General features: G+C 50.3%; 1 protein-coding gene across 8 annotated transcripts; it reads left to right on the top strand.

Annotated features, from left to right (window-relative positions):
• Nucleotides 1-4,254: 4,254 nt before the first annotated feature.
• On the top strand, nt 4,255-44,741 carry RIMS3 (regulating synaptic membrane exocytosis 3). 8 transcript variants are annotated; one of them, XM_082613968.1, is made up of 10 exons: nt 4,260-4,344; nt 8,056-8,148; nt 19,997-20,169; nt 25,238-25,404; nt 25,771-26,018; nt 31,376-31,517; nt 35,010-35,122; nt 37,655-37,756; nt 38,094-38,233; nt 38,949-44,741. In XM_082613968.1, exons 5-10 carry the CDS (start codon nt 25,802-25,804, stop codon nt 39,159-39,161), a joined length of 927 nt encoding a protein of 308 aa, XP_082470094.1. In that variant the 5' UTR covers nt 4,260-4,344; nt 8,056-8,148; nt 19,997-20,169; nt 25,238-25,404; nt 25,771-25,801; the 3' UTR covers nt 39,162-44,741. The 8 variants fall into 8 exon arrangements, with proteins under 8 accessions (XP_082470095.1, XP_082470098.1, XP_082470092.1 ...); XM_082613969.1 differs by lacking the exon at nt 8,056-8,148 and having other exon boundaries at nt 4,255-4,344; nt 25,360-25,404; XM_082613972.1 differs by lacking the exon at nt 8,056-8,148 and having other exon boundaries at nt 4,255-4,344; nt 31,379-31,517.
• The last annotated feature ends 11,054 nt before the right edge of the window (nt 44,742-55,795 follow it).

The following is a 55,795-nucleotide window of genomic DNA, read 5'->3' as shown; positions in this document are numbered from 1 at the left end:
TCAGCTCCTTCTGCAGCCCCTCATCCGGATGCCCCACCGTACCTGAATCTGAACACGTCCAGCATCTCCCCCACCTGAACCTCCTCTGGGCTCCCCTGATCTGGTGAAGAACATGACCCATGCTTCCTGCTATGGGGATTAACTGAGTTACTATGTATAAAGTCCTTAGAACAGGTCCTAGGACATAATACATTTTCCATAAGTGTTAATTATAATAATAATAATAGTAATAGTTACAGGATACTGAATACAGCTCCATATGCTATATAGTAGGACCTTGTTGTTAATCCATTCTATATATTAAAGTGAAAGAGTTTTCAGTAGGAGAGGGAATGTGGTCAGATTTGCTTTATAAGGATTTCTCTTATGTGAAAGTTTGGAGGTGGTGAGACCTAGTCACTGCCAGCAGCTGGATTCAGGAGTGAGGAAGGCCATCTGGAGGGGGGGAGTGGCCACAGGGATGGAGAGCAGACAGTGAACCTGGGGAGTATTTAAGAGGTAGATTGGGCAGGCCCTGATAATTAACTGGATGGAGGTGAGGAAAACAGAGGAGTTAAGAGTGACTCCCAGGTTTCTGGGTTAGGCAACTGGTACCTTGACCCCAGGTGGGGAGCATCCGGGAGGAACGAGGCAGGCTGGGTTGGCAGAGCAGGTGGTCCCTAGACCAAGTCAACAGAAACATGGAAAAGTTCTCAAAATCTTTGTGCCCTAACTCCTCTGAACCCAAACTCTAGCTTGGTCCTGTGTACTTGTCCAGCCGCATCTCCAGCTACCCCAGACTCAGGGCACATAACCACTGCTCCGCCCCAAAGCTCCACTCTTCCTTCTTGCAGTGGGCTTGTAAGTTCTACCCCACTCCTTCCCCCTCCCTCAAACTCCACAGCTTCAAGGACATCTCTGGGATCCCTGCCCTCTCCCCCCATCCCTACCAGGATTAACATGTTTTCTGCTGTTTCCGGGATTCACTGAAGCAGAAATATTTCTCTGCCTGTCTCTCCTAATGGCTGTTTTTCTCAATTCTGAATTGCCAGCACCTGGGATGAGGCCTGATCAAGGTTAACTTCAAAAAACTTTGTTTTATTGAATTCGCCAAGAACCTGGCTTTCTTGCATTAAAAGTGGGGCGAGGAGTCGGACCTTGAATCCCTACGCCACCACTTAGAGACTGGGCAAGTTACTTCTGTCAAATCCTGTTTCCTCATCTGTCAAATGATAATACAGTGGACCCACCTAGAAGAGTTGTTTTAAGGGTCAAAGGAAATATTCTATTTTATGTTTTTAGCACAATGCCTAGAACATTGTTAGCTTCCTCAAAAATTTAACTCTTATTTATATTAAGAAAAATATTCCCGCCTTAACTCTGGGAAGCTGCATGAACTGAACCGAGGATTGCAGTTCCCAGTATGGCCACAGGAGCGAAGTGGTGAGCAGCCTCGGCGCGGACTCTGGCTCCGTTTTGCTAAAGCACCTGCTGTGGACCCAGATGGCCCGGCTGGGATTTCCGGGACTTCCCGGCCCCTGAACAGGTGGGCGCTGGCCAGGGTGTCGTGGGAGGAGCCTCTGCGATGTACTCGGCCTTGACTGTCACAGCCACGGCCGTCCCTTCCGCTCATGCCCTTCGCGGCTTGGGGGAGGGGCTGGCGGGCCAGAGGAAGCAAAAGTAGAGGGCAACTGGGATGTATCCCTTCCAGTTTGTCACTCAAGTCTTTCAAACTTGAGTATGATCACTTCTCTGTAGAAGTTTTTATAGTTTTATAGTTTTTATAGTCACATTTATGATTTCCCTTTGGCGTCCAGGTTTCATCATGCTTAGAAAGTCTTTTCCATCCCCCAGATTGTGAAAACATTCCTCAATGTTTTCTTCTTGTACATTATGGTGTTATAATTTAAATATGAGCTCCACCTGGAGTTTATTCCTATGTAGGGTAAGGACACAGCTTTCTCTTATTTTACCAAATAACTTGCCTGATATTCCACCCATTTGTTGTAAGTCCTATATTTCCCCTCATTTACCTGAAGTGCTATCTTTATCCTACACGGAATTCCCTTGCATGGTTGTCCATTTCTGTACTCCATTTTGTTTCACTGATTCCTCTAGGTCTGCCTCAATACCATACTGCTTTAAATACATTGGCTTTATAATACGTTTTAATATCAGGTAAGGCACAGGAATTCCCTGGTGGTCCAGTGGTTAGGACAGCACTTTCACTGCCAGGCCTGGGTTCAAACCCTGTTTGGGGAAGTAAGATCCCACAAGCCATGAGATGCAGCCAAAAAATAAATAAATTAAAAATAAATAAATAAATAAATATAAATATATATATATATATATATATGAATCAACCTCTACCCCTACCCCTAACCCCCTGACCAATCCTTCTGGAAGCTGTTATGGAGCTTTGGAACCCCTGAAATTATATGTGAAGTGTTGCCTGCACATTTCTCCGGAGGGAAAGTCCAAGTTTTCATCAGATGTGCAAGCGGAACCTGATTCCCAAGGCAGCCACTGGTTTACATGTCTCTGTGAGGGGGTGCATGGGAGGAGCACAGAGCAATCTTGATTCCTCCCTCCTCTTCCAAATCTTCACAGGCTCTGCTCTCCTCATCCTTCACCTCCACCATTGTTCCAGCTATTTCCCTGCCCTCCATCTTGTCCCCCTTCCCCAAATCTAATCCTCCTTGCTGCTCCAGAGCAACCGTTCTATATCACAGGCCTTAGTTGTAGGCCTGATGTAGTTTAGATGATAACAGAAGTTTAGTTAATAAGTGAATAAACTTGTGAGTCCTAGCTCCACCACTGGTCAGCTGTTGGGACCCAGCTTCAGGCTCACCACACTGCTGGGTCACAGTTTACCCTTCTCACAGACCAGGTGAGGAGGGATGAGATAGGGTGAGGAGTATGTAGAAGGTACAGCTAGTTATCCCCAGGAGGGTCGCTTTTATTAAATAATCTCAATTATTTTCCTTTTCCCCCACACCTTTCCACTCCCCATTCACATTTTAATCTATGCCCTCAGCAGGGAGACTACTTGTTTTGCTTGCCTTCAGCAAACAATTAGGAAGGCAAATAGTAATAATATTGTCCCCTCTGTAAATGAGTGAATTAAGAACACTGGAGCCCCAAAGTGGAATTGACCAGCTGAGCAAGGTTAAGTACAGAAAGATGGGGGCAGGCATAACTCTAGGAGAGACTTTATACAGCATCCACCTCAAGTCCCAGTGCTCAGGGAGCCCACTTGGAAGCTCCATTTAGGCAGATGCTAGGTCCTAGAGCAGGGCTTCTCAGTCTTGGCATTAGCAACATTTGGGGGTGTCCTGTGCATTGAGGGATGTCTACCAGCACCCTTCATCTCTTCTCACTAGATGCCAGTAGCAACCTCCAGTTGTGAAAACCTAAGATGTCTCCAGACACTTTCAAGTGTTGGGCCCGGGTGTGGGGTGGTGAATCACCCCAAGTTGAAAACCACTGTTCTAGGAGAAGAGGGGCGGTGAGGGGAGGGAGGTTAACATGGGTCTTAGGGCAAGACACTCTCTACTCCCCTACTCTCTGTCTGAAAGGGACACCGTCTTTTTCTTCATAGCAGGCACTTGGGCAAGTCTTTTCTCCTCTTTGGGCTTCAGGTTTTCCATCTGTAAACTGGATTTGATGTTTCTAGGTCATTTCCCCCTTCTCTCACCATCTGACATTCCTGGATCTAGTGCAGGGTGTGACAGGGGTACCGCGGTGCCAGTGAGGTCCTGGGAGGTCCCCCAGAGCGAAGGAAGATGAGAAAGAACAGATAGATGTAGAGGTGGAGAGGGGGGCAAGCATGAGCAGGAGCGTTCTGGAGACCTGGAGAGGCTTCGGGCATCCTCTCCACCCCGCCCCTTCGAGGCCTTATTAGCATAGGTCGCCCCCAACCAGGCAAACCCAGACTCTCCAGATTCCCTTAGGCCCCGCCCACCACAACAGGCCCTGCCCCCACCGGCCCCGCCCCTTCCAATGGCCCCGCCCCCGACCGAGACCCCGCCCCCAGCAGGCCCCGCCTCCCTCTTCGCCTCCCGCCAGCCGGGGCTTGGGCTTTGCACCCGGCGGTGGCTGAGAACCGTGGCGGCTGCGGAGCAGGCAGCGCAGGCGGGCAGAGCAGAGCTGCCCGGCCCGGTTGCGGGCGATGCCCCCGTGAGCCTCTCTCGCCGCCCCTCCCCGCCCCGCGCCCCTGCCCCTCGGAGGCCGCAGCGCTCCTGGGACCGGGCCGCGCCTTCCGCCGGGTCCGCGGGGCGGGGTCCCGGAGCACCTGCCCCGCCTTGCGGAGTCGCCTCGGCCAGCGGAGACCCCTCCCTGTCTGGACCCCGGCCCCACCTCCGGGTAAGTCAGTAGGCCTTGGTCGCCTGGGAGTGGACGTGGGGAGGGGATTGCAGAGGTCTGGGGGACCACGGGGCGGGGGAGGGGTCTCTGGTCATGAGGCGCCACGTAGGGATCTTAAGTGTGCAGGGTCTGGGGCGGCGGTTGCGGGGCCCCGGGGGCGGAGCACAGTGTGTGTGATGACTCTGGGGGGCTAAGGTATGAGAAGGGAACATGAGGTGTTTGGGGAAGCCCGGAAAATAGAGTAGAAGGCCCCAGAGTCTTGAGTTCTTTGCTGATGCTCAGAGCACCTGGGGCCCTGGTCTTCAACAGCATTGTCTCCCATGGCATTTTTGGAAAGTGCTTAAAATCTCTCCTGGAAAGGGAGCTGGCAGGCAGCCTCCCTTTCTCTCTCCTGCCTGTGCCCTGGTTGAGAAGCTGGCCACTCTTTCCTCCCAGTGAGACACCATTGTGGTGCCCAGAGGACTCCTACCCCCCACACTACAAAAGAAAAGGGGTGATGCCCATTCCAGCCCTAGGGTGGGGAGAGGGGGCTTCTGGGAAGCTGGGAGAGGTAGTTGGTCAATCAACGGTGGGAAATCCAGGGTTCAGGGAGGTTTGGCAAGGCCCTTGGTGGGCAACTTGGGCACCCTCTCATGCAAGGGGAGGGTGTTTTCACCTGCTGGCCCCCAGGCTGCCTGGACCCATGTCCACATCACCTTTTCTGGATAACCCATCCCTGAGGAGTGGGTTTCTTCCCAGTACCCTGGGCCTGGAAACCCAGGGAAGACCCATAGCTCTTGTGGTCCTGGATGGGGTGGGCAATGCCATACCAAGGCCAGAGAACAGGGGCGCTGGCTGCACTGCCACCTGGGGGCTGTTTGGATGTGGCCCTTCATGGGTGGGGATCCTGGGTGAATATAATATCAGTGTCCGGCCCCAGCCCCAGGGGTGTTGTCTGGATGTAGAGAAGAAGGCTGCTGCCTCTTTGGTCCTGTCTTCTGCCTGTGATGACTTCTTCTGTCTGGGCTCCTTGAGTTTGGGGCCTGAAGTGGTGAGGAGAGGGCCTTTTTGGGCTAGACCTGGTCACCAAGGGGTTAACTAGCCAGCCCCACAGTTCCTGCCAGCCACCAATTAGTTTGTAATCAGACAGCTGCCAACTGTCCCTGGGGGCATGTGGGCAGCCTAATGGGGCATTCTCTGGTGGAGGTGAGGGGGTGGGGGAAGGGGTCTGTGAAACCTGTGCTTCCATGAGGTCGGGGCATTACACTGCCTATGCCAAGGCAAGATCTGCCAACAGTCATCTCTCTAATCTTGTTCTCCATGGTGATATTCTACAGGATTTTGAAATGGAATCAACCAAAGGACAGTGGTTTCACATCAGTGACACACATGTGCAAGCTGTGCCTACAACTAAAGTACTAAATTCACAGGCTTACCTCCTATTTTATGAGAGAATACTGTAACAATTTCAAAAAGTGCTTTCTCTGGAAACATGTCTATGGCTTTTATAATGGCTGTAATAATAAAAAAGACTAACTGTGAAACCTGTGCTCAGTCCAAGCTTCATGCCCTTCAGAGCTTGTTTAGGGCCCACAGACCCCTTCTCTGCCCTCTGTGCCAGCTGCTTGGCTCAGGGACCTCCAGCCATGGGGTTCGATACCTACCCAACATTCTGCAGGTATGAAGCCCAGAGTCAGGCAAACTTGGCTTCAAACCCAGGCTCTGCCACTTTCTGGCTATGCACTATTGAGGAAATCACTTCCCCTTTCTGAGCCTCCTTCGTAAAACAGACCCACCTTCTAGGTCAGCTGAGAGGAGTAAATGAAATGGTGGATTTGAGCTGCTTAGCACAGAGGCTGGCACTCAGGAGAGCTCAGTAGGTAACTGCTGAACTCCTGAGCAACCCCTGTGCCAAGGACCTGATGGATGGGCAGGCAGGAGCCAGGGGCTGAGGATCCAGCAGGGACCAAGGTCCCATCCCTCGGGGCATGCGGTCTCAGTGGGTCAGGCCTGAACTCTTCTCTCTCCCTCCCTCCTTGCTCACAGACACATCTGGTCTCTGGACATAATTGGATTTTACTCTGCTGAGCCCAGGGCTGAGCTGCTACTTTCTGGGCTCACCCTGTTCCTAACCAGGTGATAAGCTCTGTGGGGTCTGTCAGGGGTCTGGGTGATGTCTGCAGCTGCAGCAGCAGCTGGCCCTTTAAGGAGGGAAGAAAACAATTATCCAGCCTGGGCATTGCATCAGCTGGAGCCTGGAGGGTCCCTGGGGAGGAGGGGGCAGGCTGGTGGTTGATTTCATTAATGCCATGTGAGAACTCTCACCCAGGTCTGCCCCACTCCCAGGCTGCAGCCTTCTCCCCAGGGCGGCAGCCCAGCCCTGTTGCCTCCCCTACCCCACCCCGGGAGCATCACCTTGGAGGACTCTGTGCACGCCCATGACCCGTAGAGGGGGCTGTAGGGAAGTGTCTGTCACACTGGCCTTCGGCTGACTTGGGGTTGCAGGATATGCCTCCTGTACTGGCATTTTGCTGACCATGGGGTGTCTCCGCCACTCGTGTTTGTCTGACCTGGGAACTGTTTCTCCCCCACTGGCATTTTGTTGACCCAGGGGAGGGATGACTTCTACGTTGGCCTCTCACTGACAGTGGAGCTGTTTCCTGCACTGGTGTTTTGCTGACCCAACAAAGGAGCTGTGCTGCCTGGGCTGTGTGTGAACGGAGGCCATGGGTTAGAAACAGTTGTTCTCTGGTTGGAGGTGAGCTGCCTGGGAGCAGTGAGTCACAGCAGCAGAGAGGGCTCCAGGTTCTTGGGCACCAGAGAGACCTGGGTTCAAGTCCCACATCCTCCACCTCCAGACTCTGTTATACTTCAGGTCTCAGACACCTCTGGAAAAATAGGAGTAATTTACACCCATACTGCCCCACCCCCATCCGGAAGGTGCTTGGCAGATTAAATGTCATAACTGGATGTACAGCACCCAGCCCAGGACTGGCAGGTGGAGGGTGCAGACTGTGTGATGATTCTCTTCCCTTTGCAAGTTTGGGCTCCTCACACCTTGAGTTCAAGATGCCTGGACAAGAAAAGGAGGGTTGAGGAGGAGTGGAGAGAAGGGGAGAAAGAGTGCAAGGCCCTCCTGCCTCTGTTGCAGGACGATGTGCTCAGACAGCTGATGTACTAAACACTGTGTGTCAGGCAGCTCCTGCCTCCATGGAGCGGGCATTCTAGCTGGGAGACGGCCCAGAGCACGTGACATGTGTTGAAAGGAGAGATGCAGTGACGGTAGCGTGACAAGGCGTTGAGGAGGCAAAGAAGGAGGGAACCGGGTGTGCTAAGGCCTTGGTGACGGCGGGAACAGGCCTGGTATGGCGGTGAGGGCAGCAGTCGGGGAGAGAGGGAAGAGAGGGGGCAGGAGTCAGCACAGCCAGGCCAGACCTCCTGGTCTATCTAGCAGGATACTTTCGACTTGGGAATTATCCTGAAGCCGATGGCAGCCTCTAAAGGATTTGAAGCAGAAGAAGCAGGGGCTGATTTCCAGAGAGCGTGGGCTGGGGTCTGTGGCCCTCAGGCAGATCCTTCTCAGGAGTGACCTTTTGCCCTCTCATCCCCCCTTCCCTGTGCCCAGGGAGCAGGTTGTTTATGTGACTCACCCCAGGAGGGAGGAGGCCAGTCCCAGTCCCTCCAGCTCCCTCTCTCTGGGTCTTGTTGATGAAGTTTATCTCTTGGGCCCAGGTTCTCCCAACCTCTCTGGGGAGCCAGAGGACAAGAGGCAGGGCTTTGGCACCAGCCAGGCCTATATTCACATCCCAGCTCTGCGGTTCTGAGGTGGGTAACCTCTGGCAAGGCACACCTGTCTCTGAACTTCAGTATCCTCAACGATAAAAGGGGGTTGATGTTATCTGTCCATGGGAAGGATAAAATGAAATTCCAGATAGAAATCACAAAACCCTATTGCAATGTCAGTTGGTATTTTAACTCTCTTGCAGGGGGGTTGACACCAACTTTGGGCCAGGCCCAGGCCTAGGGCTGACTGGGGGTGGAGGCAGGGCGAGATTCACCGGTCTGTGGTCGCACAGGGCAACCTGTGCTTAGAAGGACCCCATGCTTAATGTTTGACTGTCACCATCTTGAAATTCTTAATAATTTTGAACAAGGGATACTGCTTTTTCATTTAGCCCTGGGCCCTGCGTATTATATGGCCCCACAGATTGGGTTGGAATAGGAAGAGGCAGGGAACGACACAGACCTGCAAATAGTCCCCAGATGGAGGAGGGGTAAGATGGAGGGCATGACTAACTGTCCCAAGGTGGGTGGGATGTTAATAATAGTAACATTTATTTAGTGCTTACTGTGTGCTAGGTTCTCTGCTAAGCACTTGACATATTCATCTTCAAACAGCCCTACGAGGTAGGTATGATTATTATTTCCTATTATTCATCTATATTATTGTATAGATGAAGAAAGTGAGATTCAGGTTCTTGGCGAAAGTCACACAGCCATCAGGTGGCATCAAACCCAGGTTGTCAGATGGGAGAGCACATGCCTGGACGAGGCATGTCCAGTCCTGGACGTACCTGGACTTCACTAGGATGAGGCACCTCCTAAGCTGGGTGGGTCTGAAGGATAACTTGGAGTTTGCCAAGGAGGAAAGAGGTGTGTGGGGAAGGGAGGGCTGTCTCATCCAGGAAGTTCCTGTGCTCAGGAGTGATACTTGGCCAGGAGAGGTGGAGCCAAAGCCAGATGCTTCCCAGGGCTGAGAGAGGAAGCCTTTGGATTTCACGGTTCTGATATTCCAAGCTCAGAGCTTCCGGTCACTCTGTGCCCAGGCCCTGCTGCAACCATGATTCCTCAGAGCTGCCCTGTATTGCCCACTCTTGCCCCACTCCCAGGTAATCTCATTTACTTGACTTGAATGCCCTCTTCTGGGCTCAAGACCTGCAAATCTAACTACTTCTTGGACCACATTTAGATGTCTCATGATCAGTCTCAGGTCCAAACTCAGGTCCCAGCTCTGCCTGCTGGCACCTGCTCTGCCTCGTGTCCCTAGCTCATCTCTGCCACCACCATCCACCCACTTGCTCAAGCTGGAAAGCTGGAAGTTCTCCTGGACACCTCCCTCTCCTTCAACCCCCACATTCCACAGCCAGTCCTCAGCAAGTCCTGTTGGTTCTCCTGAATACCTCTCCCCAGTCTGTCATCTCTCTCCTTGCCCACTGCCCCACTCCGGACCAGCATCAGCTCTCACCTGGACCACTGTGACAGCCTCCTAACTGGTCTCCTTACGTTTCTGGTTTCGTTTTGTTTTGCTTGCAGTATGCGGGCCTCTCACTGTTGTGGCCTCTCCCGTTGCGGAGCACAGGCTCCGGACGCGCAGGCTCAGCGGCCATGGCTCACGGGCCCAGCCGCTCCGCAGCATGTGGGATCCTCCCGGACTGGGGCACGAACCCGTGTCCCCTGCATCAGCAGGCGGACCCTCAGCCACTGCGCCACCAGGGAAGCCCTACGTTTCTGTTTTTGCCCGGCTTCATTTCAGGTTTCATACTGTAGTCAGAGTGATCTTCTAAAGATAAACGTTTGATTGTGTCATTTCCTTGCTTAAGACCCTTCCAAGATTTCTTGGAATAAAGCCAGACTGACGTAGTCTGCAAGGCCCTGTGGGATCTGGTCCTTGTCTACCTTTTTGGATCGTCTGTACCAATTGCCCTCTCCCTGAGCTGCAGGACTTTCATACATGTTGTTCCCTTGTCCTGGAATGCCCTTCCCCTGCTTATCTATCTCCTTCAGATAGATACCAGCTTGAACATCATTTCTGCAGAGAAGCCTAAACTGGAAACTAAACATCAGCCCCTTCCATAGGACCTTGTACTTCTTACGACACTCATCACACTTGACTTGCTTTTCCTCATCTCTCTTTCTTGCTAGACTGTGGACTCTGTGGGGTCAGGAATCCAGTTTTGCCTGGCCCCAGCACGTAGTAGGTAAACAATGAATTGTTCTGTGGATGAAAGGAATAGATGAATCATTGTTGCAGCATCCTAACTAGCCTCCCTGCCTCCAGGCCTGCCTTTTCCAGTCCTTTCTCTGTATAGCCCCAGAGTTCTAAAACACAGAACTGACCCTGCTACTTAAAATACTTCAATAGCTCCCCATTGAGGGCAAGAAGGGCCTCAGCTTCTTAGCATGGGATTCAAAGCACGTTATGATCTGCACCTGAGAGCCCTTCCAGCCTCATCTCCCCTGCTTACCCCCTCCCCACACTTTGAACTCCTGTTCTTCTAACACATCAGGCTGTTGTCTTGTGCCTCTGTACCTCTGCCCTCGTGGTTCCCTCTGCCTATAATACCTCCGCACCCCTGCTTTGTCTCCCTGGAGAACATCCTTCATTCTTCAAAAGCAGCTCAGCTGCCACCTTTGCTGGGAAGCCTCTGAGGAGCCCTCCCGGCCCTCCCTGGGCAGAGTTGGCGCCCCCCGCCACCTGAGCCACATCCACACAGAGCCTACATCTTTTCCTCCTTGTGTCCCATGAAACTGAGCTCTTCTTGTGCAGGCACAGAGATTGTTCATCTTTGCGGCTCCAGCTCCCAGCTTCTCCCCTGTCCTTAATTAGGTCTTTGCTTGTATACAGAAACCCACTCAAGCCAGCCTCAGTAATAAAGAAGGGTTTATTACGAGAACACAGGGGGTTTGGGGGGAACTGAGGAGTAGGAAAAACGTCAGCCTCTGGAAGGTGAGACCTGTAGGCCAGGAAAAATTGAAGCAGCTGCTCTCTGTACCTTGTTGGCTGCCTTCACCTTTCTGTCTCCACACACTGGGTTGTCTCAGCTTCTCCAGATAATGGACCACTTATAGTTCCTGTATTTCATCCCTCAGTTCCAACTACATTCAGAGATAGAACCCAGGGCTTGGCAGATCCAAGTCCAAACTCCCAGGAGAGGATCTGATTGGCTCTGAGGGGGTCAAGTACCCACCCTGGTCCAATCAACTACAGCCTGCAGGGAAGGAAAACAAACTCAGACATGCAGACATGGCTCTTGTTTGTTTGTAATCTGGGCAAGTATTATACTTCAAAAGACATCTGCTATAGTTTTTACAGTGCCAGGTGGGCCTGGCCCCAGCCTTCCATCTAGACGGCACCTGGTGAAAACAGACCTAGCATTGTGACTTCAAGAGGAGTCTTTTCCGGGGGCAGCAGCACCCGGGGCAGGCTCTGAAGAGCCTGTCAAATGTCATTCAGAGGCCTGAGCAGAGAGTTAGGGAGATGAGACCCTGATTTTCTCACCTCTCTTTGGAGTGGGGGAGAGAGGGATGAGGAGGGCGTGAGCAGTCAGGACAGTTCTCTCTGCTAAAATCATACTCATCTCCTAAGACTCAGCTCATTTCCTTTTCTCAGTGAGGAACCATACATGGTAGTTCCTGCTGTGAGGCTCCTATTAGATGGTAGGTGTAAGGACAATTTGTAAATAGGAGAGAACTGAGTAATTTCTAAGGATTGTTATTATGGGAATGGAATGTGGCAACAGGGTGCCAGCTTGCCACCGTGCCATCCAAGCTCCTACAGGAGGCAGGCAAGCCTAGAACTTCCTTCCCAACATGAGCATGGTCCCTTCAGTGAGACCTGAGATGACTTTCAGTGGCTCGTGCACATGCCACTGCATGGCATTGGCTCACATACTGAGAAAGTTGGTTCCCTTTCAACTCTATCAAGTCCAAGTTTGTCCCAGGAAGAAAGTGTCGGTGCCATGCTGGTGTGTCTTTAACAACTTTCCAACACTTGCTGCCCTTCTTTTTTTTTTTAATTTAAAAAATTTATTTATTTATTTATCCTATTTTTGGCTGTGTTGGGTCTTTGTTGCTGCGCACGGGCTTTCTCTAGTTGCGGCGAGCGGGGGCTTCTCTTTGTTGTGGTGGGTGGGCTTCTCATTGCAGTGGCTCTTCTTGTTGTGGAGCACAGGCTCTAGGCGCACGAGCTTCAGTAGTTGCAGCCCGAGGGCTCAGTAGTTGTGGCTCATGGGCTCTAGAGCGCAGACTCAGTAGTTGTGGCGCACGGGCTTAGTTGCTCCACTGCATGTGGGATCTTCCTGGACCAGGGATCGAACCTGTGTCCCCTGCACTGGCAGGCGGATTCTTAACCACTGTCCCACCAGAGAAGTCCCTGCCCTTGCTTTTAAACAGAGATCTTGGGGAATTCCCTCGTGGTCCAGTGGTTAGGACTGAGTGTTTTCAATGCCGGGGCCTGGGTTTGATCCCTGGTCGGGGAACTAAGATCCCGCAAGCTGTGCGGTGTAGCCAAAAAAAAAAAAAAAAAAAACAGGAAAACCACAGAGATCGTGACTGGCAGCTCTGTGGAGCTAGACTTTAATAATATAGCTTTGTTTTCACTGTACTTATTTTACTGTCATTTTCTATTTATTAAAATTGGTATTGGCTTTCCATTTATAGTAGTAACACAAAATTTCTATTTAAAATAAATGCATTTAACTTAAAAGTGCCAATTTTAAGAAAATAATCAATGAACCTTACAGGCGTATGGAGATTTGGCATAAACCACTGAGGGACACACAATGGTATGTGGATGATGCAAAACTGGGAAGTTGTACAGGGACGTCAGGGATGTGGACCTAGATAATCTTTAAGATCCCCCCTACCTACCTGGAGAATTTGGGGGTCTCTTATGCTGTGCCAGCCTACTCCGTTCTCCTCACCTTGTGCCCTGGCTTGGGTTGCTTTCAGAGAATCGTGCTGTGATTGTCCTGTAGATAGGAGAATGTGGGCTGCTGTCCTCCAGCTTGCTTGAGAGGGGGGCTTTTGGAGTTGGGGTGTCTGGATGAGGGTAGGATGCCTCTCGCCTCTGAGGCAGGACTTGGGCACTCCTGGGTGGGGGCTTTGTCGGGGGGCAGGAGCTGCAGACTCCACAGTCCACCAGGTACCCATGCACAACATGGGCCTTAGGGCCTCCCAGAGGGCAGGAGTCCCAGGGAGTGCAGAGGCTATGGGGGCTATGGGTGAGGGTGAGGCTGTCCCCAGGGCTTGGGGCCCAGGGACAGCAAAGCCAGGAGGCTTTGGGGTCTCAAAGGTCCTGTTCTCCTTGCTCTCCCCTTTCCCACCTCTTTGTGCCGCTCACTGCCTGCCCCTGGAGATGGGGCAGCAACCCCAGTGGGCCTCAGAGGACACTGAGGATTTATCCACAGGGCCCAAGACCAGGGCCAGGTGGGCAGGAGCAAAGTCCTGCCTGCCCCTCCCCACTCCCATGTCCACAGCGGGAGGGCAGGCCTTGGCTCCAGGAGGGGTGGGGGGCCTGGGTAGTGTGGGGCGTGTGCTTGTGTATCCATGGTGAACATCTGAGGGTCTCTGTGGAGGCATATTGTGTGTGTGTGTGCATGTGTGTAAGAGAGAGTGTTTGTATGTACGTGTGCACGTCCGTGGTGAAAGGACCTCTGAGTGATATGTCTGAGGGTCTTTGTGGGGAGGCTCTGTGCGTTGTGTGAGTTTGGGAGTGTATGGCAGGGTGTCTTGTGTGTGATGTGCATGTGGGTCTGTGGTGAATGTGTCTCTGTGTAATGTGTGTCTGTGAGGCATCTGGTGTGTGTATGTGTGTGTGTTGTGCGTCTTGGTGGCTTGCACGCTGGGTGTGGTGTGTGCCTGTTGTTTTGTTTGTGTCGTCGTCTTTGTAGAGCGTGTCTGGCTCTGTGGTGTGTCCGAGTGGCTGTGTGCAAGTGTGTGGCGTGCACCTGGGGCTTTGTGCTCCAGAGAGGGTGCGGGGGCCAGGGGCGTGCCTGGGAAGGCAGAGTGCGTTGAGGGCAGTGTCTGTCTGGGCTGGGGCCGAGGGTACGCTGGCTTCCCGGGGAGTGTCCCCAGGGCGGACGGCGGGCGAGGGCGGCGCCTTCCGGCTCAGCGCGGGGCTGGTAACCGGAGCCCCTTCCCCCATGAAATATTGATCCGGCCTAACGGCGGCCCTGGCCAAATAAGGCCAGACCCGCGGGGAGCAGGGAGAGCGGGGCCGGCCGCTGTCCGTGGTGCTGCCGCTTCCCCCTCGGCGGGGGGCGTCGGCGCTCAGGCTGGAGCGGGGCTGGGAGGGGGTGAAATTTCCCCATCCACCAACACCCTCAGCGGGGCCCCTCCCTCTGAATATGAGCTAGCCTGTCCCTCTCACCTATCTGTCAGTTCTACCACCCTTTCTAGGAAGGGGAAACAGGGACCAAGTGAGTATTTGGCAGGGGAGGGGATCCAGTATCCCTCAGGGCTAGGGTTTGCCTGGGACAGTCCTAACTTACACTTGTGGTTCCGGTGTGATTGTTAGTAGTGTCTCTGTTCACTCTTTGAAAGAGTCCTAATTGCATGATAAATTATGTGCTCCCCAGCAATGAGGCTTTGCCCCAAAGACTTCCTCCCCTGCTTCTCTGCTCTGCCCCTGGGGGTTCTGTAGTCAGTGGGTGTGCAAAGTGCAGTGTGTGTGTTTGTGAGTGGGGATACTGTCTTTCCTGTGCTTGGGCTGAGCTGGAATAAGGGCTTGGGAGCCCCAGGCCCCTTGGGATCCTGCTGCAACCCAGACCCTCCCCAGGGAATCCAGCTCCCTTCTCTACCGGTCCAAATTCTGCTTTCCATTCAGGCTGTGCTTTTGTTCAGGCCTGGGCTTCCTTTGCCCTCCTGCATCCTGGGCTGGGCAGGCCTCTCCTTGGTCTCGATGTCAGGGTGTGTAGGGCCTCCAGGTTGGCCATCTGTGTACTCAAGACGTCTTCTCTTGAGTTCTCCTACTTTGACTTGCTGATTCTCCCTCCTTCAGTGGATTCCATTTTCCTCCTACCCCTAACTGTAGGTATTACCTCTCACCCTTTCCTCACTCTGTACCCTCCTCCGGGCATTCTCCTTCCTTTCCACACCTCACTTTTCCCTCTGGGAACACACCCAAATCCTACCCACTCACACTGCTCTCCTGAACTCCAGGGAATCTGCTTACCTGTCCAACACCTCCATATGGGAATTGCAAAATTATCTCAGGCTCATCATTTCTAAAATAGGGACTCATGTTTCCCTCAAGCCAACTTTTCCCTCCAGGACCTCACGCTGTGGGGATGGCACCTGTCAGCCCTCACCCTTCCTGTAAATCATGGTGGATTCTGGTTTCTGCCCTTCCCCCAACCTTGTCCCATCGCTAACTCCAGGCATTCCCCCAAGCCCTCCCCCGACTCTTGCACCCCTTTCCTCTTTCCACCAGCACTGTCTGAAGCAGTGCAGCCCTTCTTACCTGCCTCCTGACTGCTCTTCCTGCTGTCGGGCTTTCTTCTGATTCTGCACTGTGTTGGATTGATCTCTGTAAAATGTTACATCTAAACCATGTCAGATTTCACTCCCTTCAGGATTAAAGCCAAACTTCTTAGCCCTACATTCAGAGGCCTTCTCTGGCTGTTCCCAGCCTACGTTCCCAGCCCTCTCTTCCACAGCCGCACGTACGTCCTGCTCCAACTGCACTGCTCTGTTCACCGGCCTCTGAACATACCATTCTTTCTCTGGACCTTCCCAGCTAGTTTCCACCTCTTTCCTGCCACCTGTACCTCTCTAAATCCCACCCCCCTTTCGAGGTGCTCTGCAGAGAATTTCTCCGTGATGCCTGCTCTGGTCTCCCCATCCTGAAGCGTTCACTCTTTCTGCAGAACAGCCAGGGTGTTTTATCTTTACCTCTCAGTGCTTTGGGTGGTCCTCAGACCAGCAGCGTGGGTATCACCTGGGAGCTTATTTGAAATGCAGACACTCAGGCTCCACCTTCCTGTGACCCATGGAATGAGAATCTGCATTTCAGTAAGATCCCCAGGTGATTTGTGTGCACATTTAAGTTTGAGAAGCACTGGACGGTCTATCCACTGAGGGCGGCATCTTGCTTCTGTTTGGGAGTGGCTTCAGCCCCAGGGTGTTTTCTAGTGGCATTCTCAAGTGCCAAGTCTAGCAGCCCCTGTCAGGCAACGGCTGCCACATCTGGCCACAAGTTATGAGAGGGGGTGGGTAATGGAGATGGTCAGGAAGCATGTGCACTCTTCCTGGATGCTTCCACCTGGAATCTATGCCCCACAAGGCTCTGGAGCTCAAGCTCTGTAAGTCCACTAGAGTGACAGGAGGAGGAATCAGTTAATCAATAAAAAGACAGTTATCAAGCAGAGAGCAGAACTTTTCCCTCTTTACAACTACACATTGGTGGAAATGTCTGTTATTTTAATGTATTCCAAACAAGGTCACATCCTGAGGTACCAAGGGTTAGGACTTCAACATATCTTTTTTTTGCAGGGTGGGACGCACAGTTCAACGCACAACAGGCAAGGATGGTATAGGGTCTGGGGGAGCATGACAGGGGGATTAACCTTGTCTGCAAAGACTCTCCTAGGACATGACATCCAGCCTGGGACTGAGCGCTGAATAGGGATTAGCTCCCAAAGGTGGTGCAACACATACCAGGTCCGCAGGACACGAGGGTGGGGATGGACTGGAGAAGAGCTTTCCAGGCTAGCAGGAGACAAAGTGGCACTTTTGAGGAATGAAAAAAATGCAAGTGTGGGGCTTCCCTGGTGGCGCAGTGGTTGAGAGTCCGCCTGCCGATGCAGGGGACATGGGTTCATGCCCCGGTCTGGGAGGATCCCACATGCCGCAGAGCGGCTAGGCCCGTGAGCCATGGCTGCTGAGCCTGCGTGTCCGGAACCTGTGCTCTGCAACGGGAGAGGCCACGACAGTGAGAGGCCCGCGTACCGCAAAAAAAAAAAAAATTAAAAAAAGCAAGTGTGGCTGGAATACGGAGGAGGGGCAGGAGTGCGAGATGAGCTGGGTCACTTCACTTGTGGGCCTTGTGAGGGGTTTTTACTTTCTTCTGAAGGAAACAGGGAGCTGCGGGAGGCTGTCCCACAGGAGGGATTCATTCTACCTTGTGAGCCATCTCCTCACAAGACTGAGCTGTCTGAAGGCCGAGTTGTTCCTCTGTGAACCCAGTTCTGAGGGAAGACATGCGGCCATGTCCTCAGGAGCCCCCTGGCTGAGAGAAGACACATGGCAGCCCAGTCTGAGGAAGGAAGGCCTGGCCATGCCCCAGCAGCCCTCAGTCCAAGTGGGGAAGACGAACCTTGCCCTCAGGAGCCTTGTTCTGAACAGGAGACAGGGCTCACCCAGCTCTGGGTCTGCCTCACCCTTGGGTGTCCCGAGTCCTTGGAGTCTGGAGGACACAGGTTGGGCCCAACCACCCAAGCCCCTGCCCTGCTGTGAGGACTATGTCTGAGAACGTGTCCAGGGCAAGTGCATGATGCGTATGGGCCCCGGAGGCCAGAGGCCCTGAGGCTGGGGGAGACCTGAGCACCCTGCTCTCCTCAGGAGATGTCTGGTTCTTGCCTTTGTATCGGGACCCAGTCTATCTGCTCAACCCATCCCTACCACACACTCAGAGGGCCGCCACTTTACTGTGTGTGATGGGAGAGGCGCCCCCTGTCCAAAGCTGCCTGTCCCTTCTTGCCTGGGCTGAGTGGGCCAGGCTGGGTGGAGGAGAAGTGGGTCAGCTCAGTAGCCATGGCGACCGCAGCTGCTCCCAGCCGGCCTTCTCAACTCCTCGCCACCGACCTCACGATGACATCCTTTGTTCGGCCTGTGGGGATGGGGGCCAGAGGGGTGAGATTGGGGGCCAGAGTGTGTATGAGTGTGTGTGTGTGTGTGTGTGTGTGTGTGTGTGTGTGTGTGCAAGCTCACACAAGTGCCTGCTCAGAGCTGGTGTGCATGCCTGGCCAAGGGAACCCACAGATCCAAGTAAGACACTTCCTGCTTCCCTGCCCACTGAAGGGATGGGGCTCTTCCTGCCTCTGAGCTGGGCAGGGGCCGGGGGCCAGGGGGAGGGTGTGTGTGTGTGTCTGCCTGCCTGTGGCTGTCAGTGTGGCTACTTCTGTGTGCTTTTGTGTGGATGAGTATCTTAGGGGTGTGTGTGCATGTCTGTGTGCACATGTGATTGTGTCTTTAAGTGTGTATCATGTGGGTCTGCATGGTGTGTAATCACACATTTGAAATTCTGTGCCCTGTGCCTCTCCCGGTTGTGTGTAGTGTGTGTGCGAGCCTGGTTTGGAGGAGATAAAAGTCACATAACCAGGAGAGGAGCTGGCAGAGTGCTCCCTACTCAGGCTGGGTGTGCTCCCTGGGCCCAGCTTACCCTCCCCCACCACGCACCAGCTCTGTCACCCACCTGTCTCTCCCTGAGGGGGAAAGTGAAGGCTAGAAACAAGGGATACCCCCACCTTCTGGAGATGCAGGTAAAAAAAATCAGTATTACCTCATGAGCTGGTTCTCGTTAGTTGGTGAGGCAGCACTGTGTTAAGAGGGATTCTGAGGTTAAGTCTGGCCCCGACATGGGCACAGATTGGCATGAGCAATGTGGTGGGCAGCCCTAGTGCTAGATAAGGGTTGGGGCAGGGGTCTCCAATGCCAGACCCAGCATCCTCTGAGGGACCAGGAGCTGAGATGCTGGCAGGGAAAAGCACAGCCTCACATGTCAGCTCCCACCTCAACGGAGAGGTGCAGGGACCCAGATCCCACACTTACCCTGCACCCAGGGCTGGCATGGGAGGTGATCCCGTTGGTCTCCGAGCCGTCCTGTGAAGTGGTTGCACCTGGTTGCAATCCAGACTCATAAGCACCAACACCTGTGAAGTCCTTTACCATTTACAAAGGCACATTATGAATAGTAATAATATAATTGCCAAGCTGAGCATTTAGCATGTACCAATCCTTATTTTTGTAATATTTCATCTAAGAATCCTAAGGCGGGCATTATTATCCCCACTTGAGAGATGAGGAGCTATAGGCTCAGGGGAGTTGTTAAGGAAATTGCCCTGGGCTATATGGCTTGTAAGTGACAGGTCTAGGTTTTGAACTAAGTCTGTCTGCCTCCAAAGCCTGTGCTTTTTTTTTTTTTTTTTTGCGGTACGTGGGCCTCTCACTGCTGTGGCCTCTCCAGTTGCGGAGCACAGGCTCCGGACTCGCAGGCTCAGCGGCCATGGCTCCCAGGCCCAGCCGCTCTGCGGCATGTGGGATCTTCCCGGACCGGGGCACAAACCCGTGTCCCCTGCATCGGCAGGCGGACTCTCAACCACTGCGCCACCAGGGAAGCCCGAGCCTGTGCTTTTAATTACTGTGTTTTCCTGCTCCTCATTAACCCATCTGATCCCCAGTCCAGCCCGGAGAGTCGGGCTGGGTCCAGATGGCCAGTAGGTTCAGTTTATAGAAGAGGAGATGAGGGTTCAGAGAAGCTGAATAACCTGCTCAGGATCACACACTGCGGGTGGAGCTGGGAGTCGGCCCCCTGATACACCCCCAATACACACACTCCTGACTGATGGTCATGTCACAGAGTGTCTGGGGAGAGACACAGACCCCATCGGTCAGGGGGAGGACAGAGGAAGAATAGGGTCTGAGCTCCTTAGCAGTTGGACCTGGATGAGTCCCTTGGCATTAGCACCAGCAATTTAACATTAAAGTGCCTAAAGGCAGATTTGGGGACCCAGGAGTTTGGACAAGGAGGAAACAGCATCAGAGAGTTTGAATGATTTGCTGAAGGTCACACAACTATTCCAAAGTCCGTCTCTTTACTCCACAAGCTACTAGAATCCCTGGAGGACACATGTCCTCTCTAGCCCTTCCTCTAAGCTCCCCTTTTTCCTTCCAGACTCTTATCACATCACCTCCTCCTGGAAGCTACCCTGATTGTCTTCACCTCCTTTCTTGAAAATTGGTGTCTCAGAAGTTAACAGAAGGCTTGTGTAAATGCCCTAGGTGTGTGCTGTTGGGAGGGGCACAGCCCCCTGTGATGGGAACACCACATTCAGATTCATCAGTTTGGTGAGTTTGGGTTGTCTTCGAGGTGAGAGGTGGGGAGGAAGCACCTGACAGGTGATGTAGGACCTGGGAGTTAGGAGTCTTGGTTTGGAGCTCTGGTTTTGTCAACAGCTTTCTGTGTGACCCTGGGTGTGTCTCTTTTCCATTCTTTTTTTTTTTTTAAGATGTTAAAATTATAATGTCATATCATCACAGTAATCATTTTTCCCCATGATTAGCTTTCTGTTTTTTTTCACACGCACACACTGTATTTTATTTTTATGAGATAAATAAACTGACACCAAGCATTGTAAATGGATGACCACAACAAAAGCAATAATGATTGCAATTACCAAACACGAAACACACCCATACTATGTCATAATATTGACATTCAGTCCAGTAATCCTCCACTGTAACAGCTCCTTTACTTTGCAGTGAAAATTGATTTGTATATTTTTTGCCTCTGAGTCCTTGTGGGATTTTTTTTTTAATTCAAACAAAGTCACAAAAATTATAATCATCCTCATCAGTTCACTCAGTCCCATGTAATTAATTTTTTTTTCATCTTGATCTTTTGTTAGCACTTTTATGAATTCATCAGTTTTCCATTACTCTTTCCCATTCTGAGCCTTGATTTCCTCCTCTGCAAAATGAAAGGCTCAGGTTGGAATAGGGAGGCAAGTCAGTTTGACCTTATGAGCTGGTTCTCTTCAGTGGGTGATGCAGCACTGTGTTAAGAGGGATTCTGAGGTTAAATCTGGCCCTGATGAGAAAGAGAGAAGGATTAGTGATGTCTGCTGTGTGCAGAGGATAGGGAGGGGTGGTAAGAGCCTTAGGAATTTGCCATCCCTTACAGCCTAACAGTCCATCACTCTGTGACAGATTCCTTGGTCCTTTCTGTTGAAAGCATGGGTAGCTAATTTCATCTTGGGCTTTTGGATAGCCTTACTGATGCTCAAAAAAGGTTTATTAACTTGGTTAGACACATGGTCAAAAGGACCAAGGGGCCCAGGGTGGCCAGGCACAGCCCGGAGTCCTGCCATTGTCAGGAATCAGGAGAGGGTTTTGGGAGCCTTTCGGGTACTGAGACCCCAGGGTAGAGGACAAACGTTGAAGACCAGAAAGAAAACGCTAGGCTCCTTCCTTGGGGAACTTGGAAGGTATCTGCTGGCATGGAGCTTGGCAGGAGTGGGGGGCAGCAGGAAGGGATCCCTGGAGGGGATGTCCAAGCTGTGGCCATAGATGCTGCTATAGCAATAGATGGGAGTCAGCAGGGAGAACTTCAGAGTAAGGTTTCGGTGACCCAGCAAGATCATGGGAGGGTTTCCTTCCATCAGGAGCCATGACCTGGATTGGGAGAGGGACAGTCCTGCTCAGAGGCAGGGAATTGTTGAAGTGACTTTTGTAGAAATTCATTCAGCAATCTTTTAGAACCACCAGGATGTGAAGTGCTGTGTTCTGCGTCCTGCCGGCCCCTCACCACTCTGCCACCGTATCCACCTGCTGCCCCTTTCCCATCCCTGTGGTCTGATGGCTGGGGGCGCTGCTGTGAGTAGGACTGCCTTCCTCACAGGGGCCAGGTGGTTGGCTCTGACTGGCTCTCTGTCTTGCCTTCTTGAGCCACGCTGGCTGCCAGAGAATCAACTAGAGCCCTAATTCTGAGCCTGCTGCTGCCATGTGTGTCAAAAGGACTCTAGAGAGAGCACGTCATCTGACCCCTTCAGTTTACACACAGATGAGGAACCCAGGCCCAGAGATGGTCACACAAAGAATCTAATCTATATAGTATACATTCTCATCCCATCTCCTGATTCTGAACTCTCCCAGGCTGCCCTACCCTGGACTTGGGACTGGGGGGCAGGCCCTAAGGTCCTGGGTCCAGTGCTTTGGGTCAGTCTCAGCTCCTCCTGTCCCCTTGGGGGTAGCCCCTGCCTGCCAGGCCCTCCTAAACATTCGTCAGCTCTCCAGGCCCCCTGGGTGATCCCCGGGCGGTTAAAGATGAGAATGTGGCTGTGGATGGTGCAGAGTCCTGGATGTCAAACCATCTGCTTGTCGGGTTCCATTCATTATTCATGAGGAAACATGAGCCCCTGGGTTGGCAGGGTCAAGAATTTTGTCCCTTACCCTCTTCGCTTCTCTTCCCCTGGGAGCGGTGTTCTTGAGCTTCCTGTCAGCAACACCAGGGAAGCAGTTGCTTCTCCAGCTGTGGTCTGAGTGGCATCTCTGCTGCCCCTCAGATGCTCACGCCAGCCGTGGGAACCTGGGCCAGAGTGGGTTTTCTCATCACAGATACTTTGCTTACAGTTTTCTCAAAGAACCTGGAGACCCGGGGCAAAGCCTGAGCAGGAGGGCTGGGCCCCCCTCTTTGGGTAAGCTCTGTGGTGAAGGAGTAGGGACTACTGAGCGTGTCTGTCTCTTCGTGGAAACAGGAGACCCATTAACAGGAGTCGAGGCCTGGCCACTTCTTAGCTGAGTTGGATGGGCAAGGCCTTAACTTCTCTGAGACTGGGTTTTCTCGTCTGTGACATGGAGATAACTACACATGTAACAGAAATACTTTAAGGAGTAAATGAGGCTTTTGCTGTAGCGGGTTCAAAGTATCAGATAAGCCCTCTCCCACCGTCCACCAAAAGACCATGCAGATACCAAAAAAACACACAAACTGGCACTAGAATTGGAAACTAAAGAGGTCATCATAGGCCCAAGTCCAGGGGGACTTTCCATTAGCTGCAGGGTTGATGGGGGATGGATGGAGAAATACAATCCGAGACTCTGCATACATCACAAGGCCAGCGAAAACAGTCTAGACAGCCACAAAGAAGTCAAAACATGGCTTTAACTCATCCCTACTGTCAGCCCTCATTCACCAGGCCGGCGGGAGCCATGCTGATCAGGCGCCCAGGTGGCCATTCTCGGCTGTCTGGGGACTGTCTTCCTCGTCAGCTGGAGTGGTGCCTTCCCTTCCCACCCCCATCTCCCCACTCCTTTCTATGTCCTTTTGAAAAGTTGGATTCCTCAGGGTGATGGGGCCCTGAGCCCTGGGATGGGAGCTGCCCTGGGGAAAGCGCTGGGGGCTACAACAGAGCTGGGAAGGGCTGGGGGCGGAGCCTGCCTGCAGCTGTCTCTCCTGTACTCTGTCTGAGCCTAGGACTTTCAGCCAAGTTGTAGAGGGCGACAGCAAGAGATCCCACCTCTGCACTAAACAGAGCCACGGGCGCCTGCTGCCCTGCTCCCCAGAGTGACTTCCAGCACCCTCTGTCCTCTTCCCTAGCACTCGTTGGAACCGCCATTAAATATTTAATTGCATAACTAGTTATTCACTGTCTGTCTCTCCTGGACTGGAGGCTCTGGGAGGGCAGGACGAAGTTGGCCTGGCTCACTACTGTATCAATGGCACTCAGCAGAGGCCTTGGAATTTTCGGGGTTTAAATTTTTTTTAACATTTTTCCCTCAATTTTATACTCAGAGAAAAAAAAGTTTTTTTTTTTTTTTCGGCCACACCATGCAGCTTGCAGGATCTTAGTTCCCCAACCAGGGATCAAACCCGTGCCCCCTGCAGTGGAAGCGTGGAGTCCTAACCACTGGACCGCCAGTAAATTCCCCAAAAAGTATCTTTCTAAAGTATATTATTAAGTAAAATGATGACCTTTAGCATAAATATAATACTTAAAACTTGGGATCACGTGTGGTGATCATTTTGTAATGTATAGAACTATCAAATCACTATCTTGTGTACCTGGATCTAACATAGTGTTGTAGGTCACTTATACTTTAATTTTTAAAAATGAATAGATAAAAATTTTTAAATTGCCTTGATTATTTTAGGACATCAACTTGCCAGTTTCTACAAGAAGGCCAGTTAGAATATTGATTGGGATTGTGCTGAATCTATAGATTAATTTAGGAATAACTGACATTTTATTTTTGGAATAGTTTTTTTAATTGAAGGATACTTGATGTACAGCATTATATAGGTGTACAGTATAGTAATTCACAATTTTTAAAGGTAATACTCCATTTATAGTTACTATAAAATATTGGCTATATTCCCTTTAGGTATTTGTTGAATTCAGCATTAGAGAGAAAATTTGTCTACTTTGGAAAAGAATTTGGCAATATATTCCAAGAATCAGAAAAATGTTTATGCTCTCAGTATTAGATAAGATGCTTTTGGATGTAACAGAGAACCCTGAGTCAAACTGGCTTAGGCAATGGAAAACACATTGTCTCACATAGCAGGAAGGCCAGAGAAGGCAGGCTTCAGGTTGGCCTGAGGTCCTTTCTGTCTCTGTGCCATGCCACCCTCAGCAGCACTGGCTTCATCCTAGGGTGGGCTCTCTCTCGGGAGAGAGGTCTTAAGGGAGGAAGGGAAAAGACAGACAGACAGAGGGAGAAGCACCCACCTCTCTTGTAAGCCTGGAATCCAAATCTTCCCCTTAAGTCAGATTGGGCCAACTTAGTCATATGCCCACCCTTGGACCAGTAAGAGTTACCAAGGTGAACGCCACTCACTGATTGTTTTAAACAAATCAGGATCTGCCTCTAAAACAAGGGATGAGGTGGACAAAACCAGAGCTCTGTCAGGAAGCAGGAAGTGAAAAGCTACCAGTGGCGTTCACACTCGCTAGCCCAGTCACCTCATTTCCAGGAGTTGATCCTAAGGAAATAAGCAGATAAAAATCAGTGTACAAAGATCTTTATTGCAGTGTTGTTTAAAAGACAGGAGAGAAGGTGGGGCGGGGGAAGAGAGAGAGAGAGAGAGAGAGAGAGAAGAAAGTTGGACTTGATCTAAGCAGTAACCATATTGAAATATTTAAGTCAATTACAGTGCCTCCATACAATGGAACATACTGGTGGTATTTAAACATTTCTACAAAGTGTTAATAACATTGGGAAGTCTTCTGATATAACGTTAAATGAAAAATAGCAGTATATAAAATTGTATTGGCAGTATGAGTTCAGTTATTTTTTGAAATGTGTGAAAAAGAGACTGGGAGGAAATCGGCTAAGATGCCTGTAGTGGCTGCCTCCCAGTAAGGGTGATTTTCCCTGCTTCTTTACACTTTTCTGTCCCACCCGCTTCAAGCAGGAGGACCCCTTCCACAGTCTGCCCAGGCTGGAGCCAGTTTTGTTCTGCCTGTTCTCATTTTTGGCTGTGAAAACAACAGTCACGCTTACTGAATATTTACTCCGTGCCTGATACCGTTCCAGGCACTTTCACCTGCGCTAATTTAATCCTTACAACAGTCCTACGAGGTAAGTGCTTTCATTTCTCATTTTGCTGAGGTGTTCACTGAAACCCCAAGATGTTCGGTCGTGAGGTCACACAGCTAGTGGGTAGAGGCCTTTGGAATTCAAGAGTGGGTCACATAACTGCACAGCCTCCGCCTTCACCGCCAAACCAGGTCACTTGTCAGGGCAGCCACATGCTAATGAGAATAGTCCCGTTCATCGAGCCAGATTCTGGGCACACCCTTTACATTGACTTGTTCATTTAATCCCCACAACCTCAGAGAGGCTGAGCGCCTTGCCCGAGTTCACACAGCTAGGAAGGGGTGGGGCGGCGGTAGAGGGGCCCAGGGTCTGACGTGGGACCCCTTTGTCTCTCCCGCTGCCCCACAGGGTTGCCTGAGGCCCTGCCGTCCCGTGGATCATGTTTAACGGGGAGCCAGTTCCGGCCTCAGCTGCGGCCTCCAGGAACGTGGTGCGGAGCTCCAGCATCAGCGGCGAAATCTGCGGACCCCAGCAGGCTGGGGACAGGACCGGGACCACCACCGCCAAGAAGCGGCGCAGCAGCCTCGGGGCCAAGATGGTGGCCATCGTGGGCCTGACCCAGTGGAGCAGGGGCACACTCCAGCTCCCCCAGGCTGGTGAGGGGTGTGGGGCCCCCCGCGCCGGGGCGGGGCCCCTCACAGTGACCGGGCACCCAGGGGCGGTTCTCGCGGGTGGGCACTCCCACCCCCACAAATCCTTATGTCGCATTTACCACCTTACCAGGTGCTGCTCTGGGTCTAGTCCGTGTCATACTCACTGACTCCTTCTGTAACTCTATGTGGAAGGTATTGGAGCACAGAGAAGGGAAGTAAGATGCCCCAAACTATACAGCTAGTAGGTGGTGGAGTCTGGGTTCAAACCCCAGCATTGGGCTCCCGAGTTCATGCTCCGAACCTTGGTACTCTGCTGCCTCTGCACAGACTTACACACTTATCAGCAGCTATTCATTAGGCAGCCATCATGTTCCTGGCACTGTGCTGAGTGACACCACAGCTTCACAGAAACATCCATGAGATTCAGTCTCACCTGTAATCTTCGAGTTTCCTAAGTACAGGTAGCTGCACACATGTGTTACAAAGCCACGAGAGAGACACACACATACAAAGACACATGCCTTGCATAATCACATAAATAGCATGCTCAATTAGCATGCTCACATAAATAGCATGCTCAGGAAACCTACCCTTAGGCACATGCACACTCAGTGGCCTGTGGTCATAGAAACACGTCACATGTGTGTATGCATATACCTCACAGAGCCACATTCACACACTACCTTCACAGCTACCTCCTGATAAATACAGCATACTTTCTCAGACACCTGGTTATAGAATCCTACTTATGCTCAGCCTGGTGGGTGACCCAACTTGTCACACACAGTCACACCTGGAGCTCATGTCACAGGGGAGCCAGCTCCCCCCCACCAAGACCTCCTCACTTGTGGCATCAGCCCAGACACCAGCTGGTTTTGTTTTAAAACCTCTTGCTGCTTATTTTGCTCAGAGTAACAACTTCCCTAAGAAACCTTCAAATAGGCAGCTGGATGGGGGTGTGGTGAGGGGGTGGGGCACTGGAGGATCCGGGGAGAATGCCCATCAAGACTCCCAGCTGGGTCTGGGGCTGGGGGACTTCTCCAGGCCTCAAGATAGATTTTTACAAAGCCCTCCACAGGAGCATGTGGGATGGTCTTTTCCAGCCATCAAGCTGCAATATGGTTTCTGGCTCAGAGAAATGCCAGACGGGGAGGGGGCTTGAGATTATGAGTGCCCCAGGATGAGCATGGCCCCTGTGAATATGCTTGACACTAGGGAGTCAGGAAGATGGGGATCTAGGAATCCAGGAGTTGGGCTGGGACAGGACCAATGGGGTGGCATTAAGATTAGGGGACTAAGATTAGGAGGACCCCCAGGAGTCTGGCTTCAGGAAACCCAGCCCTACTGATCTCTGGCTGAATTGGCTGATTCAGCTTCAGACCCAAAGGTCTCTTCATGCCAAAATGATTTGGAGGGACGGTCTTCCAAGGCCAGGACAGGTGCCTGAGTCACTGTGAGACATACCAGTGATCTGCCTGGGACTGTCCACCTACCTAGGCTCCACAGTCAGCAGGCAGGGATTGGAGCAGACACCAGGATGACCTCCAGCCTTGAGGGGAAATGAACGATGATGGGGCTTCCAGATCACTTGTCTCTGCGGTATGCAAGGGCATGGCTGGATGCCTGGGGAGCCAGGGGAATTGCCTGCCACCCTTCTAACCAAAGGCCTCTCTGAATCATCCAGTTGTCAAATGTCAGAGCAGGAAGGAGCCCTGGGGATCTGGAGATCTTCTGGTCTGATGTACTCATTTTATTGATGAGGCATCTGAGCCTGGAGACTAGAAGGCACTTTTTTGGAGAAAGACTTCAAATTGGCCTTCAGAGATACACCCTGTCATGTACTAGCTGGGCAACTTGGGCAAGTTACTTCACCTCTCTGAGCCCGCTTCCTCATTTGTAGAATAAGGACAATAATATATGCCTTGCTGTGTTGTCCAGGGGATTGAATGAGATAGGATGTGTAAAGGTACCCAGCCTCTTGCCTGGCATGTACTAGACACTTGGTAAATTGTTGGTGTTATTATTACCCATGGTCACACGGTAGGGCCAAAAAAGTGACTAAAAGCAAAAAGTGACTTCTCTGGCCTCCACAGCTCTGCCCCTTGCTTGTAGAATACTCCTCTCCTCTTCATAGTTACTTGTCCCCATTTTGTTCTCCCAGGCCTTGAGGTTGCCAGTGTCCCAGCTTAAAGCGCCATCCTGGGTCTGGCCTCAGAGGGAGGTATGGGGCCGATCACTGTGTGCATTGGCCCCGGAAACTCTGTTCTGGGATAAGATCCTAGTAGGGTGACCCTGCTGCCCCTGGTGGGATGGCTCAGTTCCCTGCAGGGCGGGGCTGTGTGAAGTGGGGAGGGACTCCTCTCCAGGACCCAGTTTCCTGGGCTATGAGTCTGCCCTTCCCAGGTCCTCCATACTGCTCATTGGCTTGAGCCCCACCCATCCTATCCTCTTTGTTTCAAAGCCTGTTCTATTGCGCCAGCCTCCCCTCTAGTTCCCCTGCCTTCTGCCTGCCCCTTCCATTTTATTCCTTATGTTGCCCTAGAATGGCCTTCCAAAAACTCATCCTGAAACTTTAGAGGACTAGTCCTGGCTCTAACTCCTCATGGGACCTTGGTAGAGTCACTTTCCCACTGGGCCTCAGTTTCCTCTTCTGTAAAATGGAACTTAAAAGACTGTCTCCCAGCTTCCTTCTAGATTTAACATTCTTTAAGTTGTGGGAGCAGAGAGGAAGGTGGGGTCAGATCTTTGGGCTCCCAGGACACAGGTGGGTTCTGGCCTGGCCTTAGGCTGGGTCTACACAGGGCCATCCTGGGCTGTCCTTGCCTTTGCCCAAATGGAGCTTTTCAGTACCAAGGACAGTGGCTCTCCCCTCCTAGTCTCTGGGCCCTGGACCGGGGTGGGGCAAGGGCTCAGGATCATTGCAGGAGATCCCATGGGGAGTGCTGCTGGAGGCTGTGTTTTCCTCTCCCTTGTTCATGGTGGGACAGATGGGATGGTCCCTGGAGTCTTTTGGTCTCCAAGGGCCACAGAATTATTGCAAGCAACTTGGTCCAGTTCTCTAGGGAGAGAGGCTACATGAAGTTACTCCCCAGATCGACAGGGTTCAGAGACTGGATAGGTATGAAACCAATAGAGGAATTTCCTCTGAGTTTGCAAGACCTTCCTCCTCACCCAGAGACATGGAACTTAATCTCTGCTGAATCACATCTCAAAACAATGTGGAATTGGTGGAGGGGAGTGAAAAGTAGCATATCAGTGAACTGGGAGTCAGTGGGCCTAGGGTCTAGCCCCAGCTCTATGGGTGCTTGGACTTTAGGTTCCCCATCTGTGAAATGGCATTTCAGGATTCTGTAACTTCCCTACCCAGGGGCTCACAGTAGGTTGGGCAGATCAAAGAAGGTAAATTTTCTCCCAAGTGGGTCAAAGCTTTCCTAAGCTCTAGAAGACGGGGGATTGGGGTCACGAGGTGGTGAGGCTCTGACTTCAGCTCAGGGTGTATGTTGGTGGGGTTTGAGGAGAAGGAGGGTGAAGTGTGGCCCCCACAGGCCCTTTTATCTTCTAATCGGATTAGAGGGGATGTGGCAGTTAGGAGCAAGGGACAGGGCAAGTCCACCCACCCACAATTATTGCCCAGCCCTCTGTGTGTGGTGGGTCATACGCCATTTGTGGGTTTGTGTCTATGTGTGTGATTGAGTGGATGGGTTCAGCTCCTGGTGTTATTATGGTGTGAAGGTCACGTGTGTGGCAGGCTGTGTCATGTGTACGTATGACTAAGACTTGGTAAGACCATTTGTGGCTGTGTGACTGTTATATGAACATACACATGACCTTGTATGTGAGATCACTGTATAAACATATGTGATTGTTGGCACTCGTGTGTGTCTGCTTACGCCTGTGCAAAAGAAATATGCATGAGCTAATAAGACTCTGTGTGTGTGTGTGGGGGGTGTAATAGAGACAGACACGTTGATGGTCTCACTGATTGCTGGGTAGTAGCTGTTCCAATATCCCAGAAGCTGGGGTGGTTCCAGAGGAGACATTCCTCCTTACAGCACCCCACTCCCAGTCCCCCCATCCCGTCTTCTCAGCCTTTCCTCTCCCGATGGGGCTTCCTGAAAGATAAGTAGGGCAAAGCAGGAGGAATAAAGGCCCCCTTCTCCCAGGCTGGGGTCTCGAACATCCCCTCCCAACCCACCGTTGGGTGTTAGTGGGAGAGTGATTTTCCAAGGTAACCAGCTCCCCCTTCCCCGCTGCTTTAGAGGCTGTGCTGCCTGCCTCACCCTGGCCTCTCCCCATCCCTGTAAGCAGCTCCACTCTTAATTTGCCTGGACCTCTAACCAGTGACAGCAAAAGGCTCCTTTGGTATAGTCCCTATCTGAGCATCACTTCCCTCCCCATCAAGCTCCTCAGGCAGCCAAGTGTCAGGAGGGGAAGTCCCTGAAAACCCACAACCCATCTTCTGTCCGCCCCCCCGCCAGGCAGAGAGAGTGTCTAAAGGGACCACACTGCAATGCTGAGGCGGTTGCCATGGAAACCCAGGCAGGATGGTGCGCTGCTAGGAGAGGCAAAGTGCCCCATGTTCCATGCAAGGCTGAAGGGGGGATCTAGGGGTACAGGACCCCCCGAACAGGAGCTACAGAGACACTGGGGGTGAGCTCTCACCACACAGCTTCTGAGGTTCTTCTGCAGACCTCTCCCTCAAAGCCAAAGTCAGTTCAGGTCAGCCTAGGAGTCTCTCTCTCAGTCTTATTTTTCTAGTGGCTTCTCCACCTCTCCACACACATCCCCTTCCACATTCAGACCCACCTTGAGAATGGGTGTTAGTTTGCCAGTAGTCAGGATTCACATGGGTTTGTTTGTCTTTTATAGGACCTGTGAAGGTATCACAGAGGTGGGTTGTGATGTCTGGGAGTGACAGGGCTCGGGAGAGTACCTGGAAGAGGAAAAGCAAATCTGGAAATTCCAGAGAAGGCAAACTTTCCAGAAGAAAAAACTTAACCCTCTGGGGCAAGGGCTGAAATTGAGTGGCAAGGTGTGGGTCGGGAGCCTGGCAGGAAGGAGACCGAGGGTGGAGGGCTGCAGGGCTGAGCGCTGCCTGCTGACTCCCCACCCGTAGCCCCACCATCTCCACTCTGCCTCCAGCCATCCTTCTAGTCTGCTTTGTCTGCGTCACTGCCCTGAGCAGGGCCAGGGGTCAGGCTGCAGACTGGCTCTAGAGGTCATCTCAGCAGTGGCCCTGCCTCCAGTCAGAGCCCTGCCTATCCTGCCCCCTCCCAAGAGGATGACTTTAGCAGTGATCTCGGAGAAGCCTCCTCAGTGATCTGACCTGTTCCTTCTCTGTGCTTCGGGGGGTGTCACAGAAGGGGCCACCAAGAAACTGCGCAGCAACATCCGGCGGAGCACGGAGACAGGTGTTGCCGTGGAGATGCGGAGTCGGGTCCCTCGCCAGGGCAGCCGGGAGTCCACGGACGGGAGCACCAACAGCAATAGCTCCGATGGCACGTGCGTTCAGCCCACCCCCACCGTGTACCCACCCTCCACCTGGGCCCTCTGGTCACAGGCACGGGGCTGAAAAATCTGCTTGGGTTTCCAGCCCCGTTATCTTGAGTTCCTCTGTATCCCCGCTTCCCTCTGTCCCCCTCCCCTGGACACCTGCTGCCTGGGCCCCAGTCTTCCTATTGCTCTGGGCCTATGTTTCCCATCAGAATACCCCAGTGGCCCAGGAGCAGTTCATCCCATCGGTATGTTTCATGCCTCCCACCTCCCAAGACCTCCATACCATCCTGCTCCAGAGGAAAGGGTTGGAAAGGAAAATGGGATCCTAAAATCTTTTAAATCTGAAACAGTTGTTACAGCTCAGCTGAATGGAGTTCTCACAGGTGGACTTGCTTGGAGCTTAGGGCAGGAGTTTGGACTAGATCACTGTTTTTCAAACTGGATGATGACTCACAGGCAGGAAGTAAAATCTGTTTAGTGGGTCAAAACCAGCATTAGAAAAGAAAACAGGAAATTCAAATGTATCCTATGGAGAAAGGAAAAATTACCTTGTGAACTTTTCAATACATAGATAGATAGAGAGATGCACATAGGCCTATGACGTTAAATGTATTTCTTACATATGTATATGGGTTGCAGTCAAAAATTGGAAAGTCTCTGGGTTAGATATTCCCTTGGATCTCTTCTAAATCTATGAAATGATGGTTATATGATTAAGATTTTTTGAATCAGATTCGTCAAGGCCCAATGATTTCAGGATTCTGTGGCTCTATTATTTAAATTCTATGATCTACTATGCCTGCTTCTATGAATGTGAGTAGCTGCTAGGATTTACCGTATGCAGAATGGCACTTCAGATCAGTGCCTCTTACTCTGGGATCTACCAGCCACTATCAGGCCAAAAACAGTGTCTCATTTAATACAACAACCCTGAGGGATGTTGATACTACCATTATTTCCATTTTACAAGTGGAGAAACTGAGGCACAGGAAGAGGGTATGGTACCTTTCCAAGGTCACAGCTATACTGAGGCACAGGAAGAGGGTATGGTACCTTTCCAAGGTCACAGCTATTAAGTGGTGGTGGAGTTAGGATTTGAATTAAGGACATTTGACCCTAAAATCTTTTTTCACAATCTCCACACTCTCTATACTAAGCTCATGAAATTCTGTGACCTCAAGAGTCTACGTTTCTTTTTGTTATAGTTGTTATCCTTTCTCTCTCTCTCTCTCTCTCTCTCTCTTTTTTTTTTTTTTTTTGTGGTACACGGGCCTCTCACTGTTGTGGCTTCTCCCGTTGTGGAGCACAGGCTCCAGACGCGCAGGCTCAGCGGCTATGGCACATGGGCTTAGCTGCTCCGCGGCATGTGGAATCTTCCCGGACCGGGGCACGAACCCGTGTCCCCTGCATCGGCAGGTGGACTCTTAACCACTGCGCCAGCAGGGAAGCCCTCTCTCTCTTTTTTTAATTGAAGTATAGTTGATTTACAATATTATGTTAGTTTCAGGTGTACCGGAAAGTGATTCGGTTATACGTATATATATGTGTATATATATATATTCTTTTTTGATTCTTTTCTATTAGAGTTTATTACAAGATATTGAATGTAGTTTCCTGTGCTATACAGTAGGTCCTTGTTGTTTATTTTTTAATATAGTAATATATATCTATTAATCCCATATTCCCAATTTATCCCTCCTTCCCTCTCCTTTGGTAACCATAAATTTGTTTTCTATGTCTGTGAGTCTGTTTCTGTTTTGTAAATAAGTTTATTTGTACTATTTTTTAGATTTCACATATAAGTGATATCATATGATATTTGTCTTTCTCTGTCTGACTTACTTCACTTAGTATGATAATCTCTAGGTCCATCCATGTTGCTGCAAATGGCATTATTTCGTTCTTTTTTATGGCTGAGTAATATTCCATCACATTCATATATATATATATATGTCACATCTATATATATATGTGATATATATATCTATCTCACATCTTCTTTATCCATTCATCTATTGATAGACACTTAGTTTGCTTCCATATCTTGGCTATTCATTTAACCTTTTCAGATCCCATTATCCTAAAAATGTGATATTAGGCTATTGCTGACTGTGACCAGTAAAAATGGATGGGCCTTGAAGCCCCTTCCTGGGGTGTGAAGGCTGAGCCTGGTAGAGGAGAGACACACGTCCTTTCCAATAAGTGTATGTAGCCTGTCTCCCCTTCCTGCCTGTCTCTGGCCAAGGGGGACTCAGGCCAAATGGTCCAACAGGGGATTGATTCTGGGACAACGTTTTCTCTCTCTAGGCAGGAGCCTGGGCTATTCTAGGAGATCTTAGAACTTTCTTTGGTCCATTGTAGCCTCTGGGCAGTTCTGGGCCAGCCCTCCCTCACCTGTGCTTTCTCTGCTGGCCTCCCCAGAACATCTAGGCTTGAGGACATGCAAAAGTAGCACATTTCCCGTGATGGTCACACCAACAGCCACAGTAACTACTGCTGATTGTTTCCTGTTTGTCTGGAACTGCTCCTGCACCATCTGCCCTAATCCTCACCATCACCCTTTATGAGTTGGGTTTCATCTCTGTTTTTTTTGTGTGTGTGTGGTACACGGGCCTCTCACTGTTGTGGCCTCTCCCGTTGCGGAGCACAGGCTCCGGACGCGCAGGCTCAGTGGCCATGGCTCACAGGCCCAGCCGCTCCACGGCATGTGGGATCCTCCTGGATCGGGGCACGAACCCGTGTCCCCTGCATCGGCATGCGGACTCTCAACCACTGCACCACCAGGGAAGCCCCCTCATCTCTGTTTTGTAGGCAAGACAAGCCTCTTAGCGTTTGGAGCCTCTGTTGCCTCATCTGTAAAACTAGATAATAGCTCCTGCCACCCACAGTGGTGGTGAGGGTTGGATGATACAGTGGAGCATTTAGTGCGCTGTTGGCATCTGGCCACATTTCAATCACTGTCAGTTTTTTCTGTTAACTATTTCCAGGCTCCCCACAGCCATGGGCCACCCACCATCACTTGTCATTAATCTCAAACCTGTAATTGTGTTATTCTGGTCTCAGTTGCTGTTTTGGATACCACCTCACGCTGTTGACTTGGATTTCAAACTTATAGTCAACTAAAACTCAGTTCTTAGAACTTGTTCCAGGCATTGAAATTTCTGGCCTTTGTCTCTGGTTCTTGGCATTAACACCCCCTGGTGAGGACGCAAGTGTCCAGCAAGCCCTGCCTTTTCAGGGTCGCCTTAGAAATTCTGGCGCTTGAGGATTAAATACCATGATTATGTATGTTTATTAGTCTCTTTTCTCAAGTGGCATCAAAGTATTTTTCTTTAATGTGCAGAGATGAACAGTTCTGTTTGATCCCAGCCATAGTAGTACACTCGCACGTTATAGAGGGGAGGTTGAAGCACAGAGGGAGTGCCCAGTGCCCCAGGGGCAGAACCACTGTGTCCCGCCATCCAGATGCCCTCAAGCACCTCATGCCTCCTTCTCCAGGTTCATATTCCCCACCACCCGGCTTGGAGGTGAAAGCCAGTTCAGCGATTTCCTGGATGGCCTGGGACCAGCCCAGATTGTTGGGCGACAGACGCTGGCAACACCACCAATGGGTGAGTCTTCTCAAGGGCAGGGTGAGTGGGGCAACGGCAGCCACGCAGCAGAAAGGGTGAGCTCAGCGGGGGCCCTGCGTGATGCGAGGCAAGCAGCAGAAAGGAGTCCTCACTCAGGCTTTTGTGCCAGTGAGGAGGAGTCAGTATGCACACTCCTCAATCCCTCCCGCAGCAGAGAGGAAAGGGGTTCCAGCCTTTCTCCGCCAGCCGCCCTGCAGCAGCTTTTCCAGCACATTCCCTCCCTCGCATCACCACACACTCACCCTCTCTCTCACCGCCTACTGTGTGCCCAACTGTGCTAAGTGCCAGGCATAAAATGGTGAAAGAAAATCATCATGACATTGACATCCATGGAGTCTGCTCCATCACTGATTATCTGTGGGACCTTGGCCAAGTCACATCCCTTCTTTGAGCCTCAGTTTCCTCATCTGTAAGATGGGAATAATAATGCCTGCCATAGTTCTGCGATCTAAAGACAATGTATTGAGTCCCTATTTGATGCTTCGCATGAAATATTTCATTTACGCCTTAGGAACTGTGTCTTATTTGACTTGTTACTTCTAACAGTGCCTGGCACCTAGGAGACTTTTAGTAATTTTCTCATCCTTCTTCTCTGCAGCTAGGAAGTACTCCCTACAGTCTATTCTTGGTCCTTTTAGCTGCAGTTCTGGCTCCCTCCCTCTCTCTCTCCCTTAGATCCTGGCTGTGTTGGCTTCAAGCAGCAACTCCCAGGCTAGCTTCCCCAGCGATGCCTCCTCACCTCCACCCTTCCTTCCCCATCAGTCTGATCTGAGCAGTGTCTGACCCAGACATCTGCACTCAGCCCTCACATAGACAGTGTCTAACCTTTGACCTCACAGCAAATGAGGAAGTAGAGCGCAGACAGTGCCCTGCTGTGAGCCATGCAGTGGAACTGGCATTCCATTCCAGGACTCCTCCCACTGCACTGCCCTGTCTTCCTCTAAACTGCTCACACAGGAGCCTTTGTCTGCTGGAAGAGGGGTCCACAGGGACCCTCAGAGGGTGAATGTCAACTTCCCAGCCCTTGCTTTCAGACTTTTTTTTTTTTAAAAACATGTTTATTTATTTATTTTTGGCTGTATTGGGTATTCGTTGCTGTGCACGGGCTTTCTTCATTGTGGTACGCAGGCTCCTCGTTGTGGTGGCTTCTCTTGTTGCAGAGCACAGGCTCTAGGCACACGGGCTTCAGTAGTTGCAGCACACAGGCTCAGTAGTTGTGTCTCTTGGGCTCGAGCACAGACCCCATAGTTGTGGCACACGGGCTTAGTTGCTCCACGGCATGTGGGATCTTCCCAGACCAGGGCTCGAACCTGTGTCCCCTGCATTGGCAGGCGGATTCTTAACCACTGCGCTACCAGGGAAGTCTGCTTTCAGGCTTTCAAGGGCTCGGATAGTCTGCTTTGGGCCAAGGGCTGGGAGGCAGTGAGAGGAACCAGCCGCTTCCACAAGGCTTAATACGCCATCACAGCCTAGAACACTTGTGTGTGGTGCCCCCTGGTGTCCTAAACTGGGAAGGACAGGTTTGCCTTCGCTCACCTTGTTAGGGATGTTACAGTGAGACGTGGAGATTAATTCCTGAGACCTCCCCCTCCCTATTCCCCATGGGGAGGTCAGGAATAGCTAGAGGGAGAGGGATGAATTCCAGGATGTCTCCTGAAAGTCATAAATCTCCATCTTCCAAAGTGTGCAAATACAAACAGTTGCATGACGGCTCAGAGAATCTAAAACGGGTGGCTAAACCCAAAGTCTGGCCCATTTTAGTTTTTCTGCATCAGGCTTATGATTCTGCACCCCTTTGAAGGACGTCCCAAGTGACTAGTGCAGAATTGCAAATTCTGCTAACCTGTGTCAAACAAAGCCAAGAGTTCTAGAAGTCAGACGACTGATATGACTCCACACACACAACTTGCCCCAGCTGGAAATCCATTTTGTGGGGCACAGAGAGAAGTTCTCACTCTGTGCTCCCGGGACACCTGCTGCCTTCCCGCCATCCTTTATCAAGGGTACGAGCAGGCCCTCATTTCCAGGACATGCCTCGTGTCCTGGGCAGGCTTGTGTCTCAGCGTCTCTCCAAACTGATATCCTTTAAATATTTGTTTGATGTTTATTTAGGGGGGTGGCTGATGACCACTGTGTAGAAGGTGAAGAAGAGCCACTGAGCCCACAGCCTTCCCTCTGTCTTCCTGATACAGGAAGCTCGGTCCCCAAACTTGCTATTCTGCTCAGTGAAGCAGAACCCCCCTCCACCGCCCATAACCAGGCTTACATTTGTTGTTCCCCAAACAGGCCCCTTGAGGGTCATGCCCCCATCCCACCGTAAGGGCCCTATCAAAGCATTTCTCAGCTGCTTTAAAGTGGTCTCCCGAGAGCAGCTCCGGCACATACAGTTTGGTCCATCTTGTGCCCTTTCCAGTGCTGGAACATCCTCTGCAGGCTGGCATGCTGCACGGTGGCTGGCCGGCCTGCCCCTTGCTCTGGCTCTACCTGAACTGTCCCTCTTCTCCCTTGCAGGGGATGTGCACATTACCATCCTGGACCGGAGCGGCCAGCTGGAGGTGGAAGTGATTGAGGCTCGGGGCCTGACCCCCAAACCAGGCTCCAAGTCCCTCCCAGGTGAAGCAGAGCAGCTGGGAGAGGGATTTTGGACATGAGGTCCTGCCAGGGAGGGATATACAGCTGAGTTCCGGGTCTAGAGAGTCCCAGCTCCCCACTGGCCTAACCAGTATTCTCAACACTGGAGTCACGGATTGCCTGGAAGGCCAGTGAGTGGGGGGAGGGGGAGGGGAGGATGGAGGAGTAGGTGTTGAGCCCATCTCTCCACCTGCTGTCCGCTGGTCAGCTCATGCAGCTCACCCTGCTCCCCTCCAGGATCACTTGGAGGTTAGGGGATGGACAGGCCACAGCAGTCTCCCCTGGACACCTCCCCATCATGCTCTCTTCCATCCCTCAGCCACCTATATCAAGGTTTACCTACTTGAGAACGGGGCCTGCTTGGCCAAGAAGAAGACAAAGGTGGCCAAGAAGACCTGTGATCCCCTGTACCAGCAGGCTCTGCTCTTTGACGAGGGGCCCCAGGGCAAGGTGCTGCAGGTGAGTGTCATGGGGCCAGTGGGGCGGGGCAACTCTCAAAGACTGTAATTTAAAATTTGTCTTATTTATGATTTATCTTGTGCCAGACGCATTAAATATGCTTTACCCATTTTTTGTTACAACCCGGTGAAGGCGTTTTTCTCCCTGTTGATTCATAAGGACACCGAGGTTCAGGGGAATAACTCGAGTGCCCCCAGGCTGCACAGCTGGTAGGTAGAAGCAGGGTTTGACCACTGTCTTCTTCCACCTGGTGCTAATGTTGATTGTCCCACTGTGATCCAGCAGCAGAATGGGAGCTGTGACCCAGGTCCTGGACTCTCAGTCTGCTCCCCCCTCAGGAAGGTTGTCATCTGGGATGCTGGGAAGCTCTGGAAGTCAGACCCAGGTTCTAATCCCAGCTATACCACCAATTACTATGTATCTTTGGGTTAGTTAATTAACCTCTCTGAGATACATTTCCTTTTTGTGGAAATAATAATACATAGCACCTCTACCTAGATGGTTGTAACAATTGAGATAACGTATATAGAGTCTGTAGGGTCGAGCCTGGCACATCTTAAGTGCTCAGGAAGTTGCTGCCCAAAGTCAGTGTGAGTTCTGCCTCTCTCTGTCCCATCTGTGCCCTGGCAAAACTTCTACGTGGTTCCTGGACCCACTGCCCAGCCCTGGAGTTGGAGATGTGGCTCAGCTCCTCTCTCTTCCTCCCCACTGGCAGGTGATCGTCTGGGGAGACTATGGCCGCATGGACCACAAGTGCTTCATGGGCATGGCCCAGATCATGCTGGACGAGCTGGACCTGAGTGCCGCGGTCACCGGCTGGTACAAACTCTTCCCCACCTCCTCAGTGGCAGACTCTACGCTCGGCTCCCTCACCAGGCGCCTGTCCCAGTCCTCCCTGGAGAGCGCCACCAGCCCCTCAGGCTCCTAAGGGCCTCAGGAAGAGGCCTGGATGCAGTGTGGGAAGGGGTGCTACCACCCCCCGTCTCCTCCCCTGTACATAGTCTTCACGTCTTTTTGGACCCCTTGCCTTGCTGCATGCCTGTTGGCTACTGGGCCTGTCCCAGCTGGCAGTGGAGACTCTAGTATGTGTGCGTGTGTGTTTGTGTGTGTGTCTGTATGTGACCATGTTAGATCTGTTCATTTGTCTGGGTGTATTTGGTCTTAGTGACTATATGGGCTGAAATCCATGTCTCTCTGTGTCTCGTTGTAAAGAAACCCAAAGGAGAGTTGCGTGGACAGGACTCCACTTGAGTCCAGGGGTGGAAGTGGGAGACGCAGCCACTGGTCCATCCCACCTGGTCCTAGGCTCCGGGCAGAGCCTGCGTGTCCCCGCCTGTGCCTGTTCTTGGTGGTCCCTGCTTAGTTTTCTGTCTTGTTCTTTGTTCCACCTCTGCCTCGCCCAGCGCCTCTGCTCTTTTTTGAGGAATGTAGCGTCCACGGCAGCTGGCCACACCGAGGCCCCTCTGGGAATCCTGACACCCCTCCTCTTCACTGGGCACTCCGGCTGCTCTTCCCACCGAATGCATCCACAGCATGTAGCATCTCACCTAGCGCCCTGGCCAGGGCTCTGGGAGGCAGACGATGCCGGGGAGCTGAGGGCTTAAAGACCGCTTTCCCCCTCGGGCTGGCGCCACCTCCTTCCTACAAGTGAGATTGAAGGAGCTGTCAGTTCCCAGGGTTGCAGGCCAGGTACCTTGGAGGAAAGTGCCGGTACCTCCCTTAGAATTGTTCACCTCCTGTTTTCCTCCAAGCCTCCTCACTTGCGACATGCCAAAGGAGCTCTCCCAGTGGACCCCAGGTGGTGTGGAGTGGACGGTCTTGACATGCAAGAGGTTGGCCTCATGGGGATGTTACCTGCCAAAGTGGGCAGCCCCTGGTGGCACCTGTGTCCATCCCAGGCCCTGAGGGTGGCCCTGTGCCCCGCTGGGCTCGTCCTGGAGGGGCCTGGCTTGTTGAGGATGTGCCCAGGGTAGGGCTGCTGGCAGGAATGAGGAGGGCTGGGGCTGACTTGCTCTGAGAATCCTGTCCGACCTTTGGGGATTAGCTGCATGAAGTTGATTATTGGGGGCTCTTTTTTTTTTTTTCTCTTTTCCAGACCAGGGTCCATGTCTGGGAGCTCAGATTCACTGAGGCTTCAGCCTCCTGGCTCCACGGACAGCTTGGCTGTAGACTCTAGACCATCACAGTCACCAGCTCTGTTTAAGCAATACTCACCCCTCTCGGCCTTCCTGCCCCCTGCCCCCTGCCGCTGCCCTCTGGAGGGTAGCCTGGCCTGCTCTAGACACCGCGCCTGCCTCTGCTTTCTTTCCACCCTTGTCTGGTTGGAGCTTCCCAAAGCCACTCAAACCCTGACCTGATTGGACAGCTGGGCCCTGGGGGTGGGCACCAGGGCCTGGACTGGACCTTGTGAGATGTCTGCTGGGAATCCTGAAGTCTGGCTCAGGAGTGCCCAGATCTGTCTCTCTCCTTCCTCAGGTCTAGCATGAAAGGCAAGAGGTTGCCCAGGAGGTGGACACAGCAGCCCTTGGGTTCAGGTCTGGTGGGGTGGAAAGAGGCAGGAGGAGGGGTCAAGGTCTGGGACAGGCTCGCGCTCTGCCTTTTGCCCAGGTATCACCCCTGAGAGCTGCACTGACTCTAACCCGCGTACGTGGGGATCCGTGGAGAGCTGCTTGGACTCCATCCATAAGCGAAGCCAGACGGGCCTGGAGGTGGATTCTGAGGCAGGCAGGTGGAGACAGAGGCTGAGACAGAGCCATCCCCACCGAGGGGTCCTTTCTGGCAGGACCCACATTAGACTGAAGCCAGGGCCTGGCCACCTCCCTCCCGTGAAAACCAGGGGGAGAAGCCAGGTCCCCACTGGTCCTGCCCACAGACAAAAAGTGGGTGAGGACAGTAAGGACAAGATAAGCTCGTGGGCTCCTGACTCCTGCTGGAGGCTCCATTCCTGTATTATCATGGCGGGAACGCTTGTGTGTGTGGAGAGAGAGACAGCTAGGCTGAGTTTTCTCTTTCTGCAGAGAGTCTCTCCTAGGGTCAGACTGGGTAACGCATGCATCTCTCATGTTTCTAAAATAAGGCAAAGGCCTCTGTGCTCTTAGATCCTAGGGTGGGGAGTGGGGGTGGGAACTCGCTTGCAAAAGCGTGTTTCTGTGTCCTGTGGGTGATGCAGAGCAGCCACCCTCAGAATGGTTGGAAATCCTTGACGCCTTTGGGGTGGTGGGAATGATTAGTGACCCATAGGATAGCGTAGACGTTTGCTGATGTGGCACCGAGCGGTGACCCGCAGACCATGCGGTTACCCCCAGGGAATGGGGGTATCAGTGAGGGGTGTCACCTTCATTCCTCTAGAGGCACAGGAAGACAGAAGGAGCCACCAGCAGAGGCGGCTGCCGGCCCCTTGCCTCTTAGGAAGGTTGGCTGGCACACGGAAAGTTCTAGCCAGAGGTGGGGCCTGACATGTCGGTGACTTGGGCTGACCTGCCTACAACCCCCAGCTGCCAAAACTGCCCAAGAGTTGGGCTACTCCACTGTTCCACCTCGATAATGGGAAGTCATTCCCCACACAAATTGATGTTGGGGAATTATTTTTAACCCTTTGTACCAAATTAAGTTACTACTCCCCACCTGGATTTTTCTCCCATGAGGGTAAAAGTCAAGTGAGGCTCCGTGTATGGGTGGTGGTGAGTGGCTGGATTCAAGGGTCTGTCTCTCAGCGTCCTGGATGCAGGGGCTTGTTTGAAAAGCTGTTCTGGAGCTAGCCTGTCCCAGGAGAGGGGGGAGCACACGTGTGACTGCTGGCCTTCCCTGGAGGGGGCAGCATCTGTCCCTTGAAGAAGGCGTGGCAGGGAGGGAAGGAACATGATCCCCTCAGACACTGTTAGATGCAGTGTCCTGACTCCACATGCCCTCTCCTTACCCCAGGGGACCCTGGGGCTGATGACAGGTGGAGGGGGGGCTCTTTGTCATTCCATCTTCCTCTGCTCAGGCAGGATTCGTGGAAGATGTGGCAGAGACAGCAGTGGTCCTGCAGCGATGCTGGGCTAAGGGCAGGAACCATGACAGATGATTCAGAACATCTGTCTTCACGTTTCTGCCCCGTTCAATCTGTCCCACTTCCTTCATAGACTCCTTCCCTAAAGGGAAGTCTGTGATGGGCCTTTGGTATGAATCAGGCTCCAGCAAATGGGGCCAAGTCTTGGTTCTTCCCTGAAGAATCATATCCCCTTTGTCAAGCCGTCTCCTAAACTACTCCCCACCCAGTCTCTCCCCCCACCCAGCAGTCCTAGGAAAGGAGCCCTCAGGAGGCTCTCAGTATACAACAAGCCCAGGCACTGCCAGCATTTCAGGGGGCCGAGAGAGAGGGTTCCCCTCTAGCTCACCACTCGTGGGATCACTGGTTCTCCCAGGGGCCTGACCCCCACCAGGGCAAGCATGCCTGCCAGCCTTGAGGAGAGCAGAAGCCTCCCACCCCTTTCAAAGACACTAGAGCCCTCCAAGGGTACTTTTTTGGAAATGAAATGTAGCACAACCTTAGACTGCGTTAACCAGGAGCCCTGGCACGCAACCAGGGTTCTTGCTCCACACCCTGCTGTCCAGGAGATGCCGTGCTCCTCCCCCGCCAGGGCTCCAGAGCTCCTGATACCTCCGATTCCCCATCTTCTTCAGCCCAGAAAGCATCAGGGCTTCAGGAAAGCTGCTCTTCCGCTTCTTTGATTGCTTCCTGCACTGTGCGAAGCCCGTGCAAGCAATTGCTGTCTTTGCTTGATGGTGGAGACAGGTGGCCTGTCCTTCAGGGCCAGGAGGTGGTCCAGCAGGCTTTCTGCAGTGGCTGCAAGGAGAGGGAAAAGAAGAGGCCTGCTGCCCTGCCGACTGCTCCCTTTCTCTTCCTCTCCCCCGGAGTTTTCTTCTCCAATATCCTGACACAGAAAGAGGTTCTTTAAAATGCTGCTTCCTATACTGGATTACCGTTCACTGAATGATCAGGAAGGAGGTAGGAATGTAGACTCATCCCCTGCCTTCTCCCTCAAGTCTGCTTTTCACTCAGGTCAGAAGAAATTGGGCCAAAACAAAACAATCATGACTGAAGGGCAGGGGAACCCCGCCCGATCCAGTGAGGCCTGATGGGGGGCTGGATCAGCCTAGTCTGGCTGGGAAAGGGTCATTTTGAAAGAGTGCCTGAGCATCTCAGAGCGACTGTCAGTGATGCCAAAGAGAGCAACTTGGCCTCCTCGGGCACCAGCTCTGCCAGCTGAGCCGCACACGTGCAGCTCAGGTGTCAGCATGCCCGACGGTGGGACCTTGTTCTCTGACAAAGGGCTTAATCTTTCCATGTAGCAAAGCAACTTCCCCTCCCCCAAACCCTGAGCTCAGGCTTTTGTGGGCCCAGCAAGGCTGTGCCTGTGAAGGAAACTTGCATTCTCGCAGAGGCCCAGACCGGCTTGGGGAGGATGCTCGTCAAAAAGCATGAGTGTTACTGCTCTGGGAAAACCTTCCCAGGCTCTGATTGGAAACTTGGCCAGTAAGGACAGGAGCCTTCGCCCTCCCTGGGAGCTCACACTGATGCCAGGAAGGGTCCTTGGGACTGGGTTCCAGAGAGCTTGGCAAAGATAAATGGGTCCTGGGAATTCCAAAGGCAACAGAGCATCCGCCCCAATGGTCAGTGGCCTGGACAGCTGGCTACGGAGAATCAAAGGCTATTATATACAGAGAAGACTTGTGCAAGACTTGTGCAAGACTCCTCACTTTTCTGGGCCTCAGCTTCCTCATGTGCAAAACCAGAGCATTTGCTAGTTACTCCATGGTTCCCTCCAGGTTTTAAGTCTAATCTGGAGTTGATGAGGGTCGTGAGCCTGGTGCACCTGGCACCTGGTTCCACAGGCTGGTTCCTTCCAGACCCGGGTGCCCAAGCTGGGTACAGGTCCTCACCCGTCCATGCCCAGATGCTGCTTCCGACAAGAACTCTGGGAATCCTAACAGACTCTTCTTCTTCCACCTCTTCCTGGTTTGTTGTTGTTTTCTTATGTAATGAGATAATTAAGGGTTGTCTACAATGGACTTTTTCCAAGGTGCTGATGTGATGTCACAACCTCAGATGCATCCTGCGTAGGTCAGTATCCCCACCAGCAGATGAGGCTGGGTTGGTCCTCATTTCTGCTTCTAGAGTGAGAAAATGGGAGAATTTTAAAGGGGGATGCTCTCTGATGGGAGGAGAGAGGGAACTTATTTCCCTTCAAAGTATTTTGCTTCTTGAAACAAAAAATTACTCTTCTCCAGAATGTCTTTTACCAGACACCATCTCATCAGGCAGAGTGGCTGCTGCTTTCTTAGGAAAAGTTGGCCTGATTATTCCATCCACTCCTTTAGAATGTAAATTCATAGGAGGCAAGAACCCCTTTTTTAGAATTTCTAAATGCATCCTGCAAAGAGAGCAGATAGGGACTGAGAAGCACACTGTTTAGATAAGAAGCAATTAGCCTTTTATATCTGTGCTCTATACATTTTCTATGTGCAGCATCTTTCCAAGCTCGTTGTGGCTCCCAGGTGGCAGGTGGATGGACGGGGAGGACTGTCGGCTGTTTCTTACAACACTCTTGCCAATTCCCTTGAGGAGAAAATTCTTCACATGGCTTCTGCATGTACAGTATTTGGGCAGCAAAAAAATGATTAAAGTCCGTTTGAAAATGGTTTCATGTGTTGCTTTCTGAAGACGGTTCTTAATTCTAGGAGAGAGAAAACAGGGTTCCAGGTGACTAAACAAGGAGGAAGAAGATGCCTTGTCTGAGAGGCAGAGAGAAGTACATTTCAGCAAAAGGCTGACCTGGGCTTCTGACTCCTGTTTGGGAAATCTGTTGCCACAATGATGTCATTGGGCCATGGAATCTGACTGTTCCAGGCAGCTTCCTGGCTCTGTCTCCCAGGATCCCTGCTTACAAGCCCTCAAAGCCTTCTATTCCCACAGATTCCACAGAGGATGCCCAGAGCCAAATAGAGGGAAAGATAAGATGGAGCTAAGGCCAGTGCTTTTGACCCACTGCTGCTTTCTGAGCTCTTGGGTCCAGTAGCTCTTCTCAGGCATGTGGCTGGGGCACTCTTGCTTATTTCAGCCACACCTGATACAAGCAGTAAACATAGCTGTTGACCTCCAGAGCTGTGACACCTGGAACACCCCTTCCTCTCCCTCAAGGAGGGACACAGCCACTTCTGGGCAGTGCCATTGTCCTCCTAGGACTGGGTCTGGGAGTACAGAAGATGGACAAAGTATAGTAATGTCATAGCACATGCTTGCCGGGGGGAGGGCTGACATCTGCCATCCCAAGAGCCCTTCAGAGTGACCTCCACTGCTATGGCTCTGGCCCTTGGCCTTGCAGTTCCAGTGGGCACCACCTCTAGATGTAAGGCCCATGAGACCTATATATAAGCGCTGATGCTCCCCAGGGTTCTGTCTTTTACTTCTTTCCCACTTCTGCTCTCTGAGAATCTCATGCACTCTCATGAATTTAAGAACTTCTGTGCTTCTAGCCAGTAAAATTTTCAAAAAAAGAAAAAAAAGACAAGAGGGACAGACAACAAAAACTGAGATCCAGAGAAATTCTTCAAACAGAAGGAATATTGTACATATCTCATAGGGTTTTGGGGGGATTCAAGTGAGGTAATATGTTTAAAGTGCTCAGAACGTGCCTGGCACATAGCATTTACTATGTTTGCTATTATAAAGGAAATGATGGAAAGGCTGAGATGTAAGAAAGAAATGTGAGCAAAGAAATAAGATTAGTAAATATTAATATATACATTATAAAACTATAATAATGCTTACTTTTTAAAATTAAAAAATATACTAAAATATTGGAGAATAGAAGCACATAAATTGGTCCTTGGAACGTTCTTGGAGGCTAAAGACATTGAATAACTTCAATCTTAAGTAAAATCTAAAATCTAGAGTAAATACTAAGAAAATAGAAACAGAACCAAGTAGATTCAAAAATCCTAAATACAAACTATAAAGTCCAATAGTGTACTAAAAAATGATACATCATGATCAACTGGTGTTAATCCCAGAATACAGGGGTGGTTCATTGAAAAATTCACTGTAATTCACCACATCAATAGACTAAAGGAGAAAAATAATTATCCTAATGCAGAAAAAGCATTTTATAAGGTTTAATCCTATTTGTAATAAAACTACTGGCAAATAGAAGGTAACTTTCTTGATTCGATAAGAGACATATACCAAAAAACCTATAGTAAATATTATGTTAATGAAAACACTTAACATATTTTAAGATCAATGCAAGGAGACAATGATGTTTCTTGGACCTGTCAGAGAACTGATGTTGCAAGGCAAACTGCTACCTTGAAATCTGGAAAGACAAGCACATACAGAGAATTAGAGCTAGTATATGCTTACCAGGAGAACCCACTGGAGCCCAGAACTGATGGAACACTTAAATGTTAATATTAACTAATTGCTGGAGACTGTGGACTAGTTTGAGGATGACAAACAACTGGAGGCTGGGAAGGGTCCATATTTTTATGGACTTTTTCTCTAGGCACCTACAGTAAAGACCTGAGAAAAGATCTAGTGGTTTTATCAGGGGGAGGGGAAAAGTTCTGAAAAACATCCAGAGCCTCCTCCACGACAAAAGCCTACTCTCCAGGGAAAACACTTAACCGGAGCCCACCCTACCCTGGAGAAGGGCATTTTCCCCATTCTAGGGCCCTCTAGATTTCCTGTCTCACCTAAGGGGAGAAGAAAAGCTAAGAAACACTTGCGAAAAAAATCACAACACCGGGAAATAGACCCATTAAAAGAATGAGGTGCAATCATATTATAGAATGCTTCCTCTGCCCCACACTTATCCCCATACAAACAGGGACCTAGTGGCTTACAGTTGAAATAGCTGTAAGACACAGCCTCTGAGAGAAGCCCCAGACACAGCCTCTTAGGGAAGCCCCAAATCAAGAGGTGGAAATAAAGGGGCTTCCCTGGTGGCACAGTGGTTAAGAATCTGCCTATCAATGCCGGGGACATGGGCTCGAGCCCTGATCCGGGAAGATCCCGCATGCCGTGGAGCAACTAATCTCGTGCACCAAAACTACTGAGCCTGCGCTCTAGAGCCTGTGAGCCACAACTACTGAGCCCGGGCACCTAGAGCCCATGCTCCGCAACAAGAGAAGCCACCGCAATGAGAAGCCCACGCACCGCAACAAAGAGTAGCCCCGGGGCTTCCCTGGTGGCGCAGTGGTTGAGAGTCCACCTGCCGATGCAGGGGACACGGGCTCATGCCCCGATACGGGAAGATCCCACATGCGGGATCTTCACGGCTAAGCCCGTGAGCCATGGCCGCTGAGCCTGCACATCCGGAGCCTGTGCTCCGCAATGGGAGAGGCCACAACAGTGAGAGGCCCGCGTACAGGAAAAAAAAAAAAAAAAAAAGAAGAGTAGCCCCTGCTTGCTGCAACTAGAGAAAACCCGCGTGTGGCAACAGAGACCCAATGCAGCCAAAAATAAATAAAATAAAAATAAATAAATTTATTAAAAAAAAAGAAGGGAGATAAAAATAAGGTCACCAGAGGAATTTGAAATCTATGACACATATAGTTACACTAAATACAGCCCAGCTCCTAGCCAGACTAACATAAAATCACACATTAAGGCCTATGTACTTTGGTTCCTGTTACCAATATCCTGTTACCCAATACATGATGTCCAGCTTTCAACAAAATACTAGACATACTAAAGGCAAGGAAAAAACCCAGCCTGAAAAGAAAACGCTGCAGAACCAGAATCAGATATTATACACAATGGGGAGTTATCAGGCAGAGAATTTAAAATAGCTATGGTTAATAGCTATTGTTAATATATTAAGGGAACTAATGAAAAAGACAACATGCAAGAACAGGTGAGTAATGCAAGCATAGAGAGGAAACCTCTATAAACAAAAGACATGGTAAAAATAAAAATAAACTAGCAGAAATGAAGAACTCCCTTGATAGTCTCATCATTAAATGGGACGTGGTCAAGGAAAGAACTAGTGAGGTTGAAGATAAGGCAATAGAAACTTCCCATACTGGGAAAAAAAAAAAAAGTGAAAATAACAGACTGGAACATCCAAGAACTACTGGGGATTTCTAAAAAGTGTACCATGTACATATTGGGAATACCAGAAGGAGAAAAAGTGGAGCAGAAATATTTGAAATTTGTAATGGCCAAGAATTTTCCAAAATTAGTGACACCAAACCATAGATCTAGGAAGCTCAGAGAACATCAATTAAGATAAATACCAGGGGCCTCCCTGGTGGCGCAGTGGTTGAGAGTCCGCCTGCCGATGCAGGGGATACGGGTTCGTGCCCCGGTCTGGGAGGATCCCATATGCCGCGGAGCGGCTGGGCCCGTGAGCCATGGCCGCTAAGCCTGCGCGTCCGGAGCCTGTGCTCCGCAACGGGAGAGGCCACAACAGTGAGAGGCCCGCGTACTGCAAAAAAAAAAAAAAAAAAAGATAAATACCAATAAGCTTATACCTAGGCATATCATATTTAGGGGAAAGAAAGATCAATACAAGGAGGCCCATTATCATTATTACCATTTAAAATAGTTCTAGGAATCCTGTACAAAGCCACAAAGACAAAAAAAGAGGCCAAGTATTGAAAAAGGGATAAAGCTATCATTTATAGATAATTTGATTACTACCTAATTAAGAAAAAAATTTTAGAACTAATGAGAGCATTCAGCAAAGTTGCTGGATACAAGATCACTCTACAAAAATAAGTTGCATTTTTCCGTAACAGCTATAACCAGCAAACATGAGATATTATCCACAAAAGCAATTCAAATTATTAAGTAATGATTACGTAAGAATATGTAAGACCTCTATGGAGAGAATTTTCAAACTCTAAGAGTTGATTATCTGAATAAATGAAGAGACATTCCCTATTCTTGGATAAGGCAGTTTAATATAAAGATATTAACTCTCCAAGTTAATCTGTAAGTTCAACATAATCTAAAAATTTCAGCTGGTATGTTAAATAACTTACTCTACAACTTATGTGCAATAATGTAAGTCTATGAATGGTTAGATCAACTTCTGTTCAAAGAAGAGAAAACTCAAAGATTGGCATGTGTATATCTGGGAAATTAACATATGACAAGAGGGGCACCTTAAAACAATGGGGAAAAGTGGATTGTTTAAAATATGTATTAGGAAAACTGGTTCACTATCTGGACAAAAAAAGTCCCTACTGTTGGGCTGCACCCCACAGACTTTCAAGGGCAGCAATCTTCGCTACTTGGGAGGAGACGGAGGCTACCATTAACGGGGGAATTGATGTCAGGTTGGCTCATCAGTTACCAAGGAAACCAGTGGCTGGGGCAGGAGGCAAGCACATGGGCAGTTACTGACTAAGCCCTATAATTAAGAGGATTGGATAGTTATGTGAGTGAAGCAGGCCCTGATTGAGCAGGGGATGTACAGAGAGCAAGAGAACAGCCATGGGTGGCCTGAGTATACACTCCACCCCTATATACCCTGCACGACCCTTACAATCTTGGTCCACCCCTCTTCCATGATATCCCTGGGGCCAGGTATGTAGAGGTGCACTGTAACCAGATACCACAAATGCAATATAGACGGCAGCAGCTAGAGGGTATCAGGTGTAATATACCTACTACACTAAAAACAGGGATTTGCAGGACTTCCCCGGTGGTCCAGTGGTTAAGACTTTGTGCTTCCACTGCAGAGGGACGCAGGTTCAATCCCTGGTCGGGGAACTAAGATCTTGCATGCCATGCAGTACTTCATGTGGCCATAAAATAAAAGGGATTTACCAAGAGGTGGGCGATTTTGGAGCCAGGCACTTGGCATGCAAGACAGGAGAAAGGCAAGAGAATTCAGTTGTCCCTACATGGGTTGTCACCCAGTCCGTGAACTGATTCCCTCCACTCAGGCTAGGATGAAATGTGAGATGTTTAACAGGCACCATGGGAGATCATGACCATTATGCAAAATAAAAGCAGTAACAGCATTCTGAGATAATACCACCGCTGCCTGTGGTTCTTGTCCTGGCCTGCCATACCACCTGTCCACCCTCTGTCCCCATAGCCAGTGCTGAATACTGGAGAGGTGGTGTAACAACGAACCACAGGGTTAATATAATGATGTCTTTCTCTAGTAGGGGCCTGGGTTAATTACCTTAGTAGTCTTAGGTGGGGCTGGGTAGAAGACAGGTGAAATCTGTAAGTCTCTTTCTAATCCTGTTCCCCACAGGGCAGCAAACCCAAACCACCAGGGGCTTACCTACCAGTCCCAGGGCCATTTTACAACATATCCCCCACTATGGGTAGATCCTGTGATAAGGGCAAAAGTGAGTTATTGTCCTGACCAACAGTTGGCAGTGGTCCTTCAGTCCTTCGGTGGTCAACAGGTGAACTCAGATGGTGTTGACTAGTTGCCTCTGGGTTAACATGGCTGGGGCACTAGAATGATTGCTCCTGGGTTGTTAAGTTCGTAGGACTTGAGTTAGCCTCCTGGTCCACATGTTGAGAGCAGGGTTCCCATCTCAATTGTTGTTTTAAGTAGTCAATTAGCCCAGCAGCAGTGAGCTTGTAAGGTAGGTGGAAATGCTAGTGTATGTCATTTTTATTGGCCCATTCCTGAACTTCATGGCCAGGAAAATGGGATCTTTGGTTGCTATCGATGTCCATGGGGATCCCATATGTCACACACAGCTGTTCTAGACCCGGAACAGGTTTTTTCTTGCATCGTTCAAAGACTTGGGTAGGCTTTTTATAATGTCCTCCACCTGTTGTAACACACTGTAGCCTGAACATAGCTGTTGTCTCATCACACTATATGGTTGCTCTGCACCCTTCCACAGCTGGGACCAGAAGTCCAAGGGTACTCTCATTATTTTGTCGTTGCCACAGGCCTTTACCAAACCCTTCTGAGTAACTGGCCATGTCCAATTCACAAGCCTGTCCCTGAGTTAATACCCCTAAAGCCTGTGTCTGTAGTTGTTTAGGGGTGGTGGGTCAGGGTTATGCTCATATTTTGTAGATAATCCAGGTCCTTGTGTTTTGTCTGTATTCACCAGCCATCCCTGTGAATTCAGATGAGTCACAAGCACAGGGCTGCTACTTTTGTTTTGTTTTGTTTTTTGCGGTACGCGGGCCTCTCACCGCCGCGGCTTCTCCCGCCGCGGAGCACAGGCCCCGGACGTGCAGGCCCAGCGGCCATGGCCCACGGGCCCAGCCGCTCCGCGGCACGTGGGATCCTCCCGGACCGGGGCACGAACCCGTGTCCCCTGCATCGGCAGGCGGACTCCCAACCACTGCACCACCAGGGAAGCCTGGGGCTGCTACTTTTAAACTGGAAAGAGACTCTGAGGTTAACAGAATATCATCAACATAATGGAAGAAAAAGACATCTCTCATGGTAGTCAGTTGCCACAGGGCCCCACATGCTAGTGGACTGCCACCAGGATCACACACCCCCCACCCAGTGTTCCATTTCCCCATCCTTATTTCCCGACATCCTGGCACTCATGGGTTTCATCAGCTTCCTGCCTGGTTCACCAATTGTTGGGCTACGCCCCACAGGCCTGTAAGCCTTGTAATTGTTTAGCCTTGAGATGGAAGAAGAGCCTGGGGACAGCAACAGAGACATCAATAGCTTATTGGAGGGGAATCTTACACGTCCGAAGCAAAAAGTCCTGGAGCAACACCCCACTATGGCAGGCACGCAGGCAGGCCATGGCAGCAACCTTCGCTACTCAGGGAAGAGGGAGGCTACCATTTACAGGGGGAATTGATGTCAGGTTGGCTCATCAGTTACCAGGGAAACCAGCGGCTGGAGCAAGGGACAAGCAGGTAGGCAGTTACTGATTAAGCCCTACTATTAAGTGGATTGGATAGTCACGTGAGTGAACAGGGACTGGTCAAGCAGGGGATGTATAGACAGCAAGAGAACAGCCATCTTGAGGGAACTCCCTGGCGGTCCAGTGGTTAGGACTCTGTGCTTTCACTGCCAGGGGAGCAGGTTCTATCCCTGGTAGGGGAACTAAAATCCCCCAAGTGATGCAGTGCAGTCAAAAAAAAAAAAAAGAGAGAGAGAACAGCCATCTTGAGTGGCCTGATCATACACTCTCCTACACCAAGATGCAAAGATAAGCCCTAGATGGTTTGTCTTAGACCCAAGATTGAAAGGTAAATGTAAAGTTTTTTTTTAAGGGATAAGGCATAGTAGTTTTTGGTTTGTTTTTTAATATTTATTTATTTATTTATTTGGTTGCACGGGGTCTTAGTTGCAGCAGGCAGGCTCCTTAGTTGCGGCTCATGGGGTCCTTGGTGGTGGCTTATGGCTCCTTAGTTGTGGCACGTGGGCTCCCCATTTGTGGCATGTGAACTCTTAGTTGCGGCATGCATGTGGAATCTAGTTCCCTGACCAGGGATTGAACCTGGGCCCCCTGCCTTGGAGCACAGAGTCCTATGCACTGCACCACCAGTGAAGTCCCTAAAATGTAAAGTTAATAAGAGAAAAATGTAGGGACTTCCCTGGCGGTCCAGTGGTTAAGACTCCAAGCTCCCAATGCAGTGGGCATGGGTTCAGTCCCTGGTCAGGGAACTAAGATCCTGCATGCTGAGCGGTGCAGCCATAAATAAATAAAATAAAAATGTAAAAGAAATAGTTTTGTGAACTAAGGAAAAGGAAGAACTTTTAATATTTCAAAAGCACAAATCATACATTACAAACTGTGTAATGTGATTACATTAAAAGTAAGTATTTCTTTTTAATGAATGGCATTATGGACAGAAGTGAATAACCAGATTACAGAATAGTGATTTACAATGTCAAAAGTGGCAAGGAGGGCTTCCCTGGTGGTGCAGTGGTTGAGAGTCTGCCTGCTGATGCAGGGGACACGGGTTCGTGCCCCGGTCCGGGAAGATCCCACATGCCGCGGAGCGGCTGGGCCCGTGAGCCATGGCCGCTGAGCCTGCGTGTCCGGAGCCTGTGCTCCGCAACGGGAGAGGCCACAACAGTGACAGGCCCGCGTACAGGAAAAAAAAAAAAAAAAAAAAAGGCAAGGAATTAATAGCTAGAATGTAAAAGGAAGTTCTACAAATCGACGATAAAAAGAAAACAATGGAAAATGGGCAAAGGAAATGAACAGGCAAACTCCAAAAGTTAATAAGTATATGAAAATAGCCCCAGAATCATTATAATCAGAGAAATACAAATTAAAGCCATAATGAAATATTACTTTATACTTATGATTAATGGGCAAAAATTATAAAACTGGATAATGCTAAGTGATGACAAGGACATGGAGGTACAATAGGTGTAGCCATTTTGGAAAGCAAGCTGACATTACCTGGTCTAATTATGTGCAGACCCTATGACCTATACATGTGTATGTCGATCCATTAAAAGGACATGTACAAGGGATATTCATCGTAGCATTATTTGCGGTGAAGTGTAGCAGGCAGAATAATGAAGCCCCTGAAGTTGCCCACACCCTAATGCCCAGAACATGTGAATATGTTAATTTACATGGCAAAAGGGACTTTGCAGATATGACTAAATTAAGGGCTTTGAGATAGGGAGATTATCCTGCATTATGTGAGTGGGCCCAATCTAATGATCTGGGTCTTTAAAAGTGGAAAACTTCCCAGCCGTGGTCAAAGGGAGGAGATACTTGCAGAAGGATGGGCAGAGAGATGCAGTGTGACAGAAATTAAGGACCTGAACATATGGAGAGTTAATCATACCCTGTTCATGGATTGGAGGGCACAATATTGTTAAGATGTCAGTTCTTTCCAGACTTACCTTTAGACTCAATGCACTTTCAGTAAAAATCCCAGCAGGCTTCTTGAAGAAATTGGCATGCTGATACTAAAATTTATTTGGAAATGCAAAGAACATTGAATAGCTAAAGCAATATTGAAAAGGAAGAACCAAGTTGAAAGACTTATATTACCTGATTGCAAGACTGACTATAAAGTAACAATGGTATTGGCATAAGGATAGATCAGTGGAACAGAACACTGCAGAAATAATTATTTTTTTTTTTTTTTTTTTTTTTTTTTTTTTGCGGTACGCGGGCCTCTCACTGATGTGGCCTCTCCCGTTGCGGGGCACAGGCTCCGGACGCGCAGGCTCAGCGGCCATGGCTCACGGGCCCAGCCGCTCCGCGGCATGTGGGATCCTCCCGGACCGGGGCATGAACCCGTGTCCCCTGCATCGGCAGGCTGACTCTCAACCACTGCGCCACCAGGGAAGCCCCAGAAATAATTAATTTTTGACAAAGGTGCCAAAGTCATTCAATAATCTCTTCAACAAGTGGTGCTGCAACAACTGGGTATTTCAGTGGAAAAATATGAACCGCGACCCTTACTTCACATTCTACACAAAAATTAACTCAAATGGATCATAGGCCTAAATATAAAAGTTAAAATTTTTAAACTTCTACAAGAAAATATAGGGAAAAAAATCTTCGCAACATTATGGTAGGCAGTGATTTCTTAGAACATAAAAAGCACTAGCCCCAAAATAAAAAGATAAATTGGATTTCATCAAAGTTAAAATTTCTTCTCTCTGAAAGATACCATTATGACCCATAATAAGATGACAACTTAATAAGACAGTAAAACTGGGCAAAAGACTTAAACGGATGTGTCACAAAAGAAGATATACAATTGCCAATTTGATGGAAATATAAAATAGTATAATCACTTTGGAAAACTGTTCGGCAATTTCTTAAAAATTTCTCATACACTTACCCCAAGACCCAGCAATTCCACTTCTAGCTGTTTATCAGGAAAAATGAAAGCCTATGTCCACCCAAAGACAAAAATGCTCATGGCAGGTTTATTCATAATAGCCCCAAATTGGAAACAATACAAATGTCTAATGCATCTGTCAGGGGTCGATCAAAATATAGAAACCACACAGTAATTTGAACAAGGAAAATTTTTTTACAATGGTGTGTTAGTTTCTGCTTTATAACAAAGTGAATCAGCTATACATATACATATATCCCCATATCTCCTCCCTCTTGCATCTCCCTCCCACCCTCCCTATCCACTCCTCTAGGTGGTCACAAAGCACCGAACTGATCTCCCTGTGCTATGTGGCTGCTTCCCATTAGCTATCTATTTTACATTTGGTAGTGTATATATGTCCATGCCACTCTCTCACTTCGTCCTAGCTTACCCTTCCCACTCCCTGTGCCCTCAGGTCCATTCTCTACGTCTGCGTCTTTATTCCTGTCCTGCCCCTATGTTCTTCAGAACCATCTCTTTTTTAGATTTCCATATATATGTGTTAGCATATGGTATTTGTTTTTCTATTTCTGACTTACTTCACTATGTATGACAGTCTCTAGGCCCATCCACCTCACTACAAATAACTCAATTTCATTTCTTCTTATGGCTGAGTAATATTCCATTTTATACATGTACCACATCTTCTTTATCCATTCATCTGTCGATGGACACTTAGGTTGCTTCCATGTCCTGGCTAAATAGAGCTGCAATGAACATTGTGGTACATGACTCCTTTTGAATTATGG

This window comes from Mesoplodon mirus (assembly GCF_964341445.2).
Source record: "Mesoplodon mirus genome assembly, chromosome: 3".
In the NCBI taxonomy this organism is placed as follows: domain Eukaryota; kingdom Metazoa; phylum Chordata; class Mammalia; order Artiodactyla; family Ziphiidae; genus Mesoplodon; species Mesoplodon mirus.
This window is presented reverse-complemented; position numbering and strand designations above follow the sequence as displayed.

Bases quoted from the DNA above. Each gene is read 5' to 3' on its own strand.
- RIMS3 (XM_082613970.1), top strand. From the start codon at position 25,802: ATGTTTAACGGGGAGCCAGTTCCGGCCTCAGCTGCGGCCTCCAGGAAC. The intron at 26,019-31,375 runs GTGAGGGGTGTG...GGGGTGTCACAG, and splicing joins ACTCCAGCTCCCCCAGGCTG to AAGGGGCCACCAAGAAACTG. The intron at 35,123-37,654 runs GTGAGTCTTCTC...TCTCCCTTGCAG, and splicing joins GCTGGCAACACCACCAATGG to GGGATGTGCACATTACCATC.